The 72,089-nt window shown below is 43.0% G+C and overlaps 2 protein-coding genes across 2 annotated transcripts in view; one reads left to right on the top strand and one right to left on the bottom strand.

Annotated features, from left to right (window-relative positions):
* The window catches only part of LOC146073306 (uncharacterized), a 146,451-nt gene extending 140,770 nt beyond the window's left edge, over nucleotides 1–5,681 (top strand). The window contains exon 4 of the mRNA XM_083180484.1: nucleotides 4,540–5,681. Within this exon, the coding sequence (XP_083036610.1) occupies nucleotides 4,540–5,681 (1,142 nt within the window). The remainder of the gene's footprint in view (nucleotides 1–4,539) is intronic.
* A 28,438-nt stretch (nucleotides 5,682–34,119) lies between these two features.
* LOC146073305 (uncharacterized) lies at nucleotides 34,120–63,682 on the bottom strand. The gene is made up of 4 exons (XM_083180483.1): nucleotides 63,605–63,682; nucleotides 52,568–53,370; nucleotides 46,368–46,389; nucleotides 34,120–34,824 (listed from the first exon to the last, which is right to left on the bottom strand). Exons 1-4 carry the CDS (start codon nucleotides 63,680–63,682, stop codon nucleotides 34,120–34,122), a joined length of 1,608 nt encoding a protein of 535 aa, XP_083036609.1.
* Nucleotides 63,683–72,089: the final 8,407 nt, after the last annotated feature.

Raw genomic sequence — 72,089 nt, 5'->3', positions numbered from 1 at the left:
ATTTTGGCTGCTGCCAATACGTGAGATAGGAGTTTATTCATGTGGGGGTTAAGGTTCTGTATCGGGCGGGCTAATAAGTACGACCACGGATCTAGGGGAATTGGTATTCCTGAAAGGGAGCTCAACAGATCTTTCACTTTGTTCCAAAAGGGAACGATCACCGGGCACTCCCACCAGATGTGAAGCAAGGTACCTCTTGTTCCACAACCTCTCCAGCAAGCAGGATTGGCAAGGTGATACATCTTAGAGAGTCTGACCGGTGTATAGTACCATCTATAGTAAAGCTTGTATGATGTCTCCTTAATGCGGGTGGAGATTGAGCTTTTAGCAATGGCTTCCCGGATCTCTGTCCAACAAGCTCCATCGGGTGGGGGGCCCAGGTCCCTCTCCCAGTCTAATTCGTGTTTTAGCGAGATAGGGGCAGTTGCGGTGACTAGGAGCGAATAAACCCCCGAGATCATACCACGGTTCAAGGGGTGATTCAGGCACTCCGATTCTAACACGGTGGGAGGCGGGTAGAGGGCTGATCGGGAATAGGAATTGATGAAGTGGCGAATTTGGAAATATTCGTATAGTTTAATACTTAAGGAAGGATGTTTCTCTTTGATGACCTCCAGGGGAGCAACCCTGCCCTCCTCCAGAAGGTCAGTGAACCGGGTGATACCTGCAATCTTCCAGTGTTTAAAGTTGTTGGGAGAGCATCCTAGAGGGAAGTCTGGATTACCCCAGAGAGGTGAGAGGGGGGAGGGATTGGAGAAAAGGTTAAATTTAGTGTTGGAGCTATTCCAGAGTGATATGAGGAACCTAACGGATGGAAGGGCTGTAGGGGGGGTATATTTTGGGCATTTATTCAGGAACCATATCGAGGAGAGGGGGTCGACCTCCAGAACAGAGGACTCAAGATCTATCCAAGAGGTAGTGCCCAGTGGTGCAAACGATGCCACCACCTGGCTCAGGTGGCTAGCCAGGTAATAGCACTTCACGTCCGGGAGACCTCTACCACCACTCGACTTGGACAGTCTTAGGAATGTGAACTTTTAAAATAAAGTGTTTTGTTTTTTACATTTGGTGTCAAAAAATCAGGAATTTTATTCTGAGAAGGGGCATGCTATTTGCACATGAATATATATTTAATAAAAAAAAATATATATATTTTTTTTTTTACACAGAGCAGCCAGCAGGGGGCCGGGAGCTGAGCCGCTCATTAGATATTCATATATTCACTGCACCCGATCATTACATATGCACGATCGGGTGTGTTTATAGTACATCACATAGGGGCGGGTGGCAAAAGACAATGCTAAGAACACTTCAGCAATAGTAATAGTCTTATTTCATGTTTGAATGTTGCCTTCAGCCCGAGAGTAGTCACGTGACTTGATATGAGAGCACACAATTACTGGTGTAATTACACAATTATCCCAGTGAATGTGCTGTTCATCTGCAGCTCAGCATGTCAGAGGGCTCACAGGCTTTCCCGCCCTACATGGAGACTTCCGTGATCACACCCCCCCTGTTACCCATCGAACCCTCATGAGAGCACACATTTAGTGGTGTAATTACACAATTATCCCAGTGAATGTGCTTTTAGATGGAAACATCACATTTCTAGTGCAAGACAAGTAACTATGACAATATCGGGATATAATCTCACACTGTCTTGTCTGCTGTAGGCATATATTTTTCCCAAGATTATCAATCAGTGGCTAGTCTAATTTAAGATTATTAATAAAACAATTTCACATCATTTGTATGGACAATTTGTATTTTACATATCCATAGAGGCAGGTAGCCAGGGAATATATTGTCGGGTAATGAAAAAGTTATAATGGCGTCAGTGTCCGTCTTATTACCTGACAGCAGCTTTTATATAACCAAACATAGTAATAGCAAAGCGCTGGAAATTGTTTGTCCCTGCTGCCGTCTAGAGGGGATACTCAACCCCTCTTTAGAAGAAAAGACAGTAAATACAAGGTAGACGGCGCGAAGGGACACTGGATACTTGGTTTGATAAAAATCAATATAATTTTATTTACTAATACAAAAAAAATTGTAAACACTTTTAAAAAGTGAGAACACCGGCAGGTGAAATTTACATAAAACAAAATAAATCACATAAAAACATTTTTATATGTTTTTATGTGAGTGCAATTTTATAATAAATATAATTGTTGCGAATATGGAGTTGCCCTATGTATATTTGCTTTGTTTCCCCCAGGGTGCAAGAAATAAACACGAGGGATGAGCCAGAGCTTTGTAATTGGTCCTATATACGACCTCAAAGCTGTTTGCTTTGAACAAAATGTGAGCGCATCTAGAGGAATTAAAGACATGTCCCTTTTCAAAATCTTATTGTGCAGAGAAAAAGTACAGTACACCACCTTTCATGTATTGTGACAAGGAAAGTACTATTATTGTATAAAGAGGTGGTGGGATAACTATCAGCAGCACCACTGTGATGCACAACTGTTTGTTTGCGGTCTTCATATCTAAAAGCAAAGACAGAATAGCCTCTATCTATTTTTGAGTTTTACATCAAGTTTTACATCAAGGAAAGATAACTTAAAATCAATTTAAGACCCAACATATCCCTTTATATCATTACTGATTGGCATTATGGTTGTGTAAATATGTCTATAACTGTTATAATTTAAAACACTTATTTTCCTGCTGATATGTAGAACAAGTCTTTCTGCTGAAACTCTGCCCAAACAATAAATAAAAGGTCCAATTAATCTAATTAGAATACAAGGTGTTACCCTGCCAGCGTGTAATTAGCATTTCCTATTGTAGTAAGTGACTTTAGGAATATTTACACTTCATTTACAAGACAAGGAGCTGGGCAGGAGCAGCTGCTGTGGTGAATGACTGTATACTAATGTTATGTGACCCTAATTTACATGTCACCTCTCAGTGTAAGAATTCCTGCAGGGCATCCTGGGAACTACTGTGGAGAGATGGGGAGGAGTGACTATAAATAGGCTGTATCAGACCACTGGGAGCTGATGGAGAAGCTGCTGGATCAGTTACTGGTTGGAGAGCTGGGAGGACGGAGGAGTAAGAGAGAGACAGAGGAAGGATCCCCAGAGTAAGGTAATTATATTATACATGATAATATACTGATAAATATACAATCATTTTTAGATATTATTTTAGAGATGTCAATTTATCAGTAAGTCAAGATTTATTTGACCAATATATAAATCATTACTATTACTACAGTATATAATAGAATTATATATAAAAGGTGCATTACTGTGAACGTTGGACCTAATTCAACATGGGTCACTATTTATTGGAATTGCAATCCTACCGATTATTGAATAACTGCGCATGCATAGCATCCACATTGCACATTGACACATGCAGTTTGTGAATAAATACCCATATACATAGCCGTCACAGATTGATTGAAAGGAAGACAATGTTTAGGAGTGGAAACATGGGGTTCTCTGGGTGTGCTTGTGAATATGCTGGGGTGCCAATGTGATCCCGGGGAGGATCTCTGATGTCAGCGATGACCACATCCAGTCTGGCTCTTTTTCAGATTATTGGAAGCTTTGGGCAACCCATACATTAGGGCAATATCACATCCAATCCTTTGTAAGTAAGCAAAAATTCATACAAGTGGGAGCACGAAACAAGCGTCTCTTTTACAATATTACAGAATAATTTAATTTTTCTGCCTTCTTTACAGATGTTTCAAAACAGATTATTCCATGTTGTTTTTTTTAACAGGGACTGGATTGAGTCCTCTCTGAACAAGGATCTCTTAGCCCCAAGTTTTGTTTATATGTGGGAAAGTTATGTTTATATTATACTGAGGGGATTCCAATGTAGAATACAGATACTATAAAATATACCACATGGCATGAACAATGGAGAGTCTTGTGAGATCTTCCCTTCAACATTTGAAAGGGATTTAATTATAGCCTTACCTCTGTCCCAGAGTAGATACCGGAGGCCAGGGCTAGTTGTCCTGTGTGGTCAGGTTTTGTGGCCCTCTTCTTTTATTCTCATGTATTGGTTCATAATATTTTTCAGAATAGCAATACTGTTATTATCACAGCAAAGGTTCTTGGAGGTTTTGTCATTAATTTAATGAATTCCCCATTAATGTCAAACTACATCCTATTTATTTGGTATATAGGTGGACTGACAATACTGATTTATTGCACTTATTACTTGATCGCTGTATTTGCTATAATATACCATTCAGATGTTTACCTATTGCAATGCATTTATATCACTCTTGCATTTATTGAATAGTGCACCATTATTATTACTACACAATAAAGTTTAATTGAAGAAAATAAAAGTATTAAAAGTACCCCAGTAATATTTATAATTAAAATATTGACTTTTTCTTGTTACAGGTCAGGTAAAATACAGGTTATTAGAATTCATTGTTGAATGGACAATCTCTGATAAATACAACCACGGACGTCATTTCTTCTTATACCTCTGGAGGATTCACTAAAGCTGTTCTCATATTCTGCCTAGTGTATCTCATATAATACATGATGAGGCTGACAGAAGAGAGACCACATCTGTGCTCTGAGTGTGACAAATGCTTTACACGTAAATCACATCTTCTCATCCATCAGAGGAGTCACACAGGAGAGAGACCACATCTGTGCTCTGAGTGTGACAAATGCTTTACCTGTAAATCACAGCTTCTCATCCATCAGAGGAGTCACACAGGAGAGAGACCACATCTGTGCTCTGAGTGTGACAAACACTTTACAAGTAAATCAAAGCTTCTCATACATCAGCGAATTCACACAGGAGTGAAACCATTTACATGTTCTGAGTGTAGTAAATGTTTTTCTCAGAAGTATCATCTGTACCAACATCAGAGGACTCACACAGGAGAGAAACCATTTAAATGCTCTGAATGTAGCAATTGTTTTACTCAGAAGGCGCATCTTGTTATACATCAGAGGACTCACACAGGAGAGAAACCATTTACATGCTCTGAATGTAGCAAGTGTTTTACCTCCATGAAAGAACTTGCTCGACATCAGAGGAGTCACACAGGAGAGAAACGATTTACATGCTCTGAATGTAGCAAAAGTTTTATCTCCAGGACAGATCTTGTTCGACATCAGAGGACTCACACTGGAGAGAGACCATTTACATGCTCTGAATGTAGCAAGTGTTTTTCCCAAAAGTCACATCTTGTTATACATCAGAGGAGTCACACAGGAGAGAGACCATTTACATGCTCTGAATGTAGCAAGTGTTTTACCTCCATGACAGATCTTGCTCGACATCAGAGGAGTCACACAGGAGAGAAACGATTTACATGCTCTGAATGTAGCAAAAGTTTTATCTCCAGGCCAGATCTTGTTCGACATCAGAGGACTCACACTGGAGAGAGACCATTTAAATGCTCTGACTGTAGCAAGTGTTTTACCCTGAAGTCGCATCTTTTGAAACATCAGAGGAGTCACACAGGAGAGAAACCATTTACATGCTCTGATTGTAACAAGTGTTTTTCCCAAAAGTCACATCTTGTTATACATCAGAGGAGTCACACAGGAGAGAAGCCGTTTACATGTTCTGAATGTAGCAAGTGTTTTACCCAGAAGTGCCATCTTGCTAGACACCAGAGGAGTCATGCTGTAGAGAAACCATTTAAATGCTTCCATGCGGCAAGTGATTTACTAGAAAGGTAACGCTTATTTATCACATAAGAATTCATTCTAAGGGAATTAGTGTTGCATGTTCTCATAAGAAAATTGTATCAGCACAATGGCCCTCATTCTGGTTGACTCGATAACCTGCAAAGGACGCAGCTTACCGAGTCCCAGAAGGCCACCCCACAAATTGTTGCCCACTGCCACCGTATCTCCTCCAACCATGTGAAGGGGTGTGTCATGTAGACTCCTCCCCTCGCATGTCCCGCTGGTGGAGAAATCATTCAGTGGTCGCAAACAAACAAATGATTTCTTCAGGCCACGCAAATTTACGTCAGTGGAAACTACCTTATATTTGGTGGGCCTGGCCAAAGACCCCCCTGCACCCCATGACATGCCATAGCATGGGAATGCCCAGCATTTGCATGGCAATGCCAATGAAATGCTGGGCATTGCCCCCTCGCCGCCTCCGACCCCCCCTTCTGTGTGAGTGCCATGCTGACAATGCGGGTTGGCGAGGGTGCTTGCAAAGAAGGTCTGCACATGCGCATAACTAATTATGTGGAAGCCCTAACCATCAGTCTCCTGTGCGTACTCACAGGGGGAACTAAGGAATTAGAATGAGGGCCCATATGTGTTCCTGGGAGGTCATATATATATTTTATGAATATGGAAAGTGGTTTATATAACTCCATCTTGATAAGAAATCAGAGCTGTGACCAGTAAGCTGGGGGATGCTTTTCCCTTGGGACAATGTCTCTGTTAGGAAATAGAGCTGCAGTAGAACAGACAATGACGATGTGGTTGTTAATACTGTGTATGTACAGCGGTTCTGCTCACACTGGTGCTGGGGCTAGTACAGGAAAGATCTTTATATCCATTACAGAGTTCCACCAGCTCCTCCCAGTCACTATCATACCAGCTCAAGCAGCCGGCTCTGTCATCCCGATTGTGCCATTTATACAATTGCAGCGTTAAAGGCGATTCAGCAATTTATCCAGAATTTTCATTCTTACCATTTTATCTGGTTAATATAAACATTGATTTGATTGCGCTCTCTGAGATTTTTATCTCTCCCTTTTAATGACATTTGCTTTACTGACAGATATTCCAATATTGATTGTTTTGAAATAAAAAGTGATTTTTATAAATAATATGATTCTGTTTTTGTCTGATGAGCTTATATATTTTATAAGTATTAAATCATTTTGTACATAGTTCTACATATTAGAAGATGGGACCATGGGAAATATATAAAGGGGATGGGTATGAAATCCCGGCGGTCAGAATCCAGGCGGTCAAAATCCCGACGCTGGAATCCCGACAAGGGGGGACATGCTTGCTGCGCTTGCCACGCAGTGGGCCCAGTGCCTCGCTATGCTCAGCACACTAATTTATTCTCCATCTATGGGCGTTGTGGACACCCATAGAGGGAGAAATTGTCGGGATTTCTGCTGTCGAGATTCTGGCGTCTGTATTTTTACCACTGGGATTCTGACAACCGGGATTCTAACTGCATCCCATATAAGGTGTTATTTGGTGGTGACTATCTGGCAGTAATCCCTTTTGAAGATTATTTATCATTAACATTCAGCAAATCTTTTTCTGTCTCATTGTATTGTCATTGATGAAATATAAATACAGGAGCTTCCTGCCAATCAGAGATTGCTTAGGACGATAAGAGATAATTAGTATCCTCCACTCACTGCTGCCTGTCCAATGTGTCCTGTCCTCCAGAGGAACAAGTCAGACTAACCAATCCCTTCCCCCAAACAACTTGTACTCAGTGATCAAAGTCATTGTTCCCAATATGATTTCCACCAGACAGATGACAAGTGTATTACTGCCCCCTTGTGGAGATCAGAGGCGGTGTGAATAGAGGTATATTTTCACTTCCTATAGTCCACTTTTTCTTCTAGTTACATTAATATCAGGAGAAACTGCTTATACGAATGAGTCCTTACTTTCCATACACAACATATAACTCCCAGCAATAAATGACTCTTCCAGTTTATTTTACTCACCCCTGCCATATCAATAAGGGAAGCTAAAATAATAAATTATTCTGCAAGATACATCTTTATCAGTGACACTAATACACACATTTATCCACTGATTACTTACATTTGAATGAATGAAATAATTCAACATGTGCAGCATTACCATCACCCTGACCTTATAGCTATTGGTGTACAGTGATCACATGATGACAGCAGTAACACTGACTTTCTCATTCCAGTTTGTATTATTACAGCTATAATGAATGTTGGGTTTTTGGACTTATTCTGATTCACTTGCAAGAGCAAATTCTCCCTCTAATGGACAACACCATGTGTACCGCAGGTGGGATAGATGTAACGTGCAGGGAGAGATTGTTAGATTTGGATGTGGTTTGTACAAACTGACATCTATATTGCAGTGTAAAAATAAAGCAGGCAGTATTTACTCTGTGCAGAAACACCCAAATGTAACTCTCTCTGCACATGTTACATCTGCCCCACCTGCAGTGCACATTGTTTTGTCTATTAACATAGAAACATAGAATTTGATAGCAGATAAGAACCATTTGTCCAATCTAGTCTGCCCCTTTTTGAAACATTTTACCTCAATCCAAATATGATCCTTATTTCCTTGTAAGGATATCAATATGCCTATTCCAAGCATGTTTAAATTGCTCCACTGCAGATGTTCTCAAATTGTGGGTCCTGACCCCAAAGTGGGTCCCGACCTTCTCAAAATGGGGTTGCGACTCCATGTTTCTGACCATCAAGCTGATGACTTTTCTAATCTCAGTCAGTGATTCAAGAAGTCTGAAAGTGTTGTTGAATTGTCTGTTACTTAAGACTCCTCCCATCATTTTGTGTCTCCACAATGCGCCCATGTATGTGCTGTCTGGTGACTACACACGTGATGTGATAGCCTTCTGCAGGGGACCTGTCATTATTTTTATTATCTGATGGGGTCCCAGAGTAAAATTTGAGGACCCCTGCTCTACTGTATTTGACTCTACCACCTCTGATGGGAGGCTATTCCACTTATCCACTACACTTTCTGTGAAGTAATTTTTCCTCAAATTTCCCATGAATCTTCCTCCCTCTAGTTTCAGTGCATGTCCTCGTTTGCTGTTTATCCTCTTCCTGTGAAGAATGTCTCCCACCTGTACATTGTTAAAACCCTTGATATATTTGAAAGTTTCTATCATGTCCCCCCTTTCCCTTCTCTGCTCTAAACTATACATATTAAGATATTTTAGTCTTTCCTGGTGTTTTGTGATGTAGGCCATACACTGTTTTAGTTGCCCTTCTTGTTCAGTCTCTTATTTATGTATATCCTTCTGGAGATATGGCCTCCAGAACTGAACACAATACTCTAGGTGAGGTCGTACCAATGACCTATACAGTGGTATTATTACTTCTTTCTTTCTACTGCTAATTCCTCTCCCTATGCAACCAAGCATCTGACTTGCCTTCTTAACAGCTTTGTTACATTGCCTACCTGCCTTTAAGTCCCCTGAAATAGTGACACCTAGACCCCTCTACTTCTCAGTAGTTTCCATTATAGTGCCATTTATACTATATTAAGTCTTTGGATTTTTGAGACCCAAGTGCATAATTTAAATTTTTGGGGCATTAAACTGTAGTTGCCATGCTCCTGACCATTCCTTTAAACTACCTAGATCATTAATCATTTGTTTTACCCCTCCTGGGGTATCTACCCTGATGCATACCAAAAAGGCACATTTTACCCTCAATTTCATTTACAATATCACCAATAAAGATATTAAAAAGCAGTGGTCCAAGTACAGATCCCTGGGGTACTCTATTTGCAACCTTTCCCACCTTTTCCTCAATTTACCAATACCCTCTATTTTCTGTCCTGCAACCAAGATGTTATCCATACAACCATCTTACAATCCAATCCCTAGCTTTCAAGTTTATTTAACAGTCTGCAATGTGGGGCAGTGTCAAAAGCTTTACTAAAGTCTAGATAAGCTACATCTACAGCCCCACCATGATACATTACTTTAGTCACCCAGGCAAAAAAAAAAACTCAATTAGAATTATTAGATATGATCTTCCCCCAGTAAACCCATGCTGTTTAGGATCCTGTAAATTGCTGTTTTTGAGATATTCTACAATAATTTGTTTTTGTTTCCATCAATTTCCATACTACTGATGTAAGGCTCACTTGTCGTTAGTTGCTTACCTTTTCCTTGCTTCCACTTTTGTGCAGTGGGACTACATTCACCAGTCCTATGTGAAAACTCCAGTAGCTAGTGACAGGTTGAATAATTCTGTGGTTTTACCAGCTCCCCTTTGATTTTTTTTAGTATCCTTGGATGTATCCCATCATCCCCATTGATTTATCCACTTTTAGTTTTGAGATTTCTGTTAGGACTTTCTCTGCTGTAAATGTACTCATTTCCCCCTCATTTTTCTGAATATACCTGAAACTTAATTGTGGCAATTTCCCCTTTATTTCAGCAGTGAATACTGAGCAGAAATAATTATTAATATGATCTGCTATTAAAAAAAATTTCTGTCAAGAAGACTTCCACTTTCTGTCTTTAGTCTTATTACTCGACTTTGTGTTTCTTTCCTTTCACTTACTGTATATACCATAAAAAAGTCCCCCTATAGAAACTGACTGGGCCCTTTTCTCCTCAGCTTGTGCTTTTGCTCATCAGATTACCTTCTTAGCCTCTTTATGTCTAAGATACACCTCTGTCTTCATTATTCTGCATCTGTTTATATCTCTTAAAAGACAACTTTTTTGCTTTCACAATACTTGCTACTTCTTTCACTAACCACACTGGCTTCATTTTCCTTGTGTTTTTACTAACTCTTTTGACACAAAGTTCTGATGCTTTTAGTATTGCACTTTTAAACTTTTCCCACTTCTCCTGCACTCCTTCCAAGTTTCTCCACTCTGCCAAAGAATCCCTTGCCAAAGAAGCCAAGTTTCACATCTCTACAAAATCAGCCTTCCTAAAATCTAACACCTTTGTTTTTGTGTGTGATGAGTCAGTCTCTGTCTTTATTCTGAACCATATTGCTTGATGGTCACTGGATCCTAGGGTTTCACCCACATTTACATCAGATATTCTGTCACCATTTGTAAGTATTAAGTCTAATTTTGCATCCTTATGAGTGTGCTCCCTCATCAATTGCTGGAGGGATGCAAGGAATTCAGAATGTCCCTACTTCTGGTGGAACTTACAACAGACATTTACAGTTTACATCAGGCAGATTAAAGTCTCCCATGATTATTACAAGAAAATCTCTCCTTTTAATGCCATTTTATTGATGTCCTGCAATAGGCTCTTGTCAAGTTCCTCTTCCTGACCTGGTGATCTGTAGATCACCCCTTTTTGAAGAATCGCCTTCTCCCCTGTTTCCATGGTCACAGTTTTTCTTCAATATGTTATATTAATGTAGTCTTTATGCTTTTTTTCCACATACATTGCTACCCCTCCTCCGATTCTTCCCATTCTGTCCTTCCTAAATAAAGTATATTCTGGTATAGCTATGTCCCAGTCATGATTTTCATTGCACCATGACTATGTAATAGCCACAATATCCAGTTCACCACTTGTCATTATTACAATTAGTTCTGGGGTTTTATTTCCCAAGCTCCTAGCATTCTGCACACCTAGCTCTTAGAGTTGTGTTTGTGCTTCTCCTGGTGCTATCTGTGTTCATCTTTCTGCATATATCTATTTGGTTTTGATCAGCATTATCTTCATTTGCAGTGAATAGGCTTCCTGTTCCATTTGCCTGCATAGACAATACAACTAGGTTAGGGGAGCAGATTTATTCATTTGTATTTGGTTCACTGCCCCCTTCTGCAAGTGAATTTGCTTTTGTAAGTGAACCAGAAGCAGGCCCTTTATGTCTTTCTATGTGTCTCAGAGTCCTAATTGTGTGGTCACTGACTTCTGAAAGAGTATACATCACTTGTCTTGTGATTAGATGTAGCAATATCTGTTCTGGGTTAGTTGATTAATGATAAACAATAAGTCATACAAATTACTGTAGTTTCTGCCACTGCTTTTAATGTTACTGTAATTAATGTATCTGTTAGTGCTGTCTCTGAGATTGATGTCTCTGATAGTCCTGTCTCTTTGAGTATTGTTTCTTTGAGTGCTTGTTAGCAATGGTGATGTGGTTACCTGGTTGCTAATGCCCAGCAGTCCTTCTAGCCTCCTGCAAACTAAGGATTCACATTTAACAGTCACATTTGAAGGGACAAATTATGTCTGCCCCAACTCTGGTGCCACCAGGTCTTAAAGGGGAACAAGGCTGCTGCGGGAGGGAAGGCATTGCAAGAGGAGGATCAGGAGTAGCAGATCACACACTATACCCGATACATGTTTCAATGCGGAATATGACTGCCACAAACCCCCATCCCCATATGGCCACCTGACCCAGGGTGCTGGGATGGATCTGCCATCCAGCTTCCCCCTAACAGTGCTGCTCTTCTGAGCATTGCCTCTGTAGACTGTGCCTTTGTGAGTTTCTGTGAGTGCTATTTCTTTGAGTGCTTTTCCTTGTTACTGTCTCTGTGAGTGCTATTCCAGATAGAAACATATAATTAGATGGAAGATAGGAACCATTTGGCCCATAGTATAATAGTATAATGCATTTAATAAAAAAAAAAAAAAAAAAAATAGAAAAAATAAATAAATATGATAAAGAGTATAATATAATCAATTAGATGGCTCAGTAAATGAGATAGTAGCCAGGTACACAGCTATCTAGAGGGAGGTGAGCGTCCTTCAGGGTGTAATTCACATAGGAACTTTTATTTATAATCCTCATTTCATTAGGGCACAGATTTCCCTTTAATGTATTTGATCCACTCTTTGGCCTTTATTCAGATCTGATCGCAGTAAAAAATTGTTTGTAAATTGGGTAAAACAATGTGCACTGCCGGTGGGGCAGATGTAACATGTGCAGGGAGAGTTAGATTTATTTTAGTTATTTTGTTTCTGTGCAGGTTAAATAGTGGCTGCATTATTTTTACACTTCAATTTAGATTTCAGTTTCAACACATCCCATCCAAATTTAACTCTCTCTGCACATGTTACATCTGCCCTACCTGCAGTGCACATGGTTTTGCCCATTTTCCAGACAAATTCTTACTGCAAACAGATCTGAATAAGGGCCTTTGTGTCCCGGCTAACAAGAAGGATTTGGGGTGGAATATAACAGTTCGCTTTGTGTAGAGGGTAAAGTATCCAAGTATAATCACAGCGCCTTTACTGATAGTCTGTCTCCCACTTAGTTTTGGGAGATGGACTATCCCTCTAGATAGCTGTGTACCTGGTAACTATCTCATGGACTGAGACAATTCATTTATCTCTTATATATTTGGCTACATCTGTCACTCAAAGTGTGTCTGAAGCTGTAACGCTGGGTGGAGCCTCTGACTCACATGACTGACTCACATGACTGACTCACATGACAGAGAACCAGCCCAGTGAGCCCACAGTGCCAGACACCCTCTGCCTCTCCATGTTACACAGCAAAGTTACAGCTACTCACCAGACACACCAGGTGAGCGCCCCACACCTCCATACCTCCCAACATGACCCTCTCCAGGAGGGACAGAATGCTCTGTTTGTGGACTTCCATCTTAATATAAGATTGTCATCACCTGTTTTAAACAGGGTAATTGATAAGAAAGGTGTTAAGCACAGGTGATGGTAATCCATAAATTAAGAAGAAAGTCCAGAAACAGAGCAATGTATCCCTCCTGGAGAGGGTCATGTTGGGAGGTATGCACCTCCCCCCCCCCATTCACGGCAACCCCACGATTAAATGGCACATGTAAAACACTGACATGGCTATGGTCGACAATGAAAAAGGTTGACATGAGTTTTTGAAGATTTATTTTTCAATGTTTCAATGTTTTCATATTCATTCTCATGTGTCGACATGGACACCAATGAAGTGCCACACTTATGTCAACATTTACATGTGTTGACCTTTCTATGTTGATTTTTTCTTGTGGCGATTCGCGGCACCCCCCGGCGACCCCCCTCCCGCGATTCGCAGCACACCCCCCGCAATTCGCGGCGACTCCCGTGATTTGTGGCCCCACCCCATGACACCCCGCGACCCCCCCTCCCACGATTTGCGCCAACCCCCCGGGCCCCCCCTCCCACGGTTCGCGATACCCCCCACTCCCCGTGACCCCCCACTGCGATTCCCCCCCTGACCCCCCCCCTCCTGTCATTGCGGCAAACCCCCCGCCCCCGCGACTCACCCTCCCACGATTCACTGCAACCCCACGCGTCCCCCCCTCCCACGATTCGCGGCACCCACACCCCCCTGCGACCCCCCCTCCCGCAATTCACGGCATCCACCCACGACCCCTCGTCCCGTGATTCGCGGACACCCCTCACCTCCTCCCTCCCCCCCACCCCCGCTTGCGATTCACGGCAAACCAAGGATTAAATGGCACATGCAAAACACTGACACGGCTATGGTCGACAATGAAAAAGGTTGACATGAGTTTTTGAAGATTTATTTTTCTTTTTTGAATGTTTTCATATTCATTCTCATGTGTTGACATGGACACCAATAAAGTGCCACACTTATGTCAACATTTACATGTGTTGACCTTTCTGTGTTGATTTTTTCTTGTAGCAATTTTTTTCCAGTGACAACTATGTGCACATCAACCTACACATCATCAACCAATTCTTTGTATAATATATAACACCTGTCCTGTTTTACTGTAGGTGTTTTAAGTCAGATCTTTTACTGCTACTATTACTGTTTATGTAAATGCATTCTGAATGACAGCAACATCCTACCATCCTTCTACAAGAATATATAACCAACTAGGTGATTCATCGTGCCCCGTGCCCCCCTCTCCCACAATTCACGGACCCCCCGCACACCCCCCCTCCCACGATTCACGCACCCTCCCACGATTCACGTCACCCCCCGCACACCCCCCCTCCTGCAATTCGCAACCCCCCCTCCCGCAATTTACGCCCCCTCCCACGCTTTGCAGACCCCCGCCCTCTCCCGCGATTCGCCGACACCTGCGCCCCCTCCCTCCCTTGATTCACGGCACCCCCCGTGCCCCTCCCAAAATTCACGGCACCCCTAAGCCCCTCTTTAGTCCCCCGTATACTCACACACCCCTATCACTACCCAGCTTCCTGCTCTCCTGAACCGTAACTTCCATCACTGGGGAGTCGCTGACGCTGTTTTGCCCACATGCCCCTATCAAGCCTCATAGCCCAGCCTCCTGCTCTCATGGACACTAACTCCCACCCAGTAGGAGGAGACACTGACTCAGGGCCACCATCCTGTACTCCTGTACTGCCACACTGGACCCTCACCCACTGACAGAAGCTGCACAGTATCTCCCACCCTCCTCTTTAGTTCCCCTTATGCCCACACACCCCTATCACTACCCAGCCTCCTGTTTTCCTGTGTTGTGACCTCCGCCAGTGGGGAGCCGCTGACTCAAAAACACCCTACTATACTATTGCACACACACACCTAAACAACATGCACACACAGCCCCCCCCCACACCCACAAATGTCACTGTACCATCCACACTATCAATGTACATCTTACTCTGTAACCGCTTTTTAATTAAACAAAACAATACACACCCCCTTCCAAATCATATGCTCTCTATTTAACACATTTCACCTATAACTCAAGTTGCAATACAGGCATCTGTCATACAATTCTAACCATCTTTCTCATTACAAATGTTCACAAATTAAGGGGGCGCATCCCCTTACGACGGTGTGAAGAGCGCCCGTAGGGCGCGATGAATCACCTAGTTATATTATACTCTTTAACATAGATTTTTTTTTATTTTCTATTTTCTATTTTTTATTTTTATTACATGCATTATACTATTATACTAGTTACTGGAGAGTGTATTTGTATATATATATACTGTATATATATATATACTGTATATTGTGTATATATATACTGTATATATATATATATATTTTTTTTTTTATTAAAGTTTTTTTCAGACTATACTTAGCAACAAATATCTGAGAAGTAAACAAGTACAAGATTGACATGTGGTAAATAACTATCAATAATTGAAGTATTTTGATAATTGTATACATTTATATTAATTGTGCAGTAGTAATTAAGGTCAAGAAGTGAAGTGGAAGAATGAAGGAAAGAAGGGGAGGAGAATAGAGTGTAATCTATATAATAAGTTGAAGAGTGTGTGTGCGTGCTTGTGTGTGCGTGTCTGTCGCATTGCAGACACACCGTGGCACTCAGAGCCACCAAATTCAGCAACAATATACCTCTGGACCCGGTGGTGTGTACCTCAAAACCGTTTTTGGGAAATTTCACCTAGAAATTTAAAAAACACCAAGTTTTAATTTGCCTTCATTGATGATCTGGGGAAAAAGATTGACAATCTGGGAAACCGTTGACGAAGGAACAACTCCACACCTGATTTCATTGCTGTCTTTGAGTATGAATGACACATTCGAACATTATGGTGAAGGCTTTAAAAAAATTAGGAATAATTGAGGATATACATAGACCACACACACACACACACACACACACACACTCGTACACATTGTACACGCACACACACACACACAGTACACCACATATGCAAACATAGCACACAACACACACATATATACGTAGCGCACCTCACACACTTACACATTGGACAGATACACACGACAAAACACACACATAACACACCACATGCAGTACAACACAAACCCATATACACTACAACACACACCCAAAAACAGTACGACAAACACACAGAACACACACTTAAACATTGTGCAGATACAGAAACACACACTTAAGCATTGCCAGGATACGCACAGCACACTACACATACATACAAATGTAGCGCACCTCACATTCAGCAGATACACACATAACACACCACTCACAGTACAACACACACCCACATTCACTACAACACGCACCCAAAAACAGTACAATACACAGAAAACACACACAAACAGTGCACAGATACACACAGCACATTACACACACACATTTATACTTAGCATACCTTACGCACTTACACATTGGGCAGATACACACAACACACACGCATAACTTACCTGTAATAGCACAACACACACCCACATTCACCAAAGACACACAAAAAACAGTACAACACTCAAAACACACACTTAAACATTGCACACATACACAAAGGCACAACACACATACGCATACTGAATATACATAGCACACCTCACACACTTACGCATTGGACAGATACATAAAACACAACACACACAACCACATACACTACAACACACACAAAAAAAACAGTACAACACACACAAACACATAAAAAAAGAATTTGCCGTTTATTTAACAGTCTGTACCGGCAAATAAAATCTGTACCTAATGTACCATTTTTTCTTTTTCGTCCCATATCCGTCTCTGCGCTCCCCGGCCAGTTGCATTGAGAAATCTTTGTCCTGGCCAATGCACCCGTTGATCAGTACAAAGTGGGTACACTGCACTCACCCTGTTAGTCAGTTGGATGTAAGGCACTGCTCTGCCTTAAGGGTTTCCCAGACTCTTTTGGTTCATAGATAATATTTGGTCGATGGGCATGAGCGCTGCATGTATTTGTTTGAATGTTATGAGTGTAAGAAGTTGAAGAATAAGACTGAGATAAAGATTTATCACGTTATAGTGTACAATTTACTTAATAAATTGTGAAATAAATATGTGTACATAGAAGTACAATCAAGAAATGAAATTAATTAAAAAAATTATTTAAAAAAAATAAAATAAAAATTCAGATTCAAACTGATAATTGTTTGGATGGGGGTGTGTTGCGAAACAAATCTATAGGTGGAGGGGGGTATTGTGGATATTGTGGGCATAATTGGTGTTTGGTACATCTACAGGGGGTCCCCAGTTGATGAGAAATTTTCACTACAGTGTCACCAATTGGGGTTCAGGTATCTTTTAGGTACGCATTTACAATCCCATTTTCTCTTCTCCTGGAGCGTACGGTCTCCCTCAGTGATTGACTATTATTTAGGGAGAACGTAGACTCAAGGAGAAGAGACCTATGGGATTGCAAAGGGTCCCTAAAAGACCACCTTGACCCCAATTGGGAATCCCGCTATGGTGACACTGTGACCGTGACACTGTAGTGAAAATCCCATCAATTGAGGACCCCCTGTAGGTGTACCAAACACCATTTATGCCCACAATATCCATACCCCACCTATAGATTTGTTTCACACCCCCATCCAAACAATTATCAGTTTGAATCAGAACTTATTCTTTAATCCTACTTTCATTTCTTGATTGTACGTCTATGTACACTTATATTTTTTTTCACGATTTATTGAGTAAATTGTACACTTTAACATGGCAAATCTTTATCTCAGTCTTATTCTTCAACTTTTTACACTCCAAACCTTATCAATGCACCCATTTATGATTGTGATGGCTGGATCGGTGGATTGGCCCGGCAGTTGTAGGGAAGAATGTGGCCCATCGCACCCGTTCCCAGTGGTGCATTGCAGTGGTGCGGGTAACGTGCGTCGCATCATGACGTCATGTGGCCAGGCCCGCGGACCTGCTCCCACACTCAGGGGCTGCCCCTCTGTTTGGTAGAGACGCCCGATGCATGTGCTTTGCAGATCTCCAGACCTCAGAGACTGCTGCAGGCAGGATCGGTGAGGGGACCTGCAGTGGCAGGGAGCAGTGAATTTTTAATTAATTATGGCATGGTAAGTAACGCCCACCCCGGTCTCCACGCACTCAGTGCCTGTAATTACACACCCTAGAAACTGTACCATTGAAAGTATAGAAATGGAGGTGTGGCCACATCCCTTTCTGATTTTGTACCGATTTCTGACCCTCAGATGTTGGAGGGTATGTCATAGGTGCTAAATCTCAGGAGTGGATGTATAATTCATCAACACATACAAGTTATCAACTCAGGAAGTTGTGTTTCAAACAACAACACCACACCTGATGTCATTGATGTCATTGAGTATCAGTGCAAACACATTCTGGTGGAATATTTAACAAATTACAATCTTAGGTCTTTGGCACAGCATACTGTAAGATGACATTTTTCAGCAATTTTGGAAATAAAAAACCCCCAAGGTTTTCCCGGGCAACGCCGGGCGGGTCAGCCAGTGATAAATATAAATAACATATTTTATGGCTTTAATACCTAACCAGCAATGTCAATGATATTTCCAAAGTAAGATTATTGTGTTTAAAAATGTTCACCGGTAGAGAATATACGTGTTTTAGTAACAATATCAAGAGTTTTGATTAACAATATCTATTTACAATAAAATGTGTCTAGTCTCGCGTATTTCTGTTCGAAATATAGTATTTGTAAGAGTTTTGGTTTGACTGTTATTTGTTGTGTGACAGTTTTTTTGTCCAATTGTTTGGAATGCATTTTCTGACCATCATCAATATTGCAAGAAGAAGAGATGTCGTACCTTTAATGATATTGCCCATTGGTCAATTATAAAAGTTGACATAATTGCAGAGGAATCAAATGAGAGTTGGGAGTCAAATATCGTGCTAAGGTACACAATAACCTTGTACTAGAATCTCTTCAGTCTCTAACAGTCCCACATACAATGCAAATAATTGGCTGTAGTTATACCACATTTAAGGCACAAGCAATTTTCTTTAATTTGAATATAACAATACTGACAGATTCCACCTATATATAGACAATATATCTTCCCAGGTTATTTTTATACAGAGAAGCATCGCATAGATCTGAAAATGATTAGTGTTTTCCGGTTGTATTTCCTGCTGAATTACTGGCCAAATTCATCAGTACCAATGTTAGTACATGAGCACATCACTATAGAAATCATGTCCATAATGGCCAATTTCTATTGATGGTGCATTTATTCATACACCAGAATTCCGCTGAGCTTGCCGTACATAAATATGGCAAATCAGCAGAATTCAGCTAATAGTAAATTAGCTGTGTATAATTTACCAGCCATACAGTATTTTACATCAGATGGGTATGAATACCTGCATTCGTACCCATTCCATCTTAGTAAGTTTAACCCATGAGGGTTATTCAGAACTGATTGTAATGCCCATTTTTTAGCAAATGGACAAAACCATCTTGGAGATGGGGTAATGTAACATGTGCAGAGAGAGTAAGATTTGGGTGAGTTATTTTGTTTCTGTGCATGGTAAATACTGGCTGCATTATTTTTACACTGCAATTTAGATTTCAGTTTGAACACTAAATATAAATGCAGACGAATGCAGATGAAGCAGGATTAAACAAGGGGACCTGCAAATGGGCAGAATAATCATTGTAAGTATTACTGTGTCCAGAAGATGGGGACTGGAAGGAAGACGCGTTACAACATCCAGAATTGGGAAATTTATGAGATTTTACAAGTTGTATTTTATGCGATTTCTCAGAGGTTTAATTAGTATTATGAACACTGTCTATTACACCCATCAAGATTAGAGATGAGATTTAAAGTATTTTATGTATTTTAATGTATTTGATTGATTTGTACAGGCTCCTCCCGCTTTGGAGAAGGACCCCTACACACCCTGAGTAAGACCTATACCGGTCAAGGTGGAGAACTATATTTGCATTGTCAAAGAAAATGATGGGATGTGTTTGGACCAATTCAGGATGTTAAACCCGGGATTAACATCTACCATTTTAGAATTCTCTGTCTACCATGCCTTATGCATAAGGCCCCATATGGTACTTAACAACTTTTAGAGTATGTAATATCAGTGTAATATCTTCACCATGAGGAGTAATTATTTATGTTTGTGAGGAGCACAGGAAGGAGAAACATTTGGTGGGATTGGTCTCCATAAATACACTGTTCTACCTGGTCAGGAGGAGGACAAATAAGGATACGATCCTTGGAAAGTTACTAATATGTGATTGCTATTTCAGATGGGATGTTGCTATGGGCCATCAATCAATAGCTAAGCTGAGCTGATTGGACTTCCAAACTAGAGAAATTAAGCCTTAAGCTCATTTTAATTAAGTTAAGATATAGCAATTCTGTAGCAGCATTCTTTTACACCAGTGCTGCTGACACCATAACATATTCTACACTATATAATTAGAGAAGGACAGATTATCATTCCAACCAGCAGCTCATTAGATGCTCACACAACTTCCCCATTGCCTAAGTTTTAGATGAATGAGATGCTGGTTAATGCTGGCTGGTCACCTCCACCTCTCCCCTCCACCTTCCCGCTCCCCTGGGAGACTGCTTTTTTCACAGTCAATGTAGAAATCTTAAATACTGTATGTTGCATTCAAGTGCTCTAAATCAAGTAAAAAGGGGATTGGGAAGGGGAATTGTGGAGAGTTAAATCTGCACTGGCCAGTGGTAATAAGCCACTGTTTAGGTTGATTTTGTGAAGGTGTTCTGAGAAGCCGGTGAAAGATTAAAAAAATCCTGTTATTGATAGATTGGTCCTAGACACCAATATAAATGTGTGGTGTCTTTTTTATTGGACCGCCAGTGATGCACCCCTGAGTATATGAAGTATTAGGTAACACTTATTCCAAAAGAGGAGGAGAAAAAAAGAAGTACTCTGGGTGGGGGCACCCTTATATCACAGCCAATACATTTGCTATTATTGCTTATGTCCAAAACATAGGATTTTTATTAGAGGAATTATTAAAATCTTTAGTGCAATATTATTTCCTTGTCTCACAGTAGCGTCCTGCAAAATTATGGTGATTGGTAATAAGGTTTTTTTTATTGGGAATCGCCGATCACACGGTGTACACACGTGACTGGAGCGCAGCTGAGAGATGGGGATAGACCATAAGGGTGCTCCCACCCAGAGTACTTCTTTTTTTCTCCTCCTCTCTTGCAATTAGTGTTAACCAAGTGCTCTAGCCAGAAACCCCTGCAAGCTGAGTAGATCATTTTAGGAGACCCCACTTGCTGCTTCCCTTGCAGGTATCACATCAAATATAAAGAGTAAAAAGATGTATATAATTATAATATGTGTGAAAATATAGTAACACGTAGATATCTTTTCAAGAGAGAGCGACACACAGCTATATCAATTTAATTTGGATTTAAATTTATTTTCTGTTAATATATAATAAAAAGGTAAACATATAACAATCATATGCATAAAAACAATTTCATAAGCAATAAAAAACGATGACTGGAAATCCTACTCCAATATATTTGTATTTAACTCTCTCCACTCTGTAGGAGATAAAGCCCCGTGCTGGAAATATATAAATGAGTAAGCAAAAAGATGATGTTTTGTAGCACCAGTTGGTTATTATGGATATCCGCAGTTTGTATTGGGATCCTTTATATTTTTGGGCAGTTATATATCCACTTCTTGTACATTTTATTTTCAGGCTTTATTTGTATGTTTGATAAAGTAAGTTTTGGGCTAAAGAAATTGCCCTATTTCTGCAGAGCGTCCAAAGGACCAAATTGATTCCTGTGGACGGCTTTAGCTCACCTGTGCTGCTGGCGACGCTTGATGTTATGCTGCACGATGTTGATTTTGCAGACAGGGAGCGAGCCGTCCTTTCCTTTTAAATAGCCGCCGTACTTGTGGACTCGCCGGGAGGATCGCCAATGGTTGTAGTCGCCGCGTGCTTTCTCAGTTTAGAAGGAGGCACGGTCAGCCGGGATGTGCCGTCAGTTTGCAAGAGCAGTATGCAGAGGAGTGTGAGGGATTCCAGATACCCCTTAACGCGTTTCTTCGCTGTGGGTGCAGTATAGCGGTTTCATCAGAAGTCTGATGAAGCGTTAAGCTTATACAAATATTTTTAGATACAAAACATTTAGAATATATAATGTGCCCGATATTTGTTTTTTCTGTGTATCACATAAAATAGAAGTTAGTCTGCCCTGAAAGCCAAGAGTCTCCTCTTTTATATAGTACTGGTCTTGCTGGTATACAATGCCATATACCATTGTATACCAGCATATACCATATACCATGCTGTGCTACTTATGGCAGGACAAACACCATAGGCAGGCTAGATGATGGAGGCTCCACCTGTATCTCCCCTGGTCCCATCTTCTAAAATGTAGAACAATGTACAAAAAGGATTTAATACTAATAAAATATATTATATCAGCAGCCAAAACAGAATCATATCATTTAGAAAGATGGTGTAAAAACAAAATATGTGCTGTTACCCACAACAACAGGAAATCAGCTTTAATCACCTAGTGCCAGCAAGCAAACAGCTGTAAAATCAGTGATTAATATGGGATACAGGGGACTGATGTCTTAGTTGCACCATTATACAATATAATATATAGTATATATATCATAGGGAGGTAAGACTGCAATAGGAATGTATGAGGGACAGAATAAGGAGGTATAATAGGGCCTGGGAGGAGCTGCTGGGACTCTGTAACTTATATAAAGCTCAGTACTTGTTTAGTTTCACGGCGGCCGATATATCGGATGCAATATCGGCCGATCCGATGCGATGTGATTTTTTACCTGTATATAATCCCACTATCCACAACGCATGGAGTTGATATTAGGTAGTGTGACGAGTAATCCGCATACGCTCGCCACGCTTCGGGCTCGGTGGATTGCTGCACCCACCACACTATATAAGATCAACTCCATGCGTAGTGGATAGTGGGGTTATGAACAGATAAAAAAATCACATCGGATCGCATTGGCAGATATTGCATCCTATATATCAGCCCCTGTGAAACTAAACAAGTACCTAAAGCTCTTTCCTGTACTAGCCCCAGCACCAGTGTGAGCAGAACAGCTGTATATTACAATGCAATGTAATGGCAGCCACATCGTCATTGTCTGTTATACTGCAGCTCTATTTCCCAACAGAGAGATTGTCCCAAGGGAAAAGCAGCCCCCAGCTTACTGGTCACAGCTCTCCTGTCTTTAGCAAGATGGATTTCTATCAACTTATTGCCATATTCCTACTGTAACAATAAAGTGACCTTCGTGAAACACATAATGTGGTGATACAATTACTTATGAAACACCTGCAACATTCAGACCATCATAGTGACTATGTATGTGATTAATAAGGCTGATCTCTTTAGTAAAACACTTGCTGCATTCAGAGCATATGAGAAGAAAAAAGGGGGGGACAGTAGAGAACAAAATGGGCGCACACTGCAGATATCTATATTGGGCATCCAACTGATATTTATTCACTTAAAATTTAACTTTTAATGTATACAATAATTAAAAAAGATGTGTATTAATTACACTATCTTATTAGAACAATAGTATAGAGTGCAAAAAGTTTAGAAAAAAGTGATTAAAAGAGTTGGGATGTGGATGCTATTTTGTGTCTATGTTAGATTACCTCCTGCTCTCCCTATCACTTAGAGGAGAAAATGCTACTTTGTGTATTTATTTGGTTCTGTCTTTGATGTTGTAACTGTCTGTTCCTACTATAGTTCACATTTGTCTATTGCTGCTATATGGACAGTATTCTGCTACAATGTTGCCCTTCTTGTCTTCAAGGCTACTTGTTTTTTTTTTTTTATTAAATTGTTTTATTGAATGCTTTTCAGAATTATACATATATCTACTTATTCATTCGTATACATAAATTGGGGAGGGTAGAGGGATAAACAGAAAAAAGAAACAGGAAGAGTTGGCGTAGGGACTGGGGCGGGGGTTACACAGTGACTTTTTGCAGTTTCAATCCTTTTACAGTAATTTCTTAAATTTTATATATATATATATCCTTTTCTGGATTCCTAAATCACTCTCCTCATTCTCTACTATTTTCTGCCATTTATCCTGGTTATGTTTTAAAGCCCAAATGTAAATGGTAATGGGAAATTATGATATTTTAACCAAGGAGACCATGTGCTTCTAAAAGATTGTATCAACGATACTGGCCATATATTCCATGTGGTGTGTATCCCAAATTCCAGCCATTATTGCTGTTCTGGATGGAATTGACTGTGTTTTCCAGTGTGCTGCAATCTTTATTTTGAGGGCGCTAGTCATATACCATATGAGTTTTTGTGTTGTTTTTCGTATCCTTGGGACTTTTTGCGGTAGAAGAAGGTACGCTTGCATAAAAGGCATATCGATCTCTGGGCCTTATTCTAGTTCACTCTTTCTGACAAAATCCTTCTTAGATGGACAAAACCATGTGCACTGCAGGGGGGCAGATGTAAAATGTGCAGAAAGAGTTACATTTGGGTGAGTTATTTTGTTTATGTGCAGGGTAAATACTGGCTGCTTTATTTTTACACTGTAATATAGATCTCACTTTGAAGTAAAACCCCACCCAAATCTAATTCTCTCTGCACAAGTAACATCTGCCCCACCTGCAGTGCACATGGTTTTGTCCATCTAAGAAGAATTTTGTCAGAAAGAGTGAACTAGAATAACCCCCTCTGTGACCTGTTTTATTAGTCTATGGATATATTTCCAAGTCCCTACAATTTTGGGGCATTCATAGAAAATGTGAAGCAAAGTTCCTCTCTGTCCACATTCCCTCCAACACCGGTCCGATGTGTTTGGATATATGTGTGCTAGTTTCTCCGGTGTCATGTACCATCTAGTATATATTTTAAATGTGTTTTCTCTGTATTGTGTTGAGGTGGAGACCGCTACCAGATCTTGTTTAATCTGGTCCCATATCTCCACCTCTAGATGCGTTCCAAGATCTCTTTCCCAAGCTATTTCGTGGGGTGACCGGGAGGGATTTCCATAATTCAACATAAATTGATAAATTATAGATATAAGGCCTTTAGAGGATGCTTGTTTGTAACACAGAGTTTCCAGTGGAGATTTACTTCCCTGTCTCTGGGTTGGATAACATGCCCTGTAAAAACTGCGGAGTTGAAGAAACTGATAAAAACCTTGAGTGGGGATATTACATTTTATCTGTACCTCTTTAAAGGTCGGAAATATATCTGTTGTAGTGATATCGCTAATAAACAATACATTTTTATTATTCCAAAATTAAAAAAATTGTCCCTCTTTACCTGCTGGGAATTCCGGATGATCTTGTATTGGTATTAACGCTGGTGGTGACGATAGCATCCCGTAATATTTTGTTAGTCTGCCCATAACGAAAGTGTGAATGAAATTACTGCTGATTCCTTTATGTTTCCAGGACGAGACTTTTGTGGGATCCATAGCAGCGTGGAGACGGAGTACATTTGTAAATACTCTGACTCCAGCTGGACCCATATTCGTGTACCTATAGCTGAATGCCATAGGACTGCTTGTGATATGTGGACGGCATAATAATATAATTTTAAATTTGGGACCCCTAGACCTCCCTCTCTTGTTCCTTTATGTAAAGTTTTCAAACGTATTCTCGGTTTTTTCCCTGCCCACAAAAACCGTGTGCATATTTTATGTAAATTCTGAAATGTTAACACCGGTATCCTTATTGGTAAAGCTTGGAAAAGATATAATAAGCGAGGTAACACATTCATCTTTAATGCATTTGCTCTGCCGGTCCATGGTATAAACTGTACCATCCACCTGCCAAGGTCCTTAGAGATATCGGATATTATTTTTGGATAGTTAGCTTCGTATAGTTGATGGTACTGTCTAGTTAGGTGTATCCCCAGGTATTTCAATTGAGATTTTTTCCATTCAAATTGAAAAGTAGAGGCAATATCCTTTTTTATTTGCAAGGGGAGATGGATATCTAAGACTTCTGTTTTTATTGGATTAATCTTAAAATTAGAGATTGCGCTAAATTCTTGTATTACCTGAAATAAGTTGGTCAGAGATATTTGAGGATTTGAATGTTACGTTGCCCTGGCCTGGGTACCAGGGACAACACAGGTTCCAGACGGTGAGATGATAAGGCGTGAGCCCACAGCCAGGACCGCCGGTTAGGACGGCCACAGCGGGTCCTACACTCTCTCTGTTGAGTCCCCGAGGCAGATGGCAAACCCCTGCGGAGCTAGGCTTCACCTGTGGCCGCCGCGTTCGAAGAAGCGAGTTAAGCCCGCTCCGACCCCGATGCAGCCAGGTCTTATGTGATGACAAGGGGTAAGCGATCGCCACGGGGAACACTCAAGAGGACAAGCTGACTACTGGACCTAACTGGAAACTGGCCCCTAACTGCCGGCACCAGGCCAAGACGGGGAGTGCGACCTAGTCGCAGACACCAGCGGATATAAGGGAGTCCCCAAAAACACACAAAGGGACCGTGACTCCCAAAGCAGGGATCAGGATGAATGGTGACACTCCTGCCTAACCCGAACACTAGTGACAGACGGGGGCGAGGGAACAACTACAAAAAGATAGGGACTACAAGACAAAAGAGAATAACCAAGGATGACCCACGGAGGGGTTAGGCCACGGAGGGCTAGGGAACCAAAGAAGGTAAGAACCTGAGCTCCACTGGAGCACTTACGTGACCCACGGAAGATGGAAGCTGTGGGTCCACGGCAGGCTCACAGGCTGAGGGTGGTATACAGCGGAGGAGTCCAGGGAGGATGCAGGGACACAGGAATCCTAAAGGCAGCCAGCAGCTGACAGGCTGGGAGACCCAGAGGACTGCAGCAAGGACACCGGGGAGCGCAGCACACTGCTGAGGTGAGCCAAAAGCTATAACCGGCGTCTGTGCCCAGCAGACGCCGGCTATTTATTTGAATTTCGCGCCGCCTGACTGATGTCAGGCGCACGCGTTGCTGGCTGCCGGGCGGAAGCTCGGGGACGTTGCCTAGCAACGCCCCGACGCTTAGCCTCAGCGCGAGGCTTGGGAAGCTGCCCGGCAACGTCCCCCGACGCGTCAGATGACGCTGCGTCTGCAGCGTCAGATGACGCTGTACTCGCCGTCCGTCCGGGTGCAGGGACACCCGGACGGCGTGCAACAGTACCCCCCCCTTGAGGAAGGGTTAACAACCCTTTCCCACCAGGTTTATCGGGGAATTGCCGAAAAAAGGCCCTCCTAAGATTGGGTGAATGCAAATCTACATCGGAAACCCAGGACCTCTCTTCGGGACCAAATCCCCTCCAGTGTACCAGAAACTGCAAGGAACCTCTCACAAGTCTAGAATCGAGGATCTTTTCCACGCGGAACTCCTGTTGCCCCTGCACCATCAGTGGGGTGGAGCCATTCCTCAGTCTGCGAGGAAATCTCTGTGAAAACACCACCGGCTTAAGAAGCGAAGCATGAAAGGTACTCGAAATCCTGAGGGACTTAGGTAAAGCAAGACGGAATGCTACCGGATTAACCCTCCTGACAATCCGAAAAGGCCCAATGAACCGAGGCCCTAACCTTGCTGATGGTTGGTGAAGCTTTATATTACGGGTGGATAGCCACACCCAGTCACCAACTTTGAAAGAGCAAGGCCGTCTGGATTTGTCAGAGAATACCTTCTCTCTGAAAGCAGCTTCTTTAAGGGCCAAGTGGACTTTCCTCCATACGACTTTGAGGCGAGAGGCAGCTGACGAAGAAGAGCCAGAGGCATTCGGTCCCAGAGAATTAGCCCGTGGATGGAATCCGTAGACTGCAAAAAAGGGCGACGTCTTAGAGGCCGAATGCTGTGCGTTATTGTACGCAAATTCGGCCAACGGCAAGAAACTAACCCAGTCATTTTGAAGTTTGGAAGCAAAAATCCTCAGATATTGTTTAAGAGACTGATTAAGGCGTTCTGTTTGTCCATTGGCCTGTGGATGAAATGCGGAAGTTAGGCTGATCTTCACCTTTAAGGCAGCACAGAATATTCTCCAAAACTGAGCCACAAACTGTGGACCCCGGTCGGACACAATATCACTGGGAAATCCGTGCAGGCGAAAAATGTGTTGAAGGAATAGCGTGGCCAACTCTTTAGCCGAGGGCAACTGCCTTAAAGCCACGAAGTGCGCCATCTTAGAAAATCTATCGATGACGACCCAAATGACTTGACAGTGTGATGAGACTGGAAGACCCACAATAAAATCCATGGCCAGATGGGACCAAGGCCTGCCTGGGACGGACAAGGGCAACAACTCTCCCAATGGTCGAGAACGTGGAACTTTATGTCGGGCACACTCAGGACAAGACAAGACAAAGTCCTTGCTGTCCCTGGCCATCCCTGGCCACCAGACCACTCGGGATAATAAAGCAAGGGTTTTATACACTCCTGGGTGACCCGAAATCTTAGTATCATGGCATTCTGCCAACACTCTGCGTCTCAATGAAGGAGGAACAAACAGTTTATTCTCCAGAGTTTGGGCTGGAGCTTGCCCTTGAGCTTGCCGGAGAAGAACCTCCAAGGTCTGGCTAACTCCGGCATGGATACAGGATGAAGGAATGATGGACCCAGACTTGATCCCACCTTCTTGTTGAGGAACAAAACATCTGGAAAGGGCATCTGCCTTAATGTTTTTTGATCCAGGGACGTAAGAAATAATGAAATTAAATCTCATAAAGAAGAGTGCCCACCGGGCTTGGCGAGCGTTCAGTCTTTTGGCTGATTCAATGTATTGTAGATTCTTATGATCGGTTAAGACCAGAATCTGATGAACAGCTCCTTCCAGCCACTGACGCCATTCATCAAAGGCCCACTTGATGGCAAGTAACTCCCTGTTGCCCACATCATAATTGGACTCAGCTTGAGAAAATTTTCTGGACATATATGCACAAGGGTGGAACTGTAGTGTTTCTGGATCTCTCTGCGAGAGGACCGCCCCGGCCCCTACTTCAGAGGCGTCAACTTCTACCACGAATGGTAGATCGGGGTTGGGGTGTTTAAGAACTGGAGCAGAAACGAAGGCCTGCTTCAACGTCTCAAAGGCCTGTTCTACTCGAGGACTCCACAATGATGGATCCGCCCCTTTTTTGGTCAGAGCCACCAAGGGTGCCACAATGGACGAAAAGGCGTGAATGAAACTCCTATAATAATTTGCGAACCCAAGGAACCGCTGGATAGCTTTTAAATTAGTGGGCCGAACCCAATCCACAATGGCTTGTAATTTCTTGGGGTCCATTTGGAACCCACGAGAAGAAATTATATACCCCAAAAAAGAAACCTGGGTCACCTCAAATTCGCATTTTTCAAGCTTAGCGAAAAGCTGATTTTCCCGCAACTTCTGCAAAACCTGGCGTACCTGTGTCCTATGCGAGTCCAAGTCTCGGGAAAAAATTAAAATATCGTCCAAATAGACCACTACAAACTTCCCCAAGAATTCCCGAAGGACGTCGTTGATAAAATCCTGAAAAACGGCTGGGGCATTGGAGAGGCTGAACGGCATTACCAGGTACTCATAGTGCCACGTCTGAGTACTGAACGCCGTTTTCCACTCGTCCCCTTCCTTGATTCTAATGAGGTTATAAGCCCCCCTAAGATCGATTTTGGAAAAGATGGTAGCAGATCAAAGTTGGTCAAAAAGGACTGTAATCAAAGGAAGGGGATAGGTGTTTTTCACCGTAATCTTATTGAGTGCACGGAAATCTATGCATGGCCGCAGGGAACCGTCTTTTTTTTCTACAAAAAAGAAACCGGCACTGAGAGGTGATTTAGAGGGCCGAATAAAACCCTTTGAAAGACTCTCTCTGATGTACTCATCCATAGCCTTAGTCTCCGGGACTGATAAGGCATAAAGCCTGCACTTGGGTAATGAAGCGTTGGGAACCAACTGGATGGCACAGTCGTATGGACGGTGTGGCGGCAAACTGTCGGCCTTGCCCTTAGAAAAAACGTCTAAAAAATCTTGGTAAGGGACAGGGACCCCTGCTAAAGAGGTGGATCTTGCAGGGAGTGCAATCTGAAGGCACTGTTGCTGGCAAGTGGGACTCCAATGGGTAATTTCCCCCAGATGCCAATCAATGGTGGGATTGTGTTTTCTCAACCATGGAAAGCCCAACACGATGGGCACAGAAGGACAAGAAGTTATCAGGAAAGTGATCTCCTCCTGGTGAAAAATACCAATGGTCAACTGCAGAGGAGGAGTCTGGAATAAAATAGCCCCATTGGAGAGTACCCCTCCATCTAAACCCTGTAGGGTAATGGGCACAGGAAGCTGAAGTTGGGGAATCCCCAAACTCTGGGCGGTGGCAGCATCGAGAAAGTTACCAGCCGCACCACTATCAATGAAAACTGACCCAGCCCAATTGCATCCTTGAAAGGATATGTAGCCAGGAACTAGTAACGAATCTAGAGAGGAAAATAGCTGAAGGCCGAAGTGAACCCTCTCTTCGTTCACTTGGCCCGGCCTTTTACTGGCCTATTGGGACAATTTTTTAGAATATGACCCTTGCACCCACAGTATAGGCAAAGTCCTGAACTCAGTCAGCGAGCTCTTTCCTCCGGGGAAATGCGAGCTGCCCCAAGTTGCATTGGCTCCTCACTTTCCTCAGGGGTTACCGATACAAAAGGAACCACCCGGGTGAGAGAGCCCCGTTCAGACCTCCGCTCACGGAGGCGACGATCAATTTTAATGGCTAATTCCATTAATTTGTCCAGAGTTTTAGGAGCGGGGTATTGAATGAGACAATCCTTAATTTCGTCAGCCAGACCACAACGAAATTGGCTGCGTAACGCGGGATCATTCCATCCGCAGTCATTTGCCCATCGGCGGAACTCAGTACAATAAGCCTCAGCTGGGTCTTTCCCTTGTTTAAGGGCCCTGAGATGAGTCTCTGCTGAGGCTTCCCGGTCAGGGTCATCATATAACAACCCAAGGGAACTGAAAAAACTGTCAAGCGAAGACAAAGCTGGGCTGTCAGAAGGCAGTCCAAAGGCCCAGGTCTGGGGGTCACCCTGCAGTAAAGATATTACTAAACCGATACGCTGGGCCTCGGACGAGAAAGAGCGCGGTTTGAGCTTAAAATACAATTTGCAACTCTCCCTGAAGTTAAAGAAAGTTTTGCGATCCCCAGAGAACCGATCAGGAAGGTTCATCTTGGGGTCTGAACCTCCTGTTTCTGGGGGCCTCATCCTTTGCTCTTGTGAAGCCACCTTTAACGACAATTCCCGCACCATCTGGGTAAGCCCCTGGAGCTGATCCGAGAAAGTCTGGGGAGTGGTACTCATAATACGAAATCACCCAAAAAACAACAGGAGGACTTATAAGACCAAATATAGTCTGTCTTTTAATTTTATGGCCGGTTATAATGTTACGTTGCCCTGGCCTGGGTACCAGGGACAACACGGGTTCCAGACGGTGAGATGATAAGGCGTGAGCCCACAGCCGGGACCGCCGGTTAGGACGGCCACAGCGGGTCCTACACTCTCTCTGTTGAGTCCCCGAGGCAGATGGCAAACCCCTGCGGAGCTAGGCTTCACCTGTGGCCGCCGCGTTCGAAGGAGCGAGTTAAGCCCGCTCCGACCCCGATGCAGCCAGGTCTTATGTGATGACAAGGGGTAAGCGATCGCCACGGGGAACACTCAAGAGGACAAGCTGACTACTGGACCTAACTGGAAACTGGCCCCTAACTGCCGGCACCAGGCCAAGACGGGGAGTGCGACCTAGTCGCAGACACCAGCGGATATAAGGGAGTCCCCAAAAACACACAAAGGGACCGTGACTCCCAAAGCAGGGATCAGGATGAATGGTGACACTCCTGCCTAACCCGAACACTAGTGACAGATGGGGGCGAGGGAACAACTACCAAAAGATAGGGACTACAAGACAAAAGAGAATAACCAAGGATGACCCACGGAGGGGTTAGGCTACGGAGGGCTAGGGAACCAAAGAAGGTAAGAACCTGAGCTCCACTGGAGCACTTACGTGACCCACGGAAGATGGAAGCTGTGGGTCCACGGCAGGCTCACAGGCTGAGGGTGGTATACAGCGGAGGAGTCCAGGGAGGATGCAGGGACACAGGAATCCTAAAGGCAGCCAGCAGCTGACAGGCTGGGAGACCCAGAGGACTGCAGCAAGGACAGACCACAAGGAAAGATGGGAGCAAGGAACAAGGGGACCGGGGAGCGCAGCACACTGCTGAGGTGAGCCAAAAGCTATAACCGGCGTCTGTGCCCAGCAGACGCCGGCTATTTATTTGAATTTCGCGCTGCCTGACTGACGTCAGGCGCACGCGTTGCTGGCTGCCGGGCGGAAGCTCGGGGACGTTGCCTAGCAACGCCCCGACGCTTAGCCTCAGCGCGAGGCTTGGGACGCTGCCCGGCAATGTCCCCCGCCGCGGCAGATGACGCTGCGTCTGCAGCGTCAGATGACGCTGTACTCGCCGTCCGTCCGGGTGCAGGGACACCCGGACGGCGTGCAACATTGAAAGTGTAAGGAGGATATCGTCTGCGTACAGTGAAGATTTATATTCTTGTGTTCCTATTAGAATTCCCTTAATATCTGTGGAGTTTCGAATTTTAGCTGCTAGTGGCTCTATCATGAGGGCAAAAATGAAAGGAGATAGCGGGCATCCCTGTCTTGTTCCATTTTTTATTGAGAATGAAGTCGATCTAAGCCCGTTTTTATCGTGTGTATTTTTTATTATTATTAATACCCCTTCATATGATTGGTATATTTTATCTTCTGTTATATTTATCTGTAACTGAAAGCTGTTAGGGATCGTTATAGTGTGTTACTTTATGCTGCCGGTATTTTACCACGTACAATGTGCGGACGCTGGCCTCTTCCCTTGATATTGGGAATATGTTACCAGCGTGACAGTGGGGTCTGGGACAATTGTTTTATTAGGCACACATTAGGAGAGGATTAGAGATCGCTGTTATATATTGTTTATTATTTAGTGCTGCAGCCGCTCATCGCATACAGCTTACTCAGAGCATGTATGTGGCTGATCCCCTGTGTGACTCCTTTGACATATAACAAGTTTTGGGGTTTATTCTAATTGCCTCAAAAGGTTGCAAATTCACAGCCTTGTGAGTCCACCAAACCCCACCTGTGAATGCCGGGCTGCTCGCCCAAACTTGCAGCAGGTGTTCCCACGGACAGGCTGCAAATGGATGTTTAATATAAACATCCATTCGCAGGCTGTTATGAAACACCTACATCATTCCATGGTCGCCGACCATCAAATGATGTGGAAGGCACACGCACATCTAAGGTTGCTCAGAGTAACTGTAGATGTGTGTGCGTTCTGAAGGAATTGGGCGGGCAGCTGATATCTGGTAATTTCAGCCGCCTGCCCCCTCACCCACATCATCAGCCCGTTAGAATGAGCACACCCAGCATTCTCAATGAAGCACTGGGTATTCCCATATGAAAATGGACCAGTTCAGTGCCCCCTGTCTTTCCGCCCTCTGCCCACAAGGTAAGTTGGGAGCAACCAGCGAAAAGATTGTTCGCCATGGGTGCACGCACCCAGCATCTGCACATGCGCAGAACTGACCCTACACATGTGCAGACACATAACATCAGAGTCGCCCGGCTCTGATGTAAAATGTCATCTTATGCTGTACCAAAAGCCCAACATCAGACACCTTGCGAATGAAGGGGTCCGAATGTACGGACTTGAATAAGGTCCATTGTTTCTTAGTGAAACACTTGCTACATTTAGAACATTTAGAACATTTAGAACATTTAGAACATTACTGTGTTTTTATCCTGTGTGAATCCTCTGATGAAGAAGAAGACTTTTCTTTACTGTAAAACACTTTCTGCATTCAAAGCATTGGAATGGTTTCTCTCCTGTGTGACTCCTCTGATGTTCAGAAAGATGTGATTTCTGAGAAAAACACTTGCTACATTCAGAGCATTTATATGGTCTCTCTCCTGTGTGACTCCTCTGATGTACACCAAGTGCTTGCCTGGTGATAAAACACTTGCTACATTCAGCACATTTATATGGTCTCTCCCCTGTGTGACTCCTCTGATGTCTGAGAAGATGTGAATAACATGTAAAGCATTTGTCACACTCAGTGCACAGATATGGTCTCTCTCCTGTGTGACTCCTCTGATGTGTGAGAAGATGTGATTTACATATAAAGCGTTTGTCACACTCAGAGCACAGATGTGGTCTCTCTCCTGTGTGACTCCTCTGATGTATGAGAAGATCTAATTTGTATGCAAAGCCTTTGTCACACTCAGAGCAATTATATGGTCTCTCTCCTGTGTGACTCCTCTGATGTATAACAAGATGTTGCCTGGTGATAAAACACTTGCTACACTCAGAACATGTAAATGGTCTCTCTCCTGTGTGACTCCTCTGATGTGTGAGAAGATGTGATTTACATGTAAAGCGTTTGTCACACTCAGAGCACAGATGTGGTCTCTCTCCTGTGTGACTCCTCTGATGTGTGAGAAGCTGTGATTTATATGTAAAGCATTTGTCACACTCAGAGCACAGATGTGGTTTCTCTCCTGTCAGACTCATCCTGTCATAGATAAGATACAAATTAGCTGTGGAAGGTTTCTCCCATGCAGAAAATGAGAATGTCTTTAGAGAATCCTCCAGAGGTGTATAGGAAAACACTATCTATAGTTGGCTTGATCAGAGAATAATGTCCTTTTTACATTGTCTTGTAATGTTCTTAGCAGAATTTCTGTATTATACCTGTAACAAAAAAAACAAACAAAAAAAAAATGGAATTTCAAATACAATTGTATTGCATAAAGCACGACATGTAATAATAATTCAATGCACGTGAGACTGTTATATATCCATGGCAATAGCAAACATCCAAATGGTATATCATAGCAAATACAGTGGGCAAGAAATAGCACAATATAATAGTCAGTAATGTCATTACATTAATATACCAAATAAATATGATGCCGTTTGTCATAAATGAGGAATTAATACATGAAAACTCCTCCAAGAAACCTTTGTGGAGATAATAGCAGTATTGCTGTCCATGAATATATCATAAGCCAATGCATGAGAAGATAAGAAAGGGGCAGGGGTGAGAGGAGCCGCACATGAGAAGGCTGAAATTACCCCCTGTCATATGTTGTAGGGAATATTTCCCAAGACTCTCTGTTGTTCATACCACGTGGAATATTTTAGAGTATCTGCTATTCTACATTGGAATTCCCTTGGTAGAGTGGAAACATAACCTTCCTACATATCAAATACACATGGTGCTAAGTGTTCTCCATTCAGAGAAGTTTCTATCCAGGCCCAGACAGATATTGGGCCCAGGATTATAGTCTATAAAGTGTAATTTGTCATAAACAAAGTTCCCATTTCCCATGCAGCAATGTATAGATTGAGTAGTGTGGCCAGTGCTGCTGACTGTATAAAGCCCCGTACACACGGGGAGATATATTGTTCAGCAATATAATGCTCAGTAGTGTCTCCTTTTTATTAGCGACTAGAGATGGTCGCTGATGAAAGTGATCCTCTGCTGGGGGAGCCACAGAGGTAATCAGCTGGTCGCAGGAGCAAGCTCCTGCGACCAGCGATTAGAGTGGGGCTGGAAATGGGAGCGCACACCCTGCATTTTATCGCCGGTTGACACTCCCATCACTGGCAATATGGTCACCAGCGACCATATTTCCAGCAATTTCAGCCCCTATCGCCCCCGTGTGTACACAGCTTTAGAAAGGGAAGGGAAGGGGCCCTGTCTATTATGTCAGTCCGGGGTCCCACATATTCTGATGGCAGCCCTGATCCCAATGATTGCCCATCAGCTGTGAATGGAATATAAATGACTATGTGATCTAATGAGAAATTCCTAATAAAATGCCAAAATTGACATTGTAATGGGCAAATATAGAAGCAATGGAGGAACTATATCCTCTACAAGGACTGGCTATTTGGGCCACTTCCTGTATATTGTTTCTGTGCTACCATTACCTCTTGTTCCTGTGTGTTATCTATATCTGTTTGTGGTGAAAAATCAACTGATATTTTTGTTTCATGTGCGCAGTGTCTGGGTGATAGAAGTTCCCGTATCCTCACACTTTAATCATAATATATGTTACTAGTATGTTATTGCAACAATCTTAATAAATCATCATTCCTTGATTATATTTTACATACAAAAAACGGATATATATATATATATATATATATATATATATATATATATATATATATATATATATATATATATATATATATATATATATATATATATATATATATATATATAACAGGGTTGGATATTCCAATAAGGGCACTCACCAGTAAATCATGAAAAGTTTATTCAGGGTACATTACCAATCAGGCATAGTAGTCAGTCTACGTTTCGGCCACCAGGTGGCCTTTCTCAAGACAAGTCAGCTTAGACATCCACACAGTACAAGAGTCAGGATACACTGACACACACTCTGCACACTCCTTATAAAGCACTCCACTCTGATGACATATAGTACAGCTGTGTATGGCTGTACGGGTGCCCTGTGTGATCAAACCTCGGTACACCACATGATCCCAGCATAGCTTCTAATAGGCTGCTACGCATTACTATATCAAATTTTAAAATGGCCGTGCGTTTCAAACGGCGATGCGGTGCGTTCCACCGTCAAAACCACTTTCAAAACATATGTGGCATCCTTGTGATACGGCGATTCAGGGGCTAGTCAGACCCCTAAGGTGGTCTGGCTCACCTTGCGCGCGTCCCCTCCATGTTTTAAAGAACAAAGTTTTGTATGCCCCCGTTTTCCAAGATGGCCGTGCGTGTCACCTCAAACGAGGTGTTTAAAAAAAGAGAGCTGCAGCAGTGTGTGTCAGTTCACAGTTAGGTTAGTCCCAGCAATAGTTACCCATTATTCCTAGTCATAATTTGTATTATATATAAAAGAACAAGCAAGAAAGAAAAAAAGACATATTATCACAATAGTAATATGGACATGGATATGTCTATTTAAGGTCTTTGACACTCTAATATATCAGAAAATGTATAAACGCAAAATTTTATATTTAAAGTTATGAATATCATTTATATTTATATCATTAGTAATACTTATACTTGTAATCATCTCGCAAGATTATGATACTTAGTGTCAACAAAGAGAAGAAAAAAATAAGAAATATAAGAAAAAAAGAAACATCATGAGAACAAAATATTTTGTTCTCTAATACACAAATCTAGTGTGCATTGAACCACGAGATGTACTTGAGGTCAGTGCCATCCTCATCATCACATCACCACCGATCATCAAAAAAAACAAAATATATTAGAGAAAGCAATTTAATGGATTGTTCTCATTAAGGCCCCGAGGGGCAACCGTGTCAAGGTCAAAAATCCATTGGGCTTCACGTTGTCTCAGGGTCTTCACTCGATCACCTCCCCTCAGGGGTACGGGGACATGGTCTATTAGCATAGATTTAATGGAAGCCACTTGGTGTCCAAATTCCATGCAATGCTTGGCTACTGGCTTGTCTGTTTCTCCCGTATCCAGTGCCAATCGAATGGTATAGCGATGGTTCGCCATCCGCTCTCGAAAGGAGCGTGTCGTCATGCCTACGTAATAGGCTCCACATGGACATATTAAAATATAAATTACAAACGCTGATGTGCAGGTTAAGCGATGCTTGATTTTATACCGCTTCCCACTATGCGGATGTGCCACTGTATTACCTACAAGCATGGCGTTGCATGTAGTGCATCCCTTGCAGCGTACACAACCTGGTTTACCAGATCGTAGCCACTGTGTCCCCTTAGGGGTCGGTCTGAGTGTGGGGCGCATCAGTATTTGTTGTATATTCGCATTTTTGCGATAAGCCATCATGGGTGGTGGAATTTTGCGCAACCTTAGTGTAGTATCGCTTTCCAGAATCGGCCAATGTTTCTTGTATATTGCCTTTGCCCCATGGGCTGTGTGGTCAAATGTGTTGATGTGCACCAAGCGATTATCCTTCTCTTGCAAAGGTTTAGGATTGAGATGGCGAGCTCTTGCTTTCGTGAGACACCTGTCGACTACCTGTGGCAAGTACCCTCTTTGTAGAAAACGCATTCTCATCTCGTCGAGTTGGCTTGTTGCCAATGCCTCTGTGGAATTGGTACGTAGTACCCTGAGGAACTGAGATATCGGTAGGCTTTCTTTGAGATGGACTGGGTGTTGGCTTCTTGCTTGTAGCAAAGTATTTCTATCCGTTGTTTTACGGTATAATGTCGAACCAAGTGTATTACCATCCCTAAAGATGGTCACATCTAAAAATGTGATGGTTTGGTGGTCGATGGTATGTGTAAATCGGATAGGCTCAGGCACTGTGTTTAGACCCTGTAACATCTCAAAAAATGTCTCTCTTGTTCCGGACCAAATCAAAAAAATATCGTCTATGAAACGAAAATAACATAACAGTTTATCACCAAACGGTGATACAATATATTTCTGTTCGTAGTTAGCCATATATAAATTGGCATACGCCGGTGCCAGGTTTGACCCCATGGCGGTGCCGTTTACCTGCAGGTAATAATCAGCACCGTACATGAAGAAGTTTTTTGTTAAAACCAGCTCTGTCAGGGACATGATAAATTCAATGGGTGGTTGTGTGTGTTTACTCATGATCAGATGTTGTCTAATTGCCTGCATACCACCACTGTGTGGTATTACCGTATACAATGATTGTACATCAAGTGTAATCAACCATGTCTCAGATTCGGGGAGTTGTACACTACGGATCTTATCCAGAAAGTCGGACGTGTCTCTGATATAGCTGGGAGTACTTAATACAAGTGGTTGCAAAAACCAATCAACAAATATTGCCAGCGGCTGCAACAGTGACCCCCGGGCCGATATAATCAGGGGGGCTGTCCAGCCGCTTGTGCACCTTGGGTAAGGTATATATGATGGGCGTTATTGGGTGGTCAACCATCAACTGTTTTGCTGTTTTAGCATCGATCCATCCAGCCGATACGCCTACAGCAATGGATGTATCAATCTGAACCTTAAGTGCAGTTGTCGGGTTCCCCGTCAGTTTACAATAGGTGTCATTGTCACTCAGCTGGCGTTTAATTTCCCTGTCATAATCGGACCAGTTTTGGATAACGACCGCCCCGCCTTTATCCGCGGGGCGAATCACTATCTCGGAGTTAGCTTTCAGGGCGGCTAAGGCTTGTCGTTGTTTATAGGTAAGATTTTGGTATTTCGGTTTGGTGGCTGATATCTCTTTCATTTCGTGTTCAGTCATTCTCACGAATGTACTGATACTGGGATTATTCGAGGGTGGGTCAAATGTGCTAGTTTTTAATGATTTGGATTGTATTCCTTTGCACATGGTTGGTTGTGGATCTGGGAAAAATTCCCGTAGCCTCAATTTCCTACCAAATCGGTAGTTATCAACCACCCAATTGAAATGGTTATGGGGTGTGGTCGGGACAAATGAGAGACCTAGTGCGAGCACCGAGGTCTCCTCCTCAGTAAGTTTATATTTAGACAGATTAAATACAATAGAAAGAGTATTAACCACTGAGTGGAAAAATGATTGTTACTATGTCACAAACCGCGGGTGTCTTCTTGGATGATGATTTACTGGCTGCAGCCCAGAATGCATTTATTTCATTAACTGACTGTGATGCTGATAAAATATACTTTGACCAAATAGATTTTGCAGAATTACCAGCCGAAACACCAACAGATTTGTATCACAAACTACTTAAACTTAGGAGACGAGAGACCGACCTCCTTCTGCACGGTCAATTCCTCAGCGAATACCATCGCACCAAGAAGATACCTCGCGGGTTTCGTATAGCCAACGTACCCACCTTGGGCAGAAACAATCCATCTTTCTGCTCAAGGTGGTGCGGAGTACTGAACAAGTGTTCAGCTGACTTGTTATTATTGGTTGTTGGAGAAGTGGGGAGTGAGTTGATAAAGGTACGAGCTGACATTGAAAGCTTTAGAAGCACCTCCCTCAAAAAATTGTCTGGTGACAAATCAGAACCTTGGCTGGACAAAATAAAAACTCAAATCGAGACATACCACCAGGAGCTATTACACTTTAAAAGAAAAAAACTAGAGACAGTGAATACTGATTACAAAACACATACAGTGTACAGGTGGCTAGTGGGGGAGGGGCATAAACCCACAGGACGCAGACCACCTAGGTATCAGAGACAACGTAGTAATCCCAATCATTACTCAGGGAAGTCCTCTTCGGAGGGAGAATTCACTGACTCTAGTGACAATAGAGGCGAACAGGGTCTTTTTTTAGAACAAACAGGCCACCGCCGCAACAGGGGAGGCAGAGGCACCGGAGGCTCCAACAGAGGCGTGGTGGGTGGAGACAGAAGGGACAGAAAGACACGGACGTAGATCTTGTATTTAATCTGTCTAAATATAAACTTACTGAGGAGGAGACCTCGGTGCTCGCACTAGGTCTCTCATTTGTCCCGACCACACCCCATAACCATTTCAATTGGGTGGTTGATAACTACCGATTTGGTAGGAAATTGAGGCTACGGGAATTTTTCCCAGATCCACAACCAACCATGTGCAAAGGAATACAATCCAAATCATTAAAAACTAGCACATTTGACCCACCCTCGAATAATCCCAGTATCAGTACATTCGTGAGAATGACTGAACACGAAATGAAAGAGATATCAGCCACCAAACCGAAATACCAAAATCTTACCTATAAACAACGACAAGCCTTAGCTGCCCTGAAAGCTAACTCCGAGATAGTGATTCGCCCCGCGGATAAAGGCGGGGCGGTCGTTATCCAAAACTGGTCCGATTATGACAGGGAAATTAAACGCCAGCTGAGTGACAATGACACCTATTGTAAACTGACGGGGAACCCGACAACTGCACTTAAGGTTCAGATTGATACATCCATTGCTGTAGGCGTATCGGCTGGATGGATCGATGCTAAAACAGCAAAACAGTTGATGGTTGACCACCCAATAACGCCCATCATATATACCTTACCCAAGGTGCACAAGTGGCTGGACAGCCCCCCTGGCCGCCCGATTATATCGGCCCGGGGGTCACTGTTGCAGCCGCTGGCAATATTTGTTGATAGGTTTTTGCAACCACTTGTATTAAGTACTCCCAGCTATATCAGAGACACGTCCGACTTTCTGGATAAGATCCGTAGTGTACAACTCCCCGAATCTGAGACATGGTTGATTACACTTGATGTACAATCATTGTATACGGTAATACCACACAGTGGTGGTATGCAGGCAATTAGACAACATCTGATCATGAGTAAACACACACAACCACCCATTGAATTTATCATGTCCCTGACAGAGCTGGTTTTAACAAAAAACTTCTTCATGTACGGTGCTGATTATTACCTGCAGGTAAACGGCACCACCATGGGGTCAAACCTGGCACCGGCGTATGCCAATTTATATATGGATAACTACGAACAGAAATATATTGTATCACCGTTTGGTGATAAACTGTTATGTTATTTTCGTTTCATAGACGATATTTTTTTGATTTGGTCCGGAACAAGAGAGACATTTTTTGAGATGTTACAGGGTCTAAACACAGTGCCTGAGCCTATCCGATTTACACATACCATCGACCACCAAACCATCACATTTTTAGATGTGACCATCTTTAGGGATGGTAATACACTTGGTTCGACATTATACCGTAAAACAACGGATAGAAATACTTTGCTACAAGCAAGAAGCCAACACCCAGTCCATCTCAAAGAAAGCCTACCGATATCTCAGTTCCTCAGGGTACTACGTACCAATTCCACAGAGGCATTGGCAACAAGCCAACTCGACGAGATGAGAATGCGTTTTCTACAAAGAGGGTACTTGCCACAGGTAGTCGACAGGTGTCTCACGAAAGCAAGAGCTCGCCATCTCAATCCTAAACCTTTGCAAGAGAAGGATAATCGCTTGGTGCACATCAACACATTTGACCACACAGCCCATTGGGCAAAGGCAATATACAAGAAACATTGGCCGATTCTGGAAAGCGATACTACACTAAGGTTGCGCAAAATTCCACCACCCATGATGGCTTATCGCAAAAATGCGAATATACAACAAATACTGATGCGCCCCACACTCAGACCGACCCCTAAGGGGACACAGTGGCTACGATCTGGTAAACCAGGTTGTGTACGCTGCAAGGGATGCACTACATGCAACGCCATGCTTGTAGGTAATACAGTGGCACATCCGCATAGTGGGAAGCGGTATAAAATCAAGCATCGCTTAACCTGCACATCAGCGTTTGTAATTTATATTTTAATATGTCCATGTGGAGCCTATTACGTAGGCATGACGACACGCTCCTTTCGAGAGCGGATGGCGAACCATCGCTATACCATTCGATTGGCACTGGATACGGGAGAAACAGACAAGCCAGTAGCCAAGCATTGCATGGAATTTGGACACCAAGTGGCTTCCATTAAATCTATGCTAATAGACCATGTCCCCGTACCCCTGAGGGGAGGTGATCGAGTGAAGACCCTGAGACAACGTGAAGCCCAATGGATTTTTGACCTTGACACGGTTGCCCCTCGGGGCCTTAATGAGGACAATCCATTAAATTGCTTTCTCTAATATTTTTTGTTTTTTTTTGATGATCGGTGGTGATGTGATGATGAGGATGGCACTGACCTCAAGTACATCTCGTGGTTCAATGCACACTAGATTTGTGTATTAGAGAACAAAATATTTTGTTCTCATGATGTTTCTTTTTTTCTTATATTTCTTATTTTTTTCTTCTCTTTGTTGACACTAAGTATCATAATCTTGCGAGATGATTACAAGTATAAGTATTACTAATGATATAAATATAAATGATATTCATAACTTTAAATATAAAATTTTGCGTTTATACATTTTCTGATATATTAGAGTGTCAAAGACCTTAAATAGACATATCCATGTCCATATTACTATTGTGATAATATGTCTTTTTTTCTTTCTTGCTTGTTCTTTTATATATAATACAAATTATGACTAGGAATAATGGGTTACTATTGCTGGGACTAACCTAACTGTGAACTGACACACACTGCTGCAGCTCTCTTTTTTTAAACACCCACCAAGCAGTACTAATATCTGCTGGAACGCACCTCGTTTGAGGTGACACGCACGGCCATCTTGGAAAACGGGGGCATACAAAACTTTGTTCTTTAAAACATGGAGGGGACGCGCGCAAGGTGAGCCAGACCACCTTAGGGGTCTGACTAGCCCCTCTGTTCATGAATCGCCGTATCACAAGGATGCCACATATGTTTTGAAAGTGGTTTTGACGGTGGAACGCACCGCATCGCCGTTTGAAACGCACGGCCATTTAAAAATTTGATATAGTAACGCGTAGCAGCCTATTAGAAGCTACGCTGGGATCATGTGGTGTACCGAGGTTTGATCACACAGGGCACCCGTACAGCCATACACAGCTGTACTATATGTCATCAGAGTGGAGTGCTTTATAAGGAGTGTGCAGAGTGTGTGTCAGTGTATCCTGACTCTTGTACTGTGTGGATGTCTAAGCTGACTTGTCTTGAGAAAGGCCACCTGGTGGCCGAAACGTAGACTGACTACTATGCCTGATTGGTAATGTACCCTGAATAAACTTTTCATGATTTACTGGTGAGTGCCCTTATTGGAATATCCAACCCTGTTATAAATTGGGACACATTGTGTCACCTTAAAGGAGCACCGCGACTTGTTACATTGTTGGCTGGGAGTGCGGAATGACAGAATCTATATATATATATATATATATATATATATATATATATATATATATATATATATATATATATATATATATGCCATGACCTGAAGAAATTGCTTATTAACAAGCAACGAAACGTTGTCCTTATAGGATGGCCTGAGAGTTTCATTTATTCAAGATGCTTGGAGTACTGCCCCCCCCCCCCCCCCCCGCCCTCTCTCTCTCTCTCTCTATATATATATATATATATATATATATATATATATATATATATATATATATATATATATATATATATATACATAAGTAACTAGCCAACATAACCATAATGTCGGCTCCCAAACAGGGCAAAATGTGAAGCTCCATTAGGCGCCATCTAGTGACTGCCAGCATGCACAACACTCCAATTCCCCATAAAGGTGAGGAGCAGCATTATCCTTTTATTATGTCTGATATATTATACAAATGATCCCACAGTATGATAGAGAATATATAGATATAGTCCATATGGTACTTATACATGATATCATAGAACTGATGAAGAACACATAGAGATATATAATGTACATATTACTGATTATATATATTGTATCACATATGGTATTATACAGTATAATTATGTGACATCTAAATGATTCCTGCCCCTACATTACTGACACATACAATTTAGATGAAAAATTATAAAATACCATTAATATATTTATACATAGAATGTGACCTTTCATGAATTTGTATATTGATTTATGAATACTTAACTGCAATGTCACACATAGGATAACGCCATATTATTCTATTATATAGTCATATTAACTAATTATATATTGGTCAAATAAAATGTAATTACTAATAACAAGACAATATTCACAAAAGAATAGTACAATTGATTGTGTAATTATCAGCATAATCTTATGTATAATATAATTACCTTACTATTGGGATCCTTCCTCTGTCTCTCTCTTACTCCTCCGTCCTCCCAGCTCTCCAACCAGTAACTGATCCAGCAGCTCCTCCCTCAGCTCCCAGTGGCCTGATACAGCCTATTTATAGTCACTCCTCTCCATCTCTCCCCAGTAGTTCCCAGGATGCCCTGCAGGAATTCTCACACTGTGAGGTGACATGTAAATTAGGGTCACATAACATTAGTATACAGTCATTCACCACAGCAGCTCCTCCTGCCCAGCTCCTTGTCTTGTAAATGAGGTGTAAATATTCCTAAAGTGACTCACTGGGAAATGCTAATTACACCCTGGCAGGGAAATACCTTGTATAGTAATTAGATCACAGCAGCCTCTGGCATCCTGTTATGTCACCAAAGGGACCTTTTGTTTAGGAGTCACCTATTGTCTGGGCAGAGTTTCAGCAGAAAGACTTGTTCTACATATCAGTAATAGAAGGAAATTCACTCTCTTTTTATTGGTGCACTCTTTTAAATTTATCTCCTCTATTCACATAATAGAAGATATTAATTGAAAATAGTATTAGTGGCAATCCACATTAGGACAGCGATTATAGCCCCTATCGCCCCCGTATGTACACAGCATTAGTCTGCAAGTAAGATCTAAATATACGTAGTAAATAATCCAGTTATACAGTTGCTGAATGGAAAGTGCCTGTAATTATAATCCTGTCAGCACTGGATACATATAGTTAGTTTCACAGACTGTACAAAAGTGAAACACATAGATGTTACCAGTGATAATCTAAGTAGGTATAAACAGTGTGTTTATAATACATGCGGGCGAGTGGCAAAAGACAATGCTAAGAACACTTCAGCAATAGTAATAGTCTTATTTCATGTTTGAATGTTGCCTTCAGCCCGAGAGTAGTCACGTGACTTGATATGAGAGCACACAATTAGTGGTGTAATTACACAATTATCCCAGTGTATGTGCTTTTAGATGGAAACATCACATTTCTAGTGCAAGACAAGTAACTATGACAATATCGGGATATAACCTCACACTGTCTTGTCTGCTGTAGGTATATCTTTTTCCCAAGATTGTCAATCAGTGACTAGTCTAATGTAAGATTATTAATTAAAGAATTTCACATCATTTGTATGGACAATTTGTATGTTACATATTCATAGAGGCAGGTAGCCAGGGAATATATTGTCAGGTAATGCAAGAGATATAATGGCGTCAGTGTCCGTCTTATTACCTGACAGCAGCTTTTATATAACAGAGAGTATTCTGTACTGTTCTTCATGGCAGGTAAGTGTCCATAAATCTGTGTTTTATTGGTTCAAGGTATAAATAACTGTCTCCCCTTAGGAAAATAGTAAGAGACAGTGTAGTTATAGGAGAACAGTCTCCTCGGTGTGTCTCTCCGGACTGCTGCTGGTCACTATATATACCCAATATGCAGTGTATGGTAATAGGTGTTTTCAGAGGGGTCACCCTCCCCGTTACCAGCCAGTACCAGTGACTGCTAACTGCCACTACAAATACGAGTGGGCTTTAGTGGTATGGTGAGTGAGCGGGTCTTAGTTGCTTGGACATTAGGGATATAAATAAGTTGAATATCTGCTGTCCCACTCACCTAGGTGGCACCTTGTGTAGAAATACCCCAGCACAGAATGCTATCCTTCAGTGGTTGTGATGAGAGTATTCAGGGAAAAGAGGTGGGATAGGGAGGAGAGACATAGAACAGCCTTTTACCTTTTCCTAGTGTGCTGCTGCCTTCCACATACAATTGGATTGCATTGGTGGATGGTGAGCGACATTCAAGCTGTTTTCACATTGCCAAAACCTGCTTTCAACCCATTTTTGTAAACATGTCTTAAAACGGTTCAAAAGCCGGTTAAACCCCTTTCATATTGCATGTTGTAAAGGTATATTGCAGTTTCAATACCATTTTTGTTCCTTCAGATTCAACCCGTTTCCCCCATAGAAAGCCATACCATGTTATTTAAAATGTTTTTTTTCCCGTTTCCGAGCTGTTCAGACTGCAGGGAAAACGGTTCAGAAACGTGTAGGATCCTGCTTTTAACATGTTTTCAAATACCGGTATTCTGTAGCCGGTATATTGACAAAGAAGCTTTCACACTGCAGCTGTTCCCGTTTTAAAATGGTAAAAACAAAACGGCAATATACCGTGTCAAAGCAGCAATGTGAAACTGGTTTTAGTCAGTGGTGGGGCTGTTAAGGTGAAATAAGGTGAGATGTATGTATCAATATCTGTATGCACGTGCTAAAGCATAATGCCTGTAGAAAGGAGATATGGGGAGACAGAGAGGTACCGTTTTGATCTGGCTGATAACCCGTGTCGGAGTCTGCCTAAGTTACAGATGGAGCCAGGCTCCCTCTTGCTGGCAAATCACCAGAACGTCACCGCTGGCGATCCGCCAGCAGCCCGGCTCTCCATCTGACTGAGACGCACGTGCGGCGGGGTGATGGTAACCTGTCCGTCTCCACTTCAGGGATACGGACAGGGTAAGCCGGTGGGGACCTGGGGGAAGTGCCGTCGGAAGGGGACGCGCACGCATCTCGTGCGTCCCCTTTCGCAGATACAGATGGCGGGTGGCGGGGGATGTCAGCCGGCGTCGCCATCCCCTGCAAAGACAAGCCCGGCTCCATCTGTAGCTGCTGTGACATCCGCCGTGCATGGTGGTTAATGCACCAGATGATCGTATCGCACAGGGGGCTTCCTCGGTGTCTGCGTTAGCATTTATAAGATGCAATGCTGGAGCCCAATAAAATGCAGAATTATAAATGCATATTCCAGTACAATTTTTTTTCCAAATTTTGTGCTATGAATTGCAAGAATTTATTTTGTTAAAATAAATTATTATTCTGAATTGCAGGAAGGTATGATGGAATGTCGACGTGGGTTAGGTCGCAGGGTCATTAGGTCAACAAGAGCATTAGGTCGATATGGGAAGGTCAACAGTCAAAACGTTGACATGGGGTTTTACTCTGTTTTTTGAGTTGACTTGTGCCGACAGGTGGTATTTCATGCCCTACCATCCACTAGGGCAGGGCTGGGCAACACCGGCCCTCCAGATGTTAATGAACTACACATCCCAGGATGCTTTGCATTAGTTTTGCTATGTGGCCATGCTGAAACTGATGCAAGGCATGCTGGGATGTGTAGTTCATCAACATCTGGAGGGCCAGTGTTGTCCAGCCCTGCACTAGGGTGTGGTGGGAGAATGGGGACGTGGTTCTATGTTTCAGTGTCCATGTCGACTGTGTCGAAATTCAGGACAATTTAAAAAAAAAACATGTCGACCTTTCGACCGGAGACCTTCTGCATGTCGACCTAATGCTTGTGCCGACCTAATGACCCTGTCGATCTAATCAATGTCAACCTTCAATCATGATGACCTTCCTGCATGTCGACCTTAATGCATGTTGACATAATGCTTGTCGACCAATTTACTGTCTACCCAATGACCCCATTTCTAGGGATTTATAGGGTGGTTATAAGATGGCAATTCATATTTATTATTATGAACATTATTGCTCTCTGTGATATAAAATTATATTATTATTTTAGAAAATGCTTTTGTATGGTTCAAATATTAAATATAGTTGTTGAAATCTATATAACAATCACATTAAATAAAATTAATTGATATCTAGAGAGTTATTTAGATGAAACTTGAAATATTCTTAATAGTTTCTCAATAGTGTTGGTCTGTTTGATTGATTTGGCACAATTATTTCTATTACATTTTTTAGCCTTTTAAATTAAAAAAGGTGACTGTAGTCTGCTGTAAGAAAATGTATTATTTTATATATAAAACGGATTTTTTGCAGTTTGTGATATCTAAAAAAAAAATATCTTGTGTATGTTTTTTTGTATCTTTTTGTGACCAGAACTAGCTTTAATATTGTTTATTGTGTCTGTGATGGTGACGCTTGTGATGAATATAGTGTGTAATGTACTTTTTTTTTCATTTTAGAGTCATTATTTAAAAGTGCTTCTAATGTTGGTAATACTATCTATCCTCCGTCTCATGGACTGATTACATATATGTTACCTGATGTCGGTTATCTTCCCCAATTCTTAACTTAGTAAGTTTATAATCCATTTTTATCTATTTCATTTTTTTTTTTAATTGTGACTATTTGATGCTCAAAGTGGGATAGATTTATCTATATATCCTGTATATGGAATGAGAGGTAGAACAAGGTTTTGATCTTCCAATGTATCTCCTTATGGTCTCTCTTCCACTCTTCAACAATAAATCTAAAACACAACTTGTGCAATGTAAAAGACATAAGGACCTTATCTAACCCTTTACCTAATAGACAAATGATCTGCATCTATCACCCAGAACACTTCCTTCTGGCCCCGAATCTCTGATTTACTATATAACCAACTCCTAGTACACACTTGTTTTCCCAAATTAAGGACATCCATTTCTGCTTGGACCAGACCAGGACCAGTATTGATGCAGTTTCTATTGGGACTCCGATATTGGCATTGGGACTGTTATTATTATATATAATTATAGGATCGACCATCGTTTACATCACAAACATCACTAAACTTATCCCCACGTGGTTAGATACTGTAACAACATATGCTTGGACTGTGCTTTTAGGAGTCAGACACCATCGGTTGTCCCATAAAATCGGTCTGGTGAGAATCACATGGACAAGCAGAGACATTTCCTAATATACATCTGTGTGCAGGAACCACTGTGTCATTTTATCTCTTCTGTTGTTTTAATACTTGTTTTAATAAAAACTATTTAGATATGATATACAGACAATCTATTCTATACAATCAGTGTCTGAATTACAGGGTAGCAGCCCCTCTATTGTCTGTATCACTGGGTGATCACGTGTTGTAATATCATGTATATCTTTCCTCCTGTTGTCGGCCATGGATCAGACTATGGAACAGGAGCGTCCATGTACTATCAGTGACAGCAGTAGCGCTCATTCCAATTCTAATATTTTAAAAATAAATCTGTGGGAAAGTGTAATATGGGACAATACAGGATCAGTGTTGGATAATCTCATAGAAGCCCTAAGCTCTACCTATAAGTAGTCAGGTGATGGTGAGATGTCTGATGTTTATACTCATTGGAGCCCTGAAAGCCAAGAATCTCCTGTTTTATATGGGACTGGTCTTGCTGGTATATAATGCCATATGCCATACACCATGCTGTGCTACTTATGGTGGGACAAACGCCATAGGCAGGCTAGATGATGGAGGCTCCATCTGTGTCTCCCATGGTCCCATCATCTAATATGTAGAACAATGTACAAAAGGATTTAATACTTATAAAATATATTAGATCAGCAGAAAAAAACAGAATCATATCATTTATTAGGATCAGTTTTTATTCAACAACAAGTATTATGGGGATAACTGTCAGTAACATAAATAGTAGTTACTGATATTGTTTGATTATAGTCACTAAGTAATTTTAATTATGTTCTTGATGATAAACATGGTAAACAATGTGTTATCAATTGGATTTTATTCATAACATGGTGTATAAACAAAATATGTGCTGTTACCCACAGCAACCAGATATCAGCTTTAATCACCTAGTGCCAGCAAGCAAACAGCTGTATAATCATTGATTACTATGGGATACAGGGGACTGATGTCTTAGTTGCACCATTATACAATATAATACATAGTATATGAATCAGAGGGAGGTAAGACAGCAATAGGAATGTATGAGGGACAGAATACGGAGGTATAATAGGGACTGGGAGGAGCTGCTGGGACTCTGTAATGGATATACAGCTCTTTCCTGTACTATCCCCAGCACCAGTGTGAGCAGAACAGCTGTATATTACAGGGCACAGTAATGGCAGCCACATCGTCATTGTCTGTTATACTGCAGCTCTATTTCCCAACAGAGAGATTGTCCCAAGGGAAAAGCAGCCCCCAGCTTACTGGTCACAGCTCTCCTGTCTTTAGCAAGATGGATTTATATCAACTTATTGCCATATTCCTACTGTAACATTAAAGTTACCCTCCTGAAACACATAATGTGGTGATACAACTTACTATTGATTCGCATGCAACATTCAGACACTCAGAGTGACTATGTATGTGAGTAATAAGGTTGATCTCTTTAGTAAAACACTTGCTGCACTCAGAGCATGTATGTGGCTGATCCCCTGTGTGACTAATTGGATGTATAACAAGTGTTGGTGGTTTCTTTTAGTTGCTTCCACCAAACTCCACCTGAGAATGCCGGGCTGCTCACCCCAACTTACAGCAGGTGTTCCTACAATGATGTGGAAGGCACACGCACATCTGCTTAGAACTACCTTAGATGTGTGTGAGAATTCAGAAGGAAGTGGGCAGGCAGCTGACAACCGGTGATATCATCTGCCTGCCCCTGTACCCGCATCATTGGCACATTAGCATGATAATGCCCAGTGTTATCTAGGGATCACCCATTAAGTGCTGGGCGTTCCCATACGCCAATGAAGTTTTATGCAAAGCACTATCCCAGAGCAGGTTGTAATATTTTGCACCGCAGCTGTTTCGAGGGGAGTTACCAAACCCCTAGAGTTCAACACAGAAAAACAAAAGGATAGAAACAGCGCTTGTGCAAAATAGTTATAACAATTTATTGTAAATATTTCATATACATAAAAAGATATACTTTTTAAAATTTGTATAAGACAAAAATAAAAATAAAAAAATAAAAAACATATAGTAAAACTTCAGACAGTGATAAGCCGGTTTAGTAGGCATAAAGCTGTTAGTGTCCCTTTAAATGGCCATGGTAGTTGTTAGCATGCATGCAGTTAGTTCTCAGCAATAGCTTACTGGGTTAGTAAATCAAATGGGTTATTCCAAGCATTAGTCCCACCTATGTGCACAAGGTTTTATACTTATGTAAATCTGTGGGCATGGGTTCCGGCCTCCAGACCCCGATGGTAAACTCCGACCAGCTGGTCCAATCCTAATTAGTGCACGGTCATATCCAAGATTTCTCCACCGGTTCCAGGTAGTAGCTGCCAGAAGATTTCCCCTGCACTCCTCTACGCGTTTCTCCGCCTCTTTACAGTAGTCAGCGGCTTCCTCAGGAGGTAGATAGATTTACTATATGTTTTTTATTTTTTTATTTTTATTTTTGTCTTATACAAATTTTAAAAAGTATATTTTTTTATGTATATGAAATATTTACAATAAATTGTTATAACTATTTTGCACAAGCGCTGTTTCTATCCATATGCCAATGGTCCGGTCCACCACCACCTGCCCCCCCTGCCCTCAAGGTTGTGTGTTTGCACCCATTGAACAGTCCCCTACAGATGACAATGCACATGTACAGACACATAACATCAGAGCCGCCCGGATCTGCTGTAAAATTTCATCTTATGCTGTGACAATAGCCCAACATTGGACTCCTTGCGAACGAAGGGGTCCGAACGAACAGACATGAATAAGATCCCTTGTTTCTTAGTGAAACACTTGTTACGTTTATAGCATTAATGTGTTTTTATCCAGTGTGAATCCTCTGATGAAGAAGAAGATTTCGCTTGTCTGTAAAACACTTTCTGCATTCAATGCATTGAAATGGTTTCTCTCCTGTGTGACTCCTTTGATGTTCAGAAAGAGTTGACTTCTGAGAAAAACACTTGATACATTCGGAGCATTTATATGGTCTCTCTCCTGTGTGAATCATCTGATGCCGAACAAGTGCTTGCCTGGTGATAAAACACTTGCTACATTCAGCACATTTATATGGTTTCTCTCCGGTGTGAATCCTCTGATGGATGAGAAGCTCTGATTTCCATGTAAAGCATTTGTCACACTCAGAGCACAGATGTGGTCTCTCTCCTGTGTGACTCCTCTGATGGCTAAGAAGATGTGATTTACGTATAAAGCCTTTGTCACACTCAGAGCACAGATGTGGTCTCTCTCCTGTGTGACTCCTCTGATGTCTGTGAAGATGTGATTTACGTATAAAGCATTTGTCACACTCAGAGCACAGATGTGGTCTTTCTCCTGTGTGACTCCTCTGATGGCTAAGAAGATGTGATTTACGTATAAAGCCTTTGTCACACTCAGAGCACAGATATGGTCTCTCTCCTGTGTGACTCCTCTGATGGATGAGAAGATGTGATTTACATGTAAAGCGTTTGTCACACTCAGAGCACAGATATGGTCTCTCTCCTGTGTGACTTCTCTGATGGATGAGAAGCTCTGATTTACATGTAAAGCGTTTGTCACACTCAGAGCACAGATGTGGTCTCTCTCCTGTGTGACTCCTCTGATGTCTGAGAAGATGTGATTTACGTGTAAAGCGCTTGTCACACTCAGAGCAAGGATGTGCTCTCTCTCCTGTGTGACTCCTCTGATGTATTAGAAGATGTGATTTACATGTAAAGCATTTGTCACACTCAGAGCACAGATGTGTTCTCTCTTCTGTGTGACTCCTCTGATGGCTAAGAAGAGATGATTTACATGTAAAGCGTTTGTCACACTCAGAGCACAGATGGGGTCTCTCTCCTGTGTGACTCCTCTGATGTCTGAGAAGATGTGATTTACGTGTAAAGCGTTTGTCACACTCAGAGCATGGATGTGCTCTCTCTCCTGTGTGACTCCTTTGATGTATTAGAAGATGTGATTTACGTGTAAAGCATTTGTCACACTCAGAGCACAGATGTTGTCTCTCTCCTGTCAGACTCATCATGTATTCGATAAATTACAAATTAGCTGTGGAAGGTTTCTCCCATGCAAAAAATGAGAATGTCTTTAGTGAATCCTCCAGAGGTGTATAGGAAAACACTATCTATAGTTGGCTTGATCAGAGAATAATGTCCTTTTAACAATGATGTCTCGTAATTTTCTTATAAGAATTTCTGTATTTTATCTGTAACACACAAAAAAAAAATCAAAATTGAAAATATAAAAATGACAGGTGTAGATCTAGTTATTTTTTTCTTCTTTCAAATAAAATTGTATCGCATAAAACTTGACAAGTAATAATAGATTATTCAATGCATGTGATCCTGATATATATGCATGGCAATCGGCAAACATCCAAATGGTATATTATAGCAAATACAGTGGGCAAGAAATAGCACAATATAATAGTCAGTAATGTCATTCCATTAATATACCAAATAAATATGATGCAGTTTGTCATAAATGAGGAATTAATACATGAAAACTCCTCCAAGAAACCTTTGTGGAGATAATAGCAGTATTGCTGTCCCTAAAAATATCATAAGCCAATGCATGAGAAGATAAGGAAAGGGGCAGGGGGTGAGAGGAGCCGCACATGAGAAGGCTAAAATTACCTCCTGTCATTTGTTGTAGGGAATATTTCCCAAGACTCTGTTGTTCACACCACGTGGAATATTTTAGAGCATCTGCTATTCTACACTGGAATTCCCTTGGTAGAGTGGAAACATAACCTTCCTACATATCAAATACACCTGGTGCTAAGTGTTCTTCATTCAGAGAAGTTTCTATTCAGTCCCAGACAGAAATTGGGCCCAGGATTATAGTCTATAAAGTGTAATTTGTCATAAACAAAGTTCCCATTTCCCATGTAGCAATGTATAGATTGAGTAGTGTGGCCAGTGCTGCTGACTGTCTGAGAAAGGGGAGGGGCCCTGTCTATTATGTCAGTCCTGGGTCCCACATATTCTGATGGCAGCCCTGATCCCAATGATTGCCCATCACTCATACAATTTAGATGAAAAATGATAAAGTCCCTTTAATATATTTAGAAATATAATGTGAACTTTCATGAATTTGTATATTGATTTATGAATACTTAACTGCAATGTCACGCATAGGATAAGGCCATATTATTCTATTATATAGTAATATTAACTAATTATATACTGGTCAAATAAAATGTAATTACTAATAGCAAGGCAATATTCACAAAAGCATAATAAAACCGATTGTGTACTTATCAGCATAATCCTATGTATAATATAATTACCTTACTCTGGGGATCCTTCCTCTGTCTCTCTCTTACTCCTCCGTCCTCCCAGTTCTCCAACCAGTAACTGATCCAGCAGCTCCTCCATCAGCTCCCAGTGGCCTGATACAGCCTATTTATAGTCACTCCTCCCCATCTCTCCCCAATAGTTCCCAGGATGCCCAGAAGGAATTCTTACACTGAGAGGTCACATGTAAAATAGGGTCACATAACATTGGTATATAGTCATTCACCACAGCAGCTCCTCCTGCCCAGCTCATTGTCTTGTAAATGAGGTGTAAATATTCCTAAAGTGACTTACTACAATGGGAAATGCTAATTACACCCTGGCAGGGTAACACCACCTTGTATCGTAATTAGATCACCGCAGCCTCTGACTTCCTGTTATGTCACCAATGGGACCTTTAGTTTAGGAGTCACCTATTGTCTGGGCAGAGTTTCATCAGAAAGACTTGTTCTACATATAATTAATAGAAGGAAAATCACTCTCTTTTTGTTGGGGCACTCTTTTAAATGGATCTCCTGTATTCACAAATAGAAGATATTAATTGAAAATAGTATGAGTGGCTATCTACATTAGGACATGTAAAAAAGCTAGGCAAGTTCTAGAGTTTGTAACCAGTAATGGACAGGAAGGGGATTTTTTCCCACCTATACAAGGTTACACTAAAACTAAGCTTTCCATATGATATATTAAAATATTGCACATATACACACACATATATAACTGTCACAGAGATAAACAAAACATCAATGTTAAAGAATCACATTCAGAGCGATAGAAACAAGTTTGTATATCCCAGTGAGGTGATGTAAAGGGCACTGTTGTTTAATACAATGTAATTAATTATGTTGATACTATGGGGGAAATTTAATAGAATGAGAGATTCAGAAAGTGAGAGATTAGGGGGGAGATTCTCTAAGCTAAAAATGCGGCAAAAACCCCGTTATCGGGGTTTTTACCGCATTTTGGGATGCTGTAAGCATCCCCCGCCGGGTTACCCCGGCGGGGGGCATCGCCAGAAAAATCTTGCGATGCCCCATAGAAGCCAATGGGCTTCTATCGCAACCCTCAGCCGCCCCGTGCCGACCCCCCGCCGCCCCGCATCGCCCCCTCCCCCCTCACCTGTGTCCGGGCAGCACAGCGCAGTGCTGCCCGGACCTGTGACCTCCTCCCTGCACTGATCCTCTTCTGGGTACAGGGAGGAGGAGAGCCCGGCGCAGCAGCAGCAATGCCGGGTGTGGGAAGGAGGGGAGAGCCGCCGGGACCTGCTGGGACCCGGCGACTCTCACCGCAAAGGACAGCTCGTAACGCAAGAGCTGTCCTTTGCCTTAATTATCGCATACGTTACAGCATATGCGATAATTAAATATGCGATAGGCATAGAGAATCTCCCCCTTGGTAAGAAAAGGCAATCATTTATATTGCAAAACTAGTTTGATTTTGCAGTGTAAATGATTGCCGCTTTAAAGAAAAACTGGAGACTTCTTACCAAATCTCTCACTTTCTGAATCTATCATCCTAATACATTTCACCGCTATGTATCACTTAAGGCCCCCATACACTATGCGATTTTGGGCAGATTTCACCCAATATCGGCACTTTTGGCCGATAAATCGGGTAAAATCGGCACAAAATCGGATGTTTGTGACATCTGATCCGATCTGATGCGCATTCCCGTGCGCATCGGATTGGATCAGATGGTCGCACCTGCTGAACATAAGATACATCGGAATCTGACCCATCATGGGCACATCGTGGGTGCTTTTTAGCACCCACGATGTTTCAGATCTGATATATCTATGTGAAGAACTCCTGTACCTCTTTCCGGTGTTCTGCAGTAGCAGCAGCCGCAACACACATCACCGGAAGGGGCATGCACTATGGGAGAGAAGAGGAAGCATTGAGACTCTTCCCTGCTGCTGGTGGAGTTCGGGCGACCGTAGCAGAGCCAGGCCCCCCTCCCCTGCTGCTGGAGTTCAGGCGACAGCAGCAGAGCCAGGCCCCCCTCCCCTGCTGCTGGAGTTCAGACGACAGCAGCAGAGCCAGGCCCCCCTCCCCTGCTGCTGGAGTTCAGGTGACAGCAGCAGAGCCAGGCCCCCCTCCCCTGCTGCTGGAGGTCAGTGGGCAGCTGAGTCCAACACCTCCCTCTCCCCTGCTGCTGGAGGTCGAGGTTGGCACTGACAGCAGAGCCCGACCCCCCCTGCTGCTGGAGGTCACTAGGAGTGACGGAGTGTCTTCCTCCCCTCTCTCTAAGGGCCTTATTCTGGTCGATGCGTAAATTTCCGAATACTTTCGGATGGCTTTTTTTAGCCGTCTGCGCATGCGTGGGCAACGCTATGCGCATGTGCCACGCATGGTCTATGTACTTGTTCTCACTAATACCGTACAGAAATGTGCACCGCAATCACTCGGCAAATATGGGCGTATTATGGGCGTCATTCGGAAGTACACAGGGGCGTAGTTTCAAAGTGGGCTAATCTGGGCGTAAACATGGGCGGACACGATGGAGTGCACTCATTCTGGTAGGCGTGCATTCGGACAGCACACCGACTGCACGCGAACAAAAAGGCAAGAAATATGCGGTGTCCATAAGCAAGTATTGTTTTGCGGACACCACTCGTTCATGTAATACCTAAAAATTTACACTATTTGCTAGTCCTGGAGATGGATTTGGGGCACGGCCCCCCTTGGTTGGGTTGGTGTAACCGAGTTGCTTTCAGGGTGGCACACCCTAACATTTATTTAGCACTATTTATTTTCACTAATATTATACTTCCTAGCACTACACTTTTTAACCTCTAGCTCCTGCTTCTTTCTTATTAACACAAATTTATAGCTTAGTTTTTCACTTGTGTGCTGCCCTGGGGTGACTGGCTTATGCTGGCCTTCTTGGGGTTCCGCGCTCCAGATTCTTAGTATTAGGGACCCACCAGAAATGAAGTTACCGTGAAGCTGGTTGGTGGGCAAATATTTCTTGGCCAATGAATATACCAAGAACCTCTATTATTGATTGATTTTGATTAATAATATGGAGTGTGCATCTGCACCACATGTCTTTCTTTGCAGAACTACAAAACCCAGCATGATAGCACCTCATGTAAATCGGGTGTGCATTCTAAGATCCCCCCCATAAGCTAACATTGTGTACACTTGTACACCTGAAGGTTGGGACTCCTTCAACTTAGAGTAGCACCCCGCCCACCTGATCTGAACATTAGTTCACCAGTTTGGTCCCTGGTAGCCACAGACTGCAAACTGAGGGCACAATGAAGGTAAGACCTAAAAATTTACACTATTTGCTAGTCTTGGAGATGGATTTGGGGCGCGGCTCCCCTTGGGTTGGTGTAACCGAGTTGCTTTCAGGGTGGCACACCCTAACATTTATTTAGGACTATTTATTTTCACTAATATTATACTTCCTAGCACTACACTTTTTAATCTCTAGCTCCTGCTTCTTTCTTATTAACACACATTTATAGCTTAGTTTTTCACTTGTGTGCTGCCCTGGGGTGACTGGCTTATGCTGGCCTTTTTGGGGTTCCGCGCCCCAGATTCTTAGTATTAGGGACCCACCAGAAATGAGGTTACCGTGAAGCTGGTTGGTGGGCAAATATTTCTTGGCCAATGAATATACCAAGAACCTCTATTATTGATTGATTTTGATTAATAATATGGAGTGTGCATCTGCACAAGGGGCGAAATGTAATAGGGTGCGATTTTTGGACGAGTTCCAAACTTGCCAGAAATCACACCTTTAAAAATAGCGTTTTTTGCCGCGAATTCGCATATGTGCGAATTAGCGGCAAAAAATGCGATTTGCCGCGATTTCGGACGATTTTCAGTCATGAAAATGTGCGCATTTTCAGTCATGAAAATGTGCACATTTTCATATATGCAATTTTGGGTAAAAAATAAAATAAAATAAAAACTGCGTGGGGTCCCCCCTCCTGAGCATAACCAGCCCCGGGCTCAAAGAGCCGGTCCTGGTTTCATAAAATCAAAGGAACAATCAAGTTGGGGTTCCCTGGATTTTATAAAACCAGCACCAGGCTCAAGGGCCGGTCCTGGTTCCCAAAATACGGGGGACAAAATGACTGGGGGTCCCCCGTATTTCAAGAACCAGCACCGGGCCCAACCAGCCAGCAGGGTAATGCCACAGCCGGGGGGAGACTTTTTATACAAGTCCCCCCGGCCAAAGCATTCAGCCCTCTGACTGGTCAGCATGGGCAGGGGCCCTGGGGGAGTGGGGACCCCCCCAAAGAAGGGGTCCCCCCCCTCCAGAACTTACCAGCCCATGCTGAAGCACGGGGCTGTCCTCGATGCCCCTGGGCTGTGGGCATCGAGCTGATTAATGGTGTAAAAAATAGATAAAATCCTATTGTGTATTGCTGTGGAACTATGAGTCCCAGCAAGCCTGCACCACATGCAGGGACTTGGAGAACCACAAGTCCCAGCATGTGGGGCAATAAAGGGCCCGCTGGGACTAGTAGACCCACAGTAGTACAAATAGTTAAATAAAAGCACACACAGACAGTACAACTTTAATACACACCAAGCCCATTCATCCATACTCACCTATGTTGACACAAAGCTTCGGTCCCCTTGTCCAGTAGAATCCAGAGGGGAGGCTGTGGAGAGAAATCATACTCACCACAGACGTCTTCAGCGCTTCCCCGGGTGCCCAGCAGCAATTTCCCCACGATCACCGTCCTCCGGTGTTCTGTTTACATCTGGGGCTCCGCCCCCAGACCGGGACTTAGCCCCGCCTACCAGCCAATGATGGTCCGGGAAAACCCCCATGCTGGACCATCATTGGCTGGTAGGCGGGGCTAAGTCCCGGTCTGGGGTACTCAGTGCTACAGAGGCTGAGAGCGCGATTGGCTGAGCAATGCGTCTCCATGGAGACGCATAGCTCAGCCATTCAGGACTGAGCTATGCGTCTCCATGGAGACGTATTGGCCAATCGCGCTCTCAGCCTCTGTAGCGCTGGAACAGCGCTACAGAAGCTGTTAGAGGCAACGGAGAAAGCCGGTTCTCCCCGCTGCCTGTCAGTGCGGGGGGAGCTGGCTGTGAAGCAGCCAGACCAGCGCTGGATCCAGGAATGGTAAGTAACGCTGGTGTAAAAGTGAGGTGTGTGTGTGTAATAAACTTTTACTTCTCTGTGTGTGTGTTTTTTATAAACATTCTTTTTACAGGTGGACTACAAGTCCCAGCGGGCCCATTAATGCCCCGCATGCTGGGACTTGTGGTTCTCCAAAGTCCCAGCATGCGGGGGAGGTCTGCTGGCACTTGTAGTTCTCCGGTATAAAGCAATGTAACGTATGATCGATTCAACCCTATCAGGCCGGCGTCCACTGGCCACGGACGCCGGTGACAGCCCCGGGCTTCAGCCCTGGACGGGTGAAGCCTGGGGGGGGGGCCCCTTTATTGGGGGGGTCCCCACTCCTCCAGGTACCCCGTCCAAGGCTGACCAGCCACGGTTCTCATGTTTTAGCCGGGGGACCTTGTATAAAAAGTGTCCCCCGGCTGTGGCATGACACCGCGGGCTGTTGGAGCCCGGTGCTGGTTTCAAAATACGGGGGACCCCCAGATTTTTTGTCCCCCGTATTTTTGGAACCAGGACCGGTCCAAGAGTCCGGGGCTGGTTTCAGAAATACGGGGGACCCCTATGCTTTTTGTCCCCCCGTATTTTTGGAACCAGGTCCGGCTCAATGAGCCCGGGGCTGGTTATGCTTAGGAGGGGGGACCCCACGCCATTTTTTTTTAATAAAAACACTTTTACACATTTTTATTAACAGGACCATGCACAGATCTCAATGATCTGTGCATGGTTCTGTCAAATTCGCCTGTCAGAACCTGGTCTATTTTTTTTTGCGATTTTTGGTAACATTTACTAAAAATCGCACCCTATTACATTTGCGAGTTGTATACTTTATAATGGGAAAACATCTGGATGCGATTTGAAATGTGACTAAAAATCGCCACTTTCAAAAGTGTGATTTCGCGGTAAAAAGTGCGATTTTTTTACCGCGATTTTCAACCTATTAAATGTGCGATTTTCGGAAAATGTGCGATTTCGGCCGTTTTTGACCAAAAATCACACATGTCTAAAAATCGCACCCTATTACATTTCGCCCCACATGTCTTTCTTTGCAGAACTACAAGTCCCAGCATGATAGCACCTCATGTAAATCGGGTGTGCATTCTAAGATCCCCCCCCCATATGATAAATAATTATGTAATATGAAAATATAGATATAGTTTATATAGTACTTATAAATGATATTATATAACTTATAAATAATTATGTAATTATGTTTTTATACATAATTATGTAATTATGTTTTATTTATACAATATATAATAAGTTTATATTACTATATTATAATTCTATAATATAGTAATACAAAATTATTATATATTGTTCAAATAAAACATAATTACTAATAGCAAGGCAATATTCACAAAATAATAGTAAACTTGATTGTGTAATTATCAGCATAATCTTATGTATAATATAATTACCTTAGTCTGGGGATCCTTCCTCTGTCTCTCTCTTACTCATTATTTTGCATACTGTCCTTTGATTTATCGCACAGATGCAATCAAAATCGAAGGATTGGATGTGATATTGCCCTATTGTATGGGTTGCCCAAAGCTTCCAACAATCTGATAAAGAGCCAGACTGGAAGTTGTCATCGCTGACATCAGAGACCCTCCCCAGAATCACATTGGCACCCCAGCATATTCACAAGCACACCCAGAGAACCCCATGTTTCCACTCCTAAACATTGTCTTCCTTTCAATCAATCTGTGACGGCTATGTATATGGATTTTAATTCACAAATTGCAGTTATTCAATAATTGGTAGGATTGCAATTTCAATAAATAGTGACCAATGTTGAATTAGGTCCAACGTTTACAGTAATGCACCATTTAAATAAAATTCTATCATATAGTAATTATAACAATTTATATATTGGTCAAATAAAACTTGACTTACTGATAAGATGATATCTCTAAAACAATATCTAAAAATGATTGTATATTTATCAGTATATTATCATCTATAATATAATTACCTTACTCTGGGGATCCTTCCTTTGTCTCTCTCTTACTCCTCCGTCCTCACAGCTCTCCAACCAGTAACTGATCCAGCAGCTCCTCCTTCAGCTCCCAGTGGCCTGATACAGCCTATTTATAGTCACTCCTCCCCATCTCTCCCCAGTAGTTCCCAGGATGCCCTGCAGGAATTCTCACACTGAGAGGTGACATGTAAATTAGGGCCACATAACATTAGTATACAGTCATTCACCACAGCAGCTCCTCCTGCCCAGCTCCTTGTCTTGTAAATGAGGTGTAAATATTCCTAAAGTCACTTACTACAATGGGAAATGCTAATTACACCCTGGCAGGGTAACACCTTGTATAGTAATTAGATCACAGCAGCCTCTGGCATCCTGTCATGTCACTAAAGGGACCTTTTATTTCTTTTAAATGGATCTCCTGTATTCACAAAATAGAAGATATTAATTGAAAATAGTATGAGTGGCTATCTACATTAGGACATGTGATAATGCTAGGCAAGTTCTAGAGTTTGTAACCAGTAATGGACAGGAAGGGGAATTCCCACCTATCCAAGGTAATATTAAAACTAATCTTTTAAATCATATATTGTAATATTGAACATATACACACATATTTAACTGTCAAATAGAGAAACAAAACATCCAGGGGTGGGCTGGGGGCAGGGTGCCATCTGCCCCCAGGCCACTCTAACAGGAGTTTTGCGGGCCGCGGCCGTCTTACCTCCGCCGCCGGCTTTCAAAACATGGCCGCCAGCTACAGGAACATGGCCGCCTGCCTCCAGGGCTATGTGGAGGTGGACCCGGCAGCCTGTTCCTCCTGACTCTCTCTTTCTCTATATATACATATATTTTGTTTAAATTATTTTTTTTGAATATTATTATTATTATTATTATTGTGATTTTTACTATGTACATGTTTTTTAAAAAAGTTCTAACATCCTTCCATGCTCTTTATATATAGATTTAAGGATACAAATCCAGTAATAGAGTCAATAGGCACTGACCATTATATAGGAAAATGGACATATCTCGCTTATTTAAATAAATAAAGAATTATATGTTTTTAATATGTAACGACAGTGAAATACAGTATAATGATTATTTTATGCTTTAACATCTAAGCCCCATGAAAGAGAAGCCAAGTGTGATACGGTTTTTACATAGCTTTCTAAAACCTTGATACCGTTTTCTGGACATTTCAGAGTTAATAACAATGTCTCTATACGATTATAGTACTGAATGGAGAAAAATAAGAGGCTTGGAACGCAAGCCAAAATCAGCCATGATAAAAGTCTATTAAGCGAACAGGCACGAAAACGAGGCCTGGAGCGCACAGTGACGCGAGGCGGAAGTAGAGTGAGCCCGGTATTCGGACGCATGCGCACTGCGCAAAATAACGCTATAAAAACCGGAGGAACACTGCGGCATGTATCTACCTCCTGAGGAAGCCGCTGACTACTGGAAAGAGGCGGAGAAACGCGTAGAGGAGTACAGGGGAAACCTTCTGGCAGTTTATACCTGGAACCAGTGGAGATACCTCGGATATGACCGTATAATAATTAGGACTGAACCAGCGGTCGGAGTTTACCATCGGGGTCTGGAGGCCGGAACCCATGTCCACAGATCACTTAAGTATAAAAACCTTGTGCACATAGGTTGGACTGAAATGCTTGGAAATAACCCAGCTAATATACTAACCCAGTAAGCTATTGCTGAAAACTAATTGCATGCATGCTAACAACCATCATGGCCATTTAAAGAGACACTATCAGCTTTTATGCTTACTTAACCGGCTTATCACTGTCTGAAGTTTTATTATATGTGTGTTATTTTTATTATTTTTTGTTTTGTCTTTTTTAATGAGTATATCTTTTTATATATATGAATTATTTACATTAAATTGCTATAACTATTTTGAACAAGCGCTGTTTCTATCTTTTTGTTTTTCTGTTCCTCCTGATGCCCGGTGGTGACAGACGCTCGCTGATGACACCGCCCCGCCCGCCCATGCATCTGTGGAACTGTGGAACTTATCTGGCAGGCGGAGGACGGGGACTGTGAAAGTAGGGCAGAGAAGATGGTAGCCACAGCAGCACGGAGGGGGAAACATTTCTGCTGTTTCCTGTGGTGTCCCCCTTTTAATGTGCAGCCTGTTGTGACCTTTTATTATGCAGGGAGAGCAGCCTGTGGTGTCCTCATTAATGCAGGGGGAGCAGCCTGTGGTATCCTGGTTTTATGCTGGGGGAGCAGCCTGGGGTGTCCTGGTTTTATGCTGGGGGAGCAGATTGTTATGTCCTGGTTTTGTGCTGGGGGAGCAGCCTGTGGTGTCCTGGTTTTATGCTGGAGGAGCAGCCTGTGGTGTCCTGGTATTATGCTGGGGGAGCAGCCTGTGGTGTTCTGGTATTATGCAGGGGGGAGCAGCGTGTGGTGTCCTGTTATAATAATGATAATAATACAATAATATAGGGGTTTTTCCCAGCTCCCTGGAACAAATGTTTTCAATTTTGTTGTGTGATCACGCATTGCGATCGTAGATTCGCCCTCGCCCTCTTACTGAATTATTATATGCCTACTTGCGGCAATATTTTATTTTTCCGGGGGGGGGGGGGGGGGGGGGGCTAGGGGGGATTTTATGGGCCTATGCTCTCAACTTGCCCCTAGGCTAAAAGTTGCCAGCCAGCACCTGAAAACATCAATGGTTAAAGAATCACATTCAGAAGGATAGTAACAAGTTTGTATATCCAAGTGAGCTGATGTAAAGAACACTGTTGTTTAATACAATGTCATTAATTATATTGATTCTACAAGGAGAATTTATTAGGATGAGAGATTCAGAAAGTGAGAGATTTGGTAAGAAATATAGATTATATTCTGCTCTAAGAAAATTTATTTTTCTTTTTTGTGACTAGAACTAGCTTTGATATTGTGTATTGTGTCCATGATTGTTACTCTTGTGATGAATATAGTGTATTACTGTATGTACTTTATTTTTCCATATTACAATCATTTTTTAATGGTGCTTCTACAGTTTATAATACTATATATCCTCTGTCTCATGGGCCCTTATTCTGATCGGTGCGTACTTTCCCGAATTCTTTCGGATCGCGTTTTTTAGCCGTCTGCGCATGCGTGGGGAACGCTATGCGCATGTGCCACGTATGGTCTCCGTACTTGTTCTCACTAATACCGTACAGAAATGTGCACCGCAATCATTCGGCCAATATGGGTGTGTTATGGGCGTCATGCGGAATGACACAGGGGCGTAGTTTCAAAGTGGGCTAAACTGGGCAGAAACATGGGCGGACACGGGGGAGTACACATATTTGGGTAGGCGTGCATTCGGACAGCACGCCGAATGCACGCAAACAAAAAGGGAAGAAATGTGCGGTGTCCAAAAGGCTAGTATTGCTTTGCGGACACCACTCGGTCATGCGCTAGGCAATCGGAACACCTAATCAGGACGGACGCAACACAACCAATGTCAGCTGAACCCAATACAATCACATACTTTACCGATTACTTGTTAATTACACGCTTCTCACTGCTACAATTGGAAGCATTGCAGCTTAAAGGGAACATTACATGCTGCACTTGTCACACACTTTTACACAGCAAATAATCAACACAACGTAATATTAATAATACTAATACACATGTCACTTCTGCGTGTATCAATTAATACAGATATTTGTGGGGCCCAAATAACATTTATTAAAGAAACTTTGCCAAAAATGTCAAAAACATCACAAAACAAATGGTACCATAACAGGACTAAAAGTAAATAATATATAATAAATAGCCACAGCAGAATAATTAGGAACACATCAGGTGGCTTCACAACAAAAGTACAGCACCAACACTTCAAGTACAGCACACAGTAATGGTAGCCAAAACAGGGCAACAGGGGAACCAATCATGACATTTGAACCGCGGGCAAATGTGGTGACCCTCGGCACGGATTTTGACACAGGAACCTGACACACACAGCTCAATGGAAGATTTGGGAAGACATAACGGTGGAGATTAATGGGGACACAAGTTCATTTGCGGGCACGTTTGCCCCTGGCAGGCTCCTTGCCACGTGCAGCAGCTCTTCGGCCTCACCCACGGCCACAGTCAGATGGTGGGTCACGTGGAGCACATGCTGGGGAGGGGGTGGATGTTCTTCCCCCTCTGGCAGCAGGGAGTGATGATGTTGGTAAAGCACCAGAAGTGGGTGACATTAGGACCCTATTGGTGGTAACTAGCTCCACCATAAGTTCATTATGGCGGAGGAGGAGTTCATTTTGCCGCAGGGCTTGATCAGCCAGCACCTGCAGGCTAGCAGCAATAGTTTGCTGGCTGTCACTCATAGCTTGCTGGCTGGCACTCATAGCCTGCAGGCTCGCAGCAATACTCTGGTGGCTGGTGGTCAAACCCTGCAGCACCTCCTCGGCCCTACGCACCCGCTCGAATGCCGAGTCTCCCTGCTGCACAATACTGTCTAGCACACGGCCCCACGTGGAAAATTCAGCCGCGGACATTTCCGGCTGCTGCTGCACGGGCCTGCTACTGGGGCCAGGTGGCACAGACTCCACAACTTCCTCAAGAGAATCTGGACTAAGCTGTGGGGATGCTGTTGAACGAGAAATTACCAATTACCACACATTCCATGCCAAATTCAAAACATCTACTTATGGCCTGGCAAATAATTACCTTCAAGCGTAGAAGCCATCACTTCCGCTGGGGACTCGCTGTCTATGGTGCTCACCCCCCGGACCTCCTCCACTGCAATGCAGCACTGGGCCATCTCTTCCAGGGGGGTGAGCTTCAGCTTGCCAGGCATGGGGCCAGCCCCAGAGGTGTGGCTGTGTTGCCACCACTCGGTCAATTTCTTCTTGAGGTTGCCTTTGAAGTCGTGCCACCTGCAATCAAAGTGTACATATTAATACATGTAACTCCTCATGTTTGCTGTAGCACCCATTGCAATCTGAAACATAATACAACATGTGCCTACTGACACCAAACTTACATTATATTCATTTTTAAAACCAACCCTTAGAAGATACAACAACAGTCACCCTCCAATAACTATCAATTCAATGTCATGGCCAACATGTCTGTGCCTCCAAGCAACGTGAACACCCATTGACCAACTCCATCTAATATTGAATGTAAACATTACTGGACTTGTACTGCTCAAATGTAACACACATGTACTTGCCTCTTCTTAACGTGCTCCGCCTCACGAACTTGTGGAGCCACTGCATTAATCTCCGCCGTTATCTCCTCCCAGATCTTCCATCTCCTTGTGTGTGTCAACTTTACCGCTGGGCACTCTATTAAATCACGTGCCCGGGTCACCAGGATGTCAAGCTCCTGCGGTTCATATGCCATGTTTCTTGTGGTTGGTTCCTCTGTTGCCCGACTGCGGCCATGGGCACGGCCACTGGCACGGCCACGGGCACGGCCACCGGTTGCTGTACTTGAAGTGCTGGGCTGGCTACTCTGTTGGGAAGCCACCTGCTGTGTTCCCAATGATTCTGCTGATGCTGAGGATGGGCCAGCTGCTGATTGGCCTGATGTTGATGGCCCATCTGGCTGCTCTGGGTTGAGGGGGACATAGGTGGTGTTGGCTTCCATGCGGGACAAGAGATTCTGCACCACCTGTTCTTCCTCTGAGTCTGAGGCAGCCATGTTTGCAACAACTGTTTGCCTTTCTAGGACAACTTTAACTACTATTTCTGTAATTGGCGTTAATCAGCTGCAACCTGCGTTCCGTACGGCCGTGTTCCGTACGGCAGCGTCAACCGTGCGGCGCATACGGGACGCCCCTTGGTGTTGAAAAATATTTATCAAAAACCTGGCAAACTGAGTAAGTCTGATTTAGTAGCTAAATGCAGATTCCAACACCAATGACAAAATAAAACTGAGGTCACACATGAAATGTATATTTGAATGTACATCTGTACTGTGCACTTGTTAGGTATGTAGTACAACTGACACTACCCATTCCATATGTCAATCCAGTCCACCACTTAGCCACAAGTAATCAGTGCTAGCATTCAAATCACATGTGAAAGCACTCCAAAATCAGGCTGGATGCTAGCTACTTTTCATTCCACCTCTGTAGTAGGGGCCAGTAGAAGGTAAGTGTACACATGGCAGCATGGCCTAATTTTTGTAAAAGGTCTGCCATTATTTGCTATGTTTCTGCTGCATAGCTTTCATTATAAAATAGCTGTTTAGAACCTTGTGGAGTTAGGTGTAAGTGTCTAGTGATGCAGACTATTTCACCTGGTGCTTATACCCATGTTTGGTGGATGGTATAGATTATATATAATGTGTTTCCATCTTATTTTACACTGTCTGTTTAGGATGGGTGTGCGATGCAATGGGTTAGCCGTCTGTTCGGGCGCATACACGCTGTTAGTGTAAAAATGAACAATAAAGTTAATACCAAATATCACTCTGGTCAACCAATGACAGCACATGATTGTTTGATTTGTGCCATTGGTAAGATGGCGGCCTATGGGAGAGCAGCCCCATTCTCACCCGCGGAGCTGAGAACTCTGGTCTCCGTTATGGAGACCAGGCTGGGGCGGGCGGGCCCCTTTATCACCAACCGCCAGAAACGCAATGCCTATGCGGTGGCCCGCCGCCGTATATTCGCACGCACCCAGGTGCGGCGGACCATCGCTCAGCTGGAGCGGCGGTGGTCTGACCTCAGGCGCAGGGAGCCAGAGAGGCTGCAAGAAATAAGGGCCAGCATTGCTAGATGTGAGTATTTCAATAGTAAATGGGGATTTGGACATGATTGCTTACCTGACATTATTTAATCCACTAAGGTCACCAGCCTGATCATGAGTTAAACATGGCATACAATATATGAGTGCTACTTCCTGTTTGACACCCTGTAATGGTGATAAAATATGTCATTGAGTAGGATTAATGTTTGTGATGCTTACAATGGGCCAAATGTCACAGCATACCTGCCATGTTACAGGCTGTGTTTTGTAAAGGCCACTAAGGAGCTGTTTGCCTGTACAATTATCTGTACTTCTAACCTTTGCATTTATAGCTTGATAAGGCTTAATAGTAATTAGCACTAATTACCACTTTTTTTATTTTTCCCATACACAGCACGTGATCGCGCAAGACAGACCCGGGAGGAGGCAGAGGTGGCCCTGGAGGACCTGCCGCAGGAAGGGAGCCCGGAGGAGGGGGCCCAGGAAATGGAGGAGGAGGAGGCAGCGGTGGCCCTGGAGGACCAGCCGCAGGAAGGGAGGCCGGAGGAGGGGCCCCAAGAAGTTGAGGATGAGGAGGGGTGGGCTGTGGAGGCGCTGCCACCCGAGGAGGACGTCATCCAAGGCGAGGCTGAGGTGGGAGCATTGGAGGCACCTGAGGAGGAGGTGGAGGCCTGTGAGGTTGTCCAGGCGGCCGGAATTGGTATGTATACATAAGGATTAATTTATCCGTTTGGCATTTACTATTTGCTATGTAGCACTGGTGATTCAATTGATTTTTACAATACTATAAAGTGACAAAACAAACGGGATAGCAACAGAAACACTTTGGGGTTAGATAGGGTGGGCAAACCATCCCTTTCAGCCAGGACACATATTAATGACACAGGTTGTGAGGATGTCTTTCATATCGATTTTAAGTGCCACTGAACCGGTGTAGTTAATCTGTATCCTGGAAGAAAGGGATGACTTGCTAATGTTAAGGCCCCCATACACTAGCCGATTTTGGTCCGATTTAGGCCAGATCAGTCGGATCTGGGCGAAATCGGACCAAAATCGGCTACTTTTGATGTCCCCTCAGATCCGATGCGCGGTCCCGTGCGCATCGGATCTGCGTCGGGTGGTCGGACGTGCTGCACGTCCGACCACCCGACTTGGGACCTTTAGCTGGTGGTGAGTGCTGACCTGGGGGCGGTGTGGTCAGCAGCAGGGCTCATCAGGGGGACGCCGGAGCGGGGAGCGTGTCCTGACGCTGTAACTAGCCGGCGGCGCCTGTGTGTGATGATCTGGCCGGGCGCTGTGATCATTCACATATATCATTCAGCAGCGCTGCGGGACGGACGGGGCCGGGCAGTGGCGGGTATTATATTTTTAAAACACCTGTCAAATGACTAGCCGTTCTCTGATTGGCTGAGAGCTCTCAGCCAACGGTCAGTCATTGGCTGAGAGCTCTCAGCCAATCAGAGAACGGCTAGTCATTTGACAGGTGTTTTAAAAATATAATACCCGCCACTGCCCGGCCCCGTCCGTCCCGCAGCGCTGCTGAATGATATATGTGAATGATCACAGCGCCCGGCCAGATCATCACACACAGGCGCCGCCGGCTAGTTACAGCGTCAGGATACGCTCCCCGCTCCGGCGTCCCCCTGATGAGCCCTGCTGCTGACCACACCGCCCCCAGGTCAGCACTCAGTACCCCCGCTGCCCGCCCCACTGCTGCCCCTGATCACTACCGGCCCCCATGCCCCTCACCGCCCGCCCCCTGCCCCTCACCGCCCGCTGCAGCTCCCCGTACATGTGATAAATCGCAAGCGATTTATCACATGTAAAATTCGGCTCATCAAGTGCCAAATTGTATGTGAGCCTCCCGGGGAGCTGCCGGGCGGCTCACAGGAGTATTGGGTCCGACTTGTCCTAAGGACAAGTCGGCCTAATGTATGGGGGCCTTAAGTGTTTCATGTCCCTGCTGCTTGCATACAATCTGTAGCCTCATATAGGTGAGTAGAGTTTACTGGTGAATGATCTTTGTAAACTAGATTCAGTATGGCATAAATGGAGTATGGACAGGCGTGGCTTAGACTGGAGTAACAAGTGGTCAGTGCCCCTGGGCCCTCCTCTAGCTAACCACCCCCTGCGGTCTGCATGTATGTTTTGCACCATAATTGTGTGTGGATTTGGTCTTAGTAATGCTTTTGAGCATGTGAGTGGGTTAGTGCTGCAGCTTACCCTAACTGGCATTCTGACAATGATTTCTGGAGCAGACCATCAGCAGCCAAGCCATGCTTGATTGCACAAATGTACTGAGCATTCCTGAGAGTTGTGTAACTCCCCTGCCAGGCTCCATCATATAAGAGACACTGAAATTTGTTTGCCGAATTGTGATTGGTGCAGCGCGTGACATGCTTCTCACAGCTTTGTCATGGGTGGGTTTGGATTGAGAAGGAGCAGTATGACTGTGAGGTGTTTGACAGAGTAAAGGGTAGAGGGCCAAAATCAGGCTTTCCATGTAGTATGTATGCATGTATGTATAGGTGTATGTCTCATATATATCTATATAATAAGTTGAAGAGTCTGTGTGCGTGTGTGTGTGTGTGCGTGCGTGCGTGTCCGTTGCATTGCGGGTACACCGTGGCACTCAGAGCTGCCAAATTTGGCAACAAGGTACCTCTGGACCTGGTGGTGTGCACCTCGAAGCCGTTTTTGGGAAATTTCACTTAGAAATTTAAAAAACACCAAGTTTAAATTTCCCATCATTGATGATCTGGGGGAAAAGATGGACGATCGGGGAAACCGTAGTCGAAGGAGCAACTCCACACCTGATATCATTGCTGTCATTGAGTATGAATGACACATTCTAACATTATGGTGAAGGGTTTAAACAATTATTAGGAATAACTGAGGATATACATAGACCACACATCACACACACACGTACATATTGTACACGCACACACACACAGTACACCACATATGCACACAACACACATATATATAGCTAGCCACCTCACACATTGGACAGATACACACAACAAAACACACACATAACACACCACATGCAGTACAACACAAACCCATATACACTACAACACACACCCAAAAACAGTACAACAAACACACAGAACACACACACTTAAACATTGTGCAGATACAGAAACACACAGAACACACACACTTAAGCATTGTCAGGATACGCACAGCACACTACACGCACATATATATGTAGCGCACCTCACATTCAGCAGATACACATAACACAACATACACACATAACACACCACTCATGGTACAACACACACC

The sequence above is a fragment of the Crinia signifera genome, chromosome 4, assembly GCF_055691185.1.
Source record: "Crinia signifera chromosome 4, ASM5569118v1, whole genome shotgun sequence".
NCBI classification, from domain to species: domain Eukaryota; kingdom Metazoa; phylum Chordata; class Amphibia; order Anura; family Myobatrachidae; genus Crinia; species Crinia signifera.
The sequence above is the reverse complement of the archived record's forward strand: the minus strand, read 5'-3'. Positions and strand labels throughout refer to the sequence as shown.

Bases quoted from the DNA above. Each gene is read 5' to 3' on its own strand.
- LOC146073305 (XM_083180483.1), bottom strand. From the start codon at position 63,682: ATGGGTTCCGGCCTCCAGACCCCGATGGTAAACTCCGACCGCTGGTTC. The intron at 53,371-63,604 runs GTATCTCCACTG...CTAATACATCAG, and splicing joins ATTATACGGTCATATCCGAG to AGGAGTCACACAGGAGAGAG. The intron at 34,825-46,367 runs GTCTCTTACTAT...TATAAATCACAG, and splicing joins TGTTCTCCTATAACTACACT to CTTCTCACACATCAGAGGAG.